Genomic DNA, 72,089 nt, shown 5'->3' on the forward strand with positions numbered 1-72,089 from the left:
CCGATGCACTCTGCCCGAGGTTTTTGAGGACTGCTGCTGTGCAGGAGCGGGCTGAGCCACACATTTGGCCTGGCTGCTGCGGTCTGTCCCCATGTCCCCAGCCTTTGTGGGGCAGCTCTGCTCCCTGCGCACCCCACGACTTCTCCCTCCGACTGCACCCGCTGCCCCCTCAATGGCACCGAGGCGGATCAGTTGGAAACGGCCGGGTAGGGGCTGTGTAGCAGAACATGGACGGACTCCAGTGTTTTAGCTCGAAGCGGTTTTGACAGTAGGCTGTGAAGTGCACCAGGGTTGCTTTTCAAATATCTCGCGCGCAGGGGAAGGCCCATGGGAAGGCAGAAGAGGTGAAGTGGCTAACTCACTCGCTGCAGACGAGACGCAGCTCACCGTGATGATGAGCTAACGCCACAAACCACTCTCTCCGATTCTCTTCCCGGAGGGCGTTTCAGATATGAACCAGCAGATAGTTGCTTGCAGGTTGTATACGTGGTTCTGCCTGTCTGTGTCATCTTCCTCGCGCCGGGCAACTGGAGATGAGTATGTCGCAACATCTCAAAGCACTAACCACCACTAGACTGGGTGTATACCCAGTACCCGTAGGAGGGGCTCTGTTGCTCACTACAGTCACTTTGTTAGCTTGTCCAAATTATATGCAAACACAAAATATTACCAACTTGCAGAACCACAAAAACCAAATCTCTTTATAAATGCTTGATAATTTCTATTACATATAGTACTTGCATCATGAGACTGTTTTAAATATCGTAAAAAATTGATATTTTTTCCCATCAGAGACTGAAATGTATGTTACATACAATTTTTAAACCAAAATGTTGTCGTAAGAGCCAGGTTGGAGACTTGTGCTGAGCATATTTAAAGCACCATTGACTGCTTTTAGAAAATCCACACAGTGTAAGAGCAGGCAAGGTGTCCTTAACCCTATGTAAAACTAGAGAAAACATGAGTTTGCCTAGTAAGTGAGAGAGATGTTGTTTACCATTTTTAGAAATATTTTCTTGTATGAATTTAAAAAGTTCATTCAAATGTCTGAGAGGATTTCAAGTTCTGCACAGCAGATGATTAAGGAGAAAGCATATTGAACAGCAAAATACAAGAGGGACACAAAACCCGAAATACCAGAGAAGCACCAGATGAAAAAAAACTTCCAGAGGAACTATTGATCTTTGTCCCACTTACCTTCAAAAGCTTACGAACAATTATTAAAATGAGAGGAATAAGCCTAACATAGAGCTGTGTTTCTAAAGACCTTGAAACCTTTCTAGATGATCTAAAAAGAGTATTTAAAGCATTTCTAAAGAGCTAGAAGTGTTTTTAGATAATACCCTGTTTTGGTTAGCCACAAGCCTTTCTGTGTTATACAAATCTTAGTGCAAAATAGAGCTGCAAGGGACTCCGCGGGGTCAGCTAATCCATTACCTGAAGAGACAGACTACTGGAAGATGTTTGTCTAACTTCCTTTTAAAAATCTTCAGTTTCAGAGATTCCAAAATGTCCTTGGAATAACGTCCTCTGGAATCTACTCTAGCATCTTACTGCCTTCTTATTAGGGAGATGTTTCTGTAATGGCTAGCTCAGCTGTCACTCTGCAGTTCAAACTCATTATATTTGTTGCTTTCAGACCGCAGATTCTCTTCTGCATAATAGATAAGCACAACATTACACTACCACCCTCCCTGAAACCTTCTTTTAAATAGCTGTACACTGCTGTGATGTAGACCAAGCAAATACAATTCCTTTTTTTTGCTGCTGTTGTTTCTTACGGTTTTTCAAAGTTTCAGTAATTTTTTGTTCGGTTCTAGATTCTTTTAGGAGTCCACTCTATATTATCCAAAAAGAAGATGAAAATGTCAGAACGTTTTTTCACCTTTAAAATGTGCAATACTAGGATTCTTAATCTAAAATTATATTTTGCTTTGAGAATTGAAAAGATAAACATAATTTTAAAAGCATTTAAAGGGCTAATGTGCAATCAAAATAAAAGATTTGATCAAGATAGGGCAATTTTTTTTTTTGCCCCGGGGATGGCTGTGTAATACTTTAGGACAACAGAATTTACGATCTTTTGAAATTTCTGGCAGCCTACTACAAGATTAGTTATTTGAACAACTTGAGTTTAAATATTTCATAGGAAAAAAAGCAAGGTTAAGAAAGAACAAAGTGAATTTCAAACAGTACAGTTAGATAACCTTGTATGAAACTCCTCAAGACACAGATGACAAATATAGATCCTAGAAGACAATAGTAATTACTAGTTCCTTGACTTCTCCCTAGGGTTGAAAAAGAAGAAATCAATAATAACCACCATTATCCTAACTCTGCAGCATGTGAGCTTTACCTTCCAAAAAGCGCTATTAAACAAATACAGATAAATAACATAGTACAATCAGTGAAATTCACACAGGATTGGCTTTTGCAATGTGCTCTTTAAAGACAGGCGATCTGTCTGGAAAGAGATCTTTTTATTTAAGCAGATGACAAGAAATATTTAGCCTGATCTTAGCCTTAAAACAGAAACACTTAATGCTGTCCTGAGTTAATCAAAGTTTAGCGAGAACGAGGACTGCCACATGGAAATCTGCAGGCTGCCATTCCAACATTAGAAAAACGATGCTCCTTTTTGGGGTGAGTCATTTGACTTGCGCTGCAGAAGTTGTGTGTTTTCTTATCTCTTAGGAGAACATTCCCCTCATGTTTTCCATCTTGATTCATGATTCACTCATGATCGTTTGATGATCCCAAAAGAACAACGACCTCCTCCTTGAAAGCATGCAGCCAGTACTGGAAGCGTTCGCCGGCCGCATGACAGGAATACCAACTAGGTTAGAAATATAAACAGGAAATTCAGGAAGGCTGGATTTTGTAACACAGAAGTCAAGGGGCAGCTTTGTCACTGCCTTGCATAATTGAGCCCTAAGTGAACCCAACCGCACAAAGAGAGAGAATGAAAAAAAAGGGAAATGCTGCATCATTTCAGTACATGGTTCAGTGCTGGTTTTCTAAGTAAGACTCTCCTGTCCTTAATAAGTTGTTCCTTGTAGTAAATCTGTTTTCATAACATGATCTTGGCTAAATAAGATTATCATTAAAATCTTGGCCTGTGGAATATCACAGTGACTTTTTTTACCAACATTTTGCTTACTAATAATGAACCATATTCATTGGAAATAGGTACTTCTCAGAAGAAAGAAAATGTCTTTTTAGCAAAGTACATTCTGGTTTGTATAGAGACTATAAGAAGAATAACAGTAAATGCCATTGAGTTTCTAAGTCTGAAAATTAGATGGTGAATTCTCAATGTAAATTATTATGGAAACTTATCCCAGTTTTTCAGTTACCCAGGATTTTCCTCTAAATTTGGTACAATGGAGGCTTGTCTGGAGTGAACTGTGTTAGCACATTCCTTTTGTATTGTCATAATTCATATTTCAAATCAGTTAAGAAAAGAGCGTCTGACTGCAAACAAAAATTAGCAGAACTTGAAACATTTCTTTACGTCCCCGTCAGAGCCTGGGACACAGCACACACATTTTCAGTATACCTCAGTCTGTGCATCCTGAAAAAACCCAAAACCAAAAATTGCCTTTGTAAACTTCATAATGGAATGTTTTGATTAAACCAACTGTTAAGTAGACATAAGAATTTTCTGAAATGGTACCGTTGTAACAGACCCAAACTGCCCATTTCTTATCATTTCCTGGTAAGATGAGCCACGGAGGCAAACTGACTCTCTTGAAATTGTCCCTCATTTAGGGGGTGAACAGGAGAGGCACAATTTCAGGTTCTGGCAGCTCCAGAGCTCCTGGGGGCCCCGCAGGAGCAGCTGCAGCCCTTGCACATCAGTCCTGCACCCGCTGCGCCCGTGGGAGAGATGGAGCCTGGAGTGCAGTGCTGGTGGAGTTTAGGAAAAAGAGGGCTTTCATGTGAAAGAGCACCTTCTTCTGAAAATGACAATTTGCTCCTTACCTGAGTAAACTTTTAAAGTTGAATACTGTGCTTAGCACACTGGGGAGCCATGCAAAGATTTGGGAGAGTTTTAACCGTGTGGTTCAGGTACTTAAGTATGCAGTGAGAACCTGTGCTGTTTTCATTTGCATTCAAAAATGATGTGGTACATTCTTCCAGTCTACTGTTGATAAATTCAGTCATCCCATTCATGTTAATAAAAGTTATGCAATATCAGCACAGACCAACACAGAAATTATCCCATAGTGATGTTTAAATTAGTAGAGAAAAATGTGCTCGCTCCGTGTAATACCAGCTCCTTTTTGCCCCTTTCTTTTTAATTTCTATTAATACAAATTATTTGAGCATTAGTATATTGGCTGTAATTAGCCTTTATCGTTCCCCTTTTGATTTAAATATTGCCAAACTCCATTAAAACGGCTGTATGAAAGCCAGAAAATGGTTTACTAGTGATTTCCAAGTGCACGTCTTTGTTGCAGAGTAAATTGAAAGGTCACAACAAGTCATCTAATTGCTTAGTATGTATTCTATTAATGGCGCTTTTACTGTGTAAAGCACACTAAATTTATCAGATAAACTTTCTGTGTTCTGGTAGAACATCAGACATGTCTGAATCATGGTCACAAAACATGACGATGCAAGAAAATGGTTCTAACATCTGTTAAAAAAGTTTTTATATGGGTTCAGCTCCCTCTTATTTTAATTGGCAGTGCCATGCTCACCTCCACTGCTCCTGCTGTTGGCCCCTTTGCTTCTCAGAGCAGGGAAGCTTGGAAAATCCAAGAGCAGCAAGCTGCCTTCCCCTTATATTTGTGGGATGCACTCTGTCCAGGCAAGAATGTAGGAATTCTGTATTACTTTTAAGTATTTGTCTCTCTTAATTCCTTCAGAAGGTGTGTTTATACTGTATCATTTCTCTAAAGAAACATTGTCAAGATGAAAAATGAAAGGCCTAGGAGTTAGAAAAAATTAAGACTGTGAGACTCTGATTTAGCTTTATCTAGTATCTGCAAAAATTGATGAATAACAGCTGCAGAATTGGTCTTTGCCTAATCCTGCAAAGTGTTGGCTCTTCTGAGTGATAAAATGCACCCTAAATTCCTAGGTTGTAAGAGAATATTTTTTCCCCCTTTTTAATTAATCAGAAAACTTGCCGTCTTGAGCCAAAGTCTCCTCACTCAATCTCCACTCTTTCCAGTATCACGATTACTTCCTGATGGTCTGTGGAGCTTATACTTGTGTGTCAGTACTTCCAACAACGTTTAACTGGCATTAAGTATGTCATCTTTCAACCAGACATCATGAAACAAAGACCGGGGAAACAAAACTTGGTTTAAAGCAACTTGCTCAGCAGCAGATTGGAACATCGATCACTTTTTAGGACATATTTAGCGTCCTATCATATTTAGGCCTTAAAAGTTGAATGATTTCCTCCTAGTTTCAATATATGAAATTATGAAGTATAATCTTTGAAGACAAAGAAGAAAAAATATAGCGTCTTACATAAGGATGTTATGAAATGGCAGTTTTCCAATTGCTTAGCCTTTGTAGGAGTTGTTATGGCTGAAAAAGCTGAGCAACCATTTTGGCTCTAGTAATTCCAGTAAGTCAGGAAAGCAAGATGGCAGGATAAACAGAAACGAAAGCATTAATTACAGTAATATTCTTTTGCAAAAGAATTCCAATTTTTCTCTAGAAATCTTGGCACAGTTTCAAAATGTCAAAATTGCTTTTACTTGCTACAAGAAATTGTGTTGACTAAATTCAACTACTTTTTCCCTAAAAATTAATTCTTCTGCAGAAATTTTCAAAACAATTATTCAGCCCAGCAGCCAAAAAAAGACAGTAGTTCAATTGCTCCATTATTACTGATGATGTAGGAGATACCTGTTAAACCCCAAACCTAATTCACTGTTTTCTTTAATCTTACTTATTTGTTGCATACAACTGAATGTGGAAAAAAGGTAAAATATTAGAAATACAGTGGCAGCCTTGATTGTTACATAAGGGCCAGATTTTGTAAAGGGACTTCCATATAATACAACTAAGATCCAACCCAAGTGGAATTTTGGCAGTAAATTATAAGGAAAAAAAAAAAAAAGATACAGAAGATTTTAATTCAGTTCCAGATTCACTTTTGCTGGAAAACATACGCAGGTACCAAAAAGGTCACAGACATGCAGCAGTTAAGTAACTGCATTCTGCTGCCCAAAATACTCCCATGAAGTGCACTTCCAACCCCCCTGTGAAGATATTCTTGAAACAGAATTTCATCATCTCATGCATAAATATTTGTGCTGGCAAGACTTTTACGTAAATAAAGCTTGGAACACAATCAGGCAATAAAAAAGAGGTATGCTACTTTTATAGATAAGGAATGTTTCCAGAGAGCTGAAAACCAAAAAAAAAAAAAAAAAAAGTATTGATGGATGGACTGATGGTTTAACTGCAGGACGATGTTACTTCCTAAATTACCAAATTTTATGTATTCCTGGGGTAGGTCAAATTTTGGTTCTACAGTATGTATTTAGAGTTAGTGTCCAAAACTTAGGCTGATGTAAATCAACATAGATCATTGAGCACAGTGTTGTCTGCACTGATTCTATAAACTATCAGTCTGCATTGTGAAGTTATTTCTATTTTCTCTTTTTGAGAAGAGATTGCACCATGAGATGGGTCCCAAAAGGCTTGACAGTATCACTTTTGAAACTATTTACATTCCTGACACTGCATAATAAAATTTTTATTCTCTTCTTTTGTGACTTTTTTATTGCTCGCTTTTGAAACATCATGTTTTATTATCTTTCAGTCCTGTTATCAATACTGAGCAATAATAAGACTGTAATGACCTGTTTTAATAAGCCTATTACAGATTTCTATGTTGATTTGACATACCTAAGTGTAGTAAAATGGTTTATGAGGAATAAACAGCTGAGCAATATCACATTCATATCCTTGGAGATGAAGTGATTGTAGATGAGAAATAAATAATTGAGGAAGACACAGTCTGGTAGTTTCAGTTTCTGAACTCCTAAGAAACCAGGGTGAGTCCATTAGACACTACGGGGCTCTGCGCTTGAGATTTAGGAACTTTATGGTTGGATGCCACCTACAGACTTCCTATGTACACGTGCTTTGACATGAGCATACGTGTGCATTAATATGGGTATAGATATGCTACTGGAGAGATTTATTTTCGAAAGCGTCTGAGTCCTAAAGGGCCAAGGGCTTCAAAGCAGGCTCGGGCATCTGCTTGCTGGCTCTGGCATGTGTATAACCATTCGGGAGCTTATGGGCTTGGCTGGTCTGAGAGGGTACCTGTGTATTCGGAAGCGTGCATACCTACAACATCGCCTTCTTGGCAATTTCATGCATAAACATGAAAGGCAGAGATCTAGTTCTGTATCTGTTTACACCCTTTCTATATATTCTTGTTGTGTGTATACGGAGCTTTGCCACTAAGGCCTGGAGAGGCTGATGCTTAATGCTGCCTCGTGCCTCAGCCAGGTGCGCTAGGTGTACTTTGAAGCCCAGCCCAAAGGTTGACTCTACTGTGACGACTGTGTACATTCATCTGCTTAGTAATACAAGCCCAGACTTCGTTATGGGCAAACGTGCCTCCGATGCGACTGATTAAATAGCGCCGAGCCAGCGTTTCAGGGGGTGTCTTTACCTTTGGGTTCCATTAGTCTGTATTAACAGCTGGCAACATGAACGGTTATTGGCTGTTTTCTGTCTTGCTCGCTCGCTTGTTTGCTCACATCCTCACTGCTTGACTATTTGGACATCGATATTCTTCCGAGGAATACATTTATTTTCCAAATCAAACTACGCAGGACTAAAATAACCCTTTATTCCCCATTCAAACACTCTACTTGGCATTTGCGCTTAGGTTTTTACAGAAAAGTTTACACAATCAGAAAGGAGAAATGTGGTAATGTGACCAACTATTTAACACAGCTAATGAAGACTGTATTGAGAAGTTTGACTATTTTCAGAAAAACGTTAGATAAATATTCATTAACCCCCCCTTAAATTCTCAGAAATCAATATTTTTTTCACAGATTCAAAGACATCAAACTGTCTCCCTGCTTCTATGGTCATGCAATTTCAAGTGAATGTTTTCTGTCTCTCCAAATTGTGCCAAAATTAATAGGTAAATTTAGAATTTGATTTTTATTTTGCACAATAATTTATGAGGAAATGAATTATATGAATTATATTGGCAAAAGTATGCTGTCTGTCACACAGGACTTAACCATATACGGTATTCTGAACAGAGGGAAGCTCCCTTAGCCCCGCACCAACCAAAAATTGTAAAATCATATTAATAAACCACATGTAGTCAAATATAGTCACAGTAGTATGGTAATATAGTCATGCAGCTTTCACTTTTGTAAGAGCAACATGTATTAGCCGAGAAATGTATTTAATATTGCTGTTTCCACTACTTCTGTGAGGAGACCATATTTGCACTCTTGTCTGTAAACGCTTAAATGCTTTAGTAAAAAACTTGATTTTCATTCCCTTACATAGGAGAAAGTGACCATGTTTGGATCATGGAAAAAAATCCTAATTAGGACAAAGATATTTTAAAAACTGAACACCAAGACCTATGAAGCTACAAATAATCAAGCCCTGTAATCTGCCAGGAACAAGCCCTTTCAGCTCTCTTGCAATGTATTTACTCTATTTCAGTAAACAAGAGGCTTGGGATGTGGAGAAGTCACTTCCCAAAACATAAGGGTAGCTGTTGTGTCTTACCAAGGCAAATGGAAATCAAAGTGATGTTTTTAGCAATTTGATGTACAGTAGCCGGTGCCTTATAAACCCATGATGCTAGCTTAATGAGCAGTAATTTAAGAGTGTAGTTAGGCACTAAGTTGTTTTGGGGTAAAATGGTGACTGCAAGAGACTTTGAAATGTGGGCAGACACTCGCTTCTGTGGCTCATTTCTTCCTCTGTTCAGCTAGAGAAGATTTGTGCAGGCTCTGAAAACCCTTCTGCTGCAGAAACAACCTGAAATTTAGCTCAGACCAAAGGGATAATAAAATATTAGAAATTCCTTTACTAAAAACTCTAATCTATTTTCAGTATGTATTTTTTCATTTTATTTTCTACCTATCTGTATGTATTTCAGATGTCTTTTACATCCCATACTATTCTTCAGGAACACTGAAACAAAAGTTATCACGAACCTTTCAGAGATAGAAAAATGATTTGTAATAATCATACACCATACATGTCCTTTTTATAAGCTACCATCAGAAATGTTTATGCATTATGCACTTACTCTAAGAAATTACAGTACTGTATGTATCCCAGAGATAACATGTAGGGGAGTCTCCCCGGTATGTTTTAGTTTATTTTGTATGTTGGCATATATTCTAAATAATAGACAGAACTTGGGGATTATTTTTTTAATATTAATGTTATCCTATATATGGAAATACACAAAAAGATGTCTTAACTGGAATAAGCCAAACACTTTGACTACTGTATTGACATTTATGCTTGAGAAAATTCAGGCCTGGAAGCTCTTGCACAGCAAGTTAAAAGGCCAATACCAGCCTCTGACCCAAAAGGGAACATTTCAGTTCAGGCTCAATCAATTGAAAATGCATGGTGAAATATGCCTTTAGATGACACAGTTTGATTTACAAGATACACAAATATTTTCCATCAAGCTGAGCTAATTCAGGTTTGTATTTTGACTGTGTATGTAGAATAACTATAATTTATTTATGACCTATTAAGCAGATTGTTTCCAGTGTGTAAGGAATCCTAATTAGGACCACTGTTTTTAAAAAGGGAACTCTCAATTTCTTTTATATCCTGTTATCAAAGGCACAAAGGAGAAGGCATTCGTTCTTGTTTTTGTTTGGTTTGGTTTGTTTTTCTCCATGCTGTCTATTGAATGTCAAGAGGCCATACACATAGTATTGTACAGTCGTGTCTTTGAAGCCTCCAAAGAATTTCAGAATTCTCATAAAGGGTTTATTTCTTGACATACATATTTCCCTCATGAAATCGTGATTCCTGAGGGACCTGTGATGCCAAACCATCTGTAAGGGCTGTTGTCTTACAAGCAAATTTACTGGGGGGGATCTGAGCATAGGGGAAACAGCATTAAATAATGTGTGGGAGTTTAATGTATGCCCCAGGGCCTCATGAGGAGACACTGCCATGAAGAGAGAGTCTTCCAAACTCAATCCCATCCACCCTTCTGGCCGACCGAGTCCTAGCTGCTGCCCCTAAACGGGGCTTCGAGTGGAAGAACAGAAGGCCATAGACATCTGGGGACACAAGGACATACAGATCAGGATCAGTAGTAGTAAACACTGCTGACAAGTAGGTAATAGACTAGTAGGTAAAAGACAAGGAAAAGAACATTCACAAGCACCAACATATAAAATTATGTTAATGTAATGAAGACAGTGGTCCAGATACCGTACAGAGTGGCCCAAAGCCAGCATAGCTCACTGATGCAGGGTTACTTGGACTTGTTTAATCAACATAATTATTCCCACGACGCCCAGCCTTGGGCAGGAAGGGGTAGCAGGATCACAGTAAATATGCTGTGAATTACATAAGCCTTTGCCGTTTTTCTAGCGAGATCATCAATTACAATTCTTTGATTGCATCCTGAGTCCAGAATGGGCAGCCAGGACTGAGCGATACCAAGGCAGGCTTTGCAGCTTTCCCTGGACCGTTTTTGCATCGTACCCAGGTGCCTCAGCCAGAGCCCAGTCCTGGGATGCATACACCGTCCAAAACTTTCACTCAGCTTCCCTGTGGTTTGGTCTCAAAGCATCGGCTGGTGTGAAAACATAATATGGTGTGATTGAGGCCAATCAGTTTGTATAATATCTGACAGAAGAAGGCGTGTGGTACCCTGCTTATGCTTGCTTGATGCCTATTTTCTTCTTTTGCCTCACTTGAACATTTATATCTTGGACTCCTAACAGGAATACGTATACAAAGCGTGTTTACTTGTAACCCACAACCTCATTTTTACTACTGCCTGATCATAAAGTTGCCTTTCTCAGGGACAGGGGCATTAATGAAGGTAAATACCCAGTCATACTCTCCCTGTATGGCCGTATAATTTATCCCTTTGCATTAGAGAGAATCAGCAGGTTTTTGAATGTTATAGATACCAGGGCAGCGCCCAAGCAACCATCGTGGAAGCCTCTGTTCTTTCAGATAAATTAGTAAAAGTAATGGGCTGGATCCATCTTATTATAGGAAAATGTATTAAGGCAGATTAATGCAGTTAGGCCGAATAACACCATAAAGTTGGGAGACGTGTTTCCCAGGTTGGGGCTAACGGAGTGCAAGCCCCAGCGAGGAGCGCGGGGTGCACCTTTCAGCGCTGAATATGAAGGGAAATGAAGCTACAGCTGAGGCTGAAAGGCTTCCTTATATGAGGACTGAAGTCTCTCTCCTGCGCCTGAAAGGATAAGTTTATTTTTCCAAGGGAAGCTTTCTTGGGTATCCTCTATTTCGAAAGCAAGAAACTAAAATTGGCTGTACTTACTGGTACAGCTTTTGGGGAAATAAAAGCCTGAAATGCTACTTTTTAGTTATTGAGAGTGCAAACAAAAGAATCCTGGGTCAAAGCTCACTCCTTTCATGGTCTTTTGTATCTTCACTATAGATTTGATTTCTGCATAGATTTGATATTATCTAAACTATTTTGCTTGAACGCTGTCATGTCATTCTCTGTATGGGTCCTGCCAAAAGAATATTGACTGTTGACTGTTTTCCTCTAAGGCTTTAAGGTGTGTTTTTGGAGTGCCTCTAGGGCTTTTTGTTTCTTCTCATAACTCAAAAGAAATCTTGCATGTGCATCCTTTCTTTCTTCCTCTTTACATTCATCAAAAATGAACAAAGGATGATGTGGACAGTGAGTTACAGTCATACATAAACCATACATCTATCTCAAGTTATTGCTGTGAAAACTCTACTTTGTTGAAGACAGTATTTATTGAAAGCCTCTTTTGTATATCAATACTGCGGAAGCCACCAGGGGTACAACAAAGCAGTAGCAATTCTTTGTTGTTTTGCTGCTCAGTTATCGCGGTCGCGCACGCGTACCGCAGGCTGGTAGCAGAGATCTCCAGGTCGGTCACGTAAGCGTATCCCTGACGGACCACAGTGCTGCGGGCCCCTCCCTAAGGATTCAGAAGGTCTTTCTGCAGTGGCAAACAACTTCCACTAACTTCCCGGGCTTCCAGAAATGCTAATCAGCAGTTCTAGTCTGCAGCACATTTATTACACCCTGACGTGCTGGAGACAGCCTGTTACAAATAGAACTGCCTCGTGAAAAATGCTGTTCCAGTGTTTTATAATAAAGTGCACCAATTAGATGCATTCATTAGGACAAACTGCTTGTCTTTTCTTATATTAGATCTTTTAAAAGGCACAATGCATTTCATAGCTCATTCCGCTCTGTATTATTATTAATTGAACAGAGCACATTACAAAGTTTTAATCCAATAACTGTAAATACATAATGAATAATATTTCCTTGGAGGCTGCCAGGGTTGCAGCAGCCTCCTCTACAGCTTTGCATACTCAGAGTAAGATATATTATTGCAAAGTCCCCTCTTCCCTTGCTGTAGGTTCCCCACAGGTATTGCAGGGACATCGCCGGAGCAAGGAATATTGCGTGTGCGGTGAAAGACAAATGTGTCATTTGTTAAAAGGCAAATTAGGAGCCGAGCCAAGCCTAAAACTAAAGCTTTCAACTTTTTTGTGTCGAAAAGGGTCACATGCACCAGTTCTTCGTGTTGTCTCGCAGATCCCTGGATGCCAAAAAGAAAACAATGTTCTAATTTTAGCAGCATGAGGATTCCTAACTGCCGCATATTATTTATAAAGGGTAAATGGCAAACACTAAATGAAGACAAAAGGAAACATTCTGTTCCTCTCTGGAGGAGCACAACATTATTATACAAGGTTGTGATTGGGCATAGTAAGATGAATTGAGCTGCTGTTCCTACTGACAAGAACATTACTTCTTAGATTCCTACTAATACATGAAGTAGCTGGCACTCCCTGGTTATGCTTAAGGAACGGATATGATCTACAGCAAAAGGACCCTGAACTCAGTGATAAAGATATGGGTTTCTACATAAAAGACGACTCTGGGGCACATTGAAGTGATTCCTGTTTTTATTGTACATACTAATATTTTCATATGGAATAAGTATTTGCAGCAACTTAGGCTTGGACAGTACTCAAGGTGCTTAGCAGAGCTAATTAGCTGGAAGAGTAGTGCATTAATACAGTCCTATGACCACTAATGTAGCCCTATAATTTCCAGTTCCAAGCTATTTTATGGTCAATCAGCATGAAAAATGGTCAGAGAGGGATATAAGGTTTCTTCATATATATCCCTGCAGCCATATCTGTTAACTTGCTGAAAGTTACAGCAACAAGAGTTATTTTCAGAAATTCAGATTTACGCTCTTAATCAATAAGATATGTTTTTGCAGGATCTAGGCCTTTGGCACCTATGGCTATGTGGTCCCATAGTATTCTTTTCCCAGGACCTGATCTGCCACAACTGAAAACACTAGGAGAGAATTTCAAGAGGAGTTTTGCACCTATCGTCCTCTTGGCCTGAGAATATCCCACAGCTGTGAACATTCTAACATCTTCCATAGAGCAGGATCAGATCAGAGTGAAGTGAGGCAGTAAAATACATACCAAATGGTTAAAATTAAGAAAAAACGTCTAAGTATAGGAGCTACTGAAAAGCTGCAAAGCTTGGAACTGGTTTTCACAACAGATAGTAAATCTTAAATTGGCCATTCACTGGTTTTGGTGATACCGAATGCGTGATGTTGCTAAGCGCTGTGAGGACTCTGTGGGTATCTAAGATTATTAAAGGTTTCATTCTTTAATTCCCATCGCTTCATCATCTTTCTGTTAACTGCATGATGATGAGTCTGCAGAAAGGCAGTAGTATAACACACACCTTGAAGCAGGGACAGTGAAGCTACAGCGCTACGCTTCTTGTAAGTAAAGTACTTCTTAAAAGTTTTGAAAGCGCACATTGCAGTGATGTGCGCTTTTACCTGGCAGAGTAAGATCAAATATTTATCCCATTTGATTGAAATGGTTCTAGCCTTTCCCTAAGCCAATCAGGAAAAATCATGAATTTCGTGACTTTGAAGGTTTCGTCGCTGAGGGCATATTCCATAAAATTCTTTCTGTTGGTATAACTAAGGCTGGTTAGTCCACATAGTGGTTTTTGAAAAGAAGCAACTTGATGCCTGAAGATGAAATTTAGTCACCTAAATCCTAACTGTAATCCTAAAATCCGGCTCAACTACTGCCTAACTCTGGAGGCACCTGACCTCCATGGATGCCTCCATTTTAATCAGAAGATTCCCCAGGTATCAATAAATTGACTTTGAAGCATATCTAATTCAAACTTTGTCTGTAGAAGACCGAGCAGATTTACAGCATGTGGCTACAGGCTGTTAACTTTTTAAAGATGTCTTATCCAAGACTGAGCTTCACCACAAATGCAGCAGTAGTAACTATTTTCATTTAAGGACATAAGGAAGAACCGGAACATCGACTCTGCTGTATGTGCTTCCACACATTTGTGCAGGCACGCTCTTAAAAAAACGTAGTGACCAAAAAAATACCCTCAGGGTGCATGAGCATCAGCTTCAACTCAGTCCTGGGCTTAATCTAGAAAAATAGAGTGGACCTCTTCCTTCAGCTATGTCTTATAAGAAAACTATACCCCGTATCTTAAGGAGAGGAAACAAGTCCGTCCCTACCTTCAGTAGAGTTTTCCAGGAGTGTCCTCTCTCAGTAACGCGGAATGGACATCTGAGTGTCAAGGAGAGAGTAAGAAATGATACGATCTTTTCCAGGAGCGCTTTCTGTTGGAAAGCTAACAGTAAAAATAGCAGTCAGGATGGCAGCAGGCAGTTTAGAACAATCTCCAGACATTGCATTAATAACCTTGATGCATAGAGAGGCTTCGGTATTATGTCCTTTCAGCAGATAGCGAAAAAATGAAGTGTCTGACATTATGGACCTTAGGCCTGCTCTTCAGGTCAAACCCACGGATTTTCTCCTAATGGGAAAAAGAAATGAGTGCTTATGCTTGGGTGCTTAATAATTCAAGCTGGAATGTAGGAAACTCAACTTTCAGCATCTGCTCCAATTTTAAATGAACGAAACGAAATGAAATGCTTGAATGAAAAACGCTCAAATAGGGAACAGAAGGACTAAAGCCTGACTGCCATATTTCAGGTAACAATTTATTCACGTTTATTCCTAAACTAGAAGTAACTCTTGATCCTCCCATCTCTAAAGTCATCTCTCCACACAATTACATGTCTGTGAAACGATGCCAAGGGTTTTGTCTTTTTCAGTAATACACAGTAAAAATACATTTTTAAATGTTTTAAAACCTTTTAAATGGAAAAATTATCTTACAGCGGACCTCAAGTCTGTCTTAGTTAGAACACAATGTGGTTCAAGTGTCATATAACATTAACACGATCATGCCATACCTCAGTTGTTTTTAAAATATTTAAATATTTTAAAATAATCTAAAATAAAGTTGTAACACTGAAAGTCTTCAACAGGCAGATTCAGGTATAAGAACTACCAAAAGAACCTGAACATCTTAGATGGCAATTTCTTGTTACCTACAAAATCGAAGGAATTTTCTAAATCTGAAACATTTCATAAAGGCTTTCAAGTCTTATAATAAAAAGGGTTAATTAAAATCCAAGTGGCATTTATTTCACAGTGTGCACGTGTGTGAGTGTCAAATTCAGTGTAACACACTCTCCTCCCTCCTGCTCTCACAGTGCATTGAACACTTAATTCCCTTCAGCGATTTTGGACATCTCAATTTGTAGCACTTAGGATGAGAAGCCATTACTTGATAGAAAGAAAGAAGAGTTAGTTAAGTTGGAGAAATGTATCTAGATTCCTTTTAGAATAATGAGCACACACAAAGAAAAGGGGAATTCTTGCCAGAATTCTACAACCCCCTTTTTCAATTTGCATATTAAATTGTACATCTACCAGTTTCTGTTAATTCAGCAAAATAAGAACTTCTTCTAAAAGTAATTGCGTTATTAGTCTACCTTGGCAGTAATGATCCTGAGGTGAAGGTAGCAAGTAATCGTATTTCTAACTGTGTCTTCTTTTTAATAATTAGTTGTAAAATTACGTTGTGCCTTTTCTGCTCTTGAGAACTTTTCTCTCATCTTCTGCACTGAGCCGTGTTTAAACTAAAAGGCAGATTTCTGCTAAAAAGGCAGATTTCTCAAGATTCTTTTGGTTAATACTTGTTCAGCGTGTCTGAAGCCAATATTCTCCCACCTTTTTCAGTTGTAAATTGCTTTACCAGGCATTATTTTCATTTTCGTTACACTTTTCCATATTGCTTCAGGCTTATAAAAGCTTTAACCACTTATGAGAAGAGGGACACTGGAAAAGCAATAACAGAGCCTTGACCAAGCAAACAAGGAACAAGCGACCGCCTCTCCCTCTGCACGTGCAGCTCTCCCAAAAAGAGCAGCTTTAAGAATCTAACAAACATTGGTACAATACTAGTTGCCGTATATCTTTCTGGAAGTTTTATCTTGCTTTTGCTTTCGGATTTCTTTTGGCATTTACCTAGGTCACATTGTATTTATATGTATTAAATTTCATTAATATTAAAATATTTCCTGTTATCGCTTTAATGCCTAGAAAAGAAAAAAAAAGTCTATTGGCCATCTCTATCGATTAAAAAATAAGTTATCACAGTGTGAATTTAAGGGAAATGTTCTCTAGCAAATCCTAGAAACATGGACCCTACTATAATCTCTCGAAAGACTGTCAGCTGTTGTTTATTGCATGTATTGACCAAAGGCTAGAGAAAGCAGCCCTGTATGGCACATCTTTTATGTTTAAACAGAAATCAAATGTTCCCTTTACACATGCTTTTTTCATCAGCTAGGAAGATGCTGAACTCGTGTAAATGTAGAACCCAGAAAAGGAAGGAAACCCGACCGAATAAATTGTTGGGGCTGCTCCGGTGACTCCAGTGAGCCGGTGAGAAGGAATCCCTTTTCAGCCCGATGCCTTGCTTTCTTACCGCACGTTGTCGGCTTGACGAGTCGCTCCAGGCTATGCAAAGAAAAGGCTTGCCACTATAATTTAGAATGCAAACTCATTTTTTTATTTTAAAACAAAACAGAACAAAAACAAAGGTAGAGAGATCAGTGTCAACAGCGTAGTATTATTTGTGTCTTCCACCTGTCAATAACACCATTTATGTATTCCAGGTCACGCAGGCATTAAGCAGTAATTACTTGCTTTGTTTAGACAAGTCATTCCATTTAGAACTGTAGCAATTAGAGATTTTTGAAGAGGAAATTTAATTGTATCGTTTATAATTTTTCTACTTTTGGTTCTAGAAATGTCATACTCCTAGCTGCATTTTTTTACCTAACGTGTATTTTATTTAGTGCACATCAGGATGACACAGTTTCTTCTTACACCAAATACTTACTAAAACCCTGTTCTGCATTACAGAGTCGTCTTTCACATTTTGAATGTTTACAAATACTGAGTTCGGGGAATAATTCCCATTTAATATCTTTGAAATGGTGTTGAGGCTGGAAATATTTTCTGTGTACATGCGCAGGCTATCCAAGGTCAAACAGAAAGCAACGTAGTTAAGTCTTCTATGATTGTAGTCTTAATTTTTCCTTTTGTAAAGCAACTGAAGCAATATACTCTGCTTTTACTCTCCTAGGGAATATTCACCTTAAGGACTGCATTGACAGCTGAGGGGAACGGGGAGGTGGAGAGATCAAAAGAGTTGTCAAAAAGGAAATGGAAGATCACTTGTAAAAACCAAACCCGATACTCGAGAGGTACGGCAAATTGATTACCTGTTCCCCGGGGAGCAGGGTGGGGGAGGGAACATATGTCATCCGAGTAGTCCAAAATGAGCAGCAGCGATAAGCAGTCCTGTGCATTACTAAGAGTACTTTCACGACCTTGACTAGCTACAAGAATTATTTAATACGATCGGTCATTTTTTTCTCCGCAACACCCATAAGTTAAGAGTTTGCAAACGTTATCCTGGCACTGCCAGAAACAGATTCACATTGACCTCAATATGTCACCAGAAGGGTTTTCTGGAAATTCTTTTGTTTTCCATATGGCATCTTAGTATATTGGAAAGACAAGTGTTCTGTTATTTCTTTAGTCAAGCAAAGCACTCTTTTTTATTGTTACAAAATATTTATTCACGTCACATTCCTTTACAAAGTAGTATTTATTCTGCACCAAATAGTCCAATGGAGCAAACTTTCAGTTTGATGAATGGTGGCTAGATTGAAGAGCTGAATTAGACAAGATCAAATTTATTCTGTCGCATAAAGTAGATGTTAATTGCATTTATTCAGCCTGATCATTAAAACATTGGAGAATCCTGCAGTCAGAATTATGAATTAGCATGGCTGAGTCCAAAGGAAACAGTAGTGTATATATGGATGTGTATTTGTGCGTGTCTTGGAGTGTACTTTGGGGTTTTGTACTTCTGATCTGTGGTGTGGCTCCAGGGAAATGTCAGAAAAACGGGGATTACTCCCCTCTACTTTAGATTATGTACAGTTTACATGTTTCACAGTTCTGAAACTCAAACACCAAACAGATTGGTTACATTTTCTCTAGTGAAACTCTTCTCTATTGTACACTCAGAACCTGAAGCAAGTGGATCAGGATGACCCTTACGGATATCTCGCTCTAAAAAAAAAAAAAAGAAAGAAGAGCTCCCAAGCAGCAGGTTAAAAGTCCCTCCTTCTCTAACCTCTGTTCTGCCTCTCTTCGCAGACGTTTTATGACGAGAGATTGAAGTTCACTTGTGAGGAGAAAAGGCATCTCATCTGCTCAGCTGGAGGGGCAGCAGCCGGGGGGGAATCAGCGGCAGGGCCCGCCGCCCCCCCGGCAGCGCGGCGAGAGCCAGGCGCCCACCTGCAGCGCGCATCCTCCCGCTTCCCAGACGTCCCCTCGCTCTCCCTTCTGCTCCCGACTTCGGCTGAGACCCAGGCAGTCGTGAGCTGCTCGGCGTTATCCCGCTGCCGTGTTTGCTGGTACGGAGTCGGTCTCGTCGCTGACTAATGACAAGCAAGCGGTCTGTAGTGGCATGTGGATGCAGGGACAAGTTTCACAGGTGCCCAAAGCATAGCCAGAGTAAGACAGCTACTGTTTGCTGGGCTGCAAGAGCTAAAACGGGCACCTGCGTACTCCTGGTTGGAACAAATTTGCTGGATAAATGGGAAGGGAGGAGGAGTAGCGAATGTTGAGTTAAGGGAGAATTGTCAATGTGAACAACATTAGAAACATTTAAAATTCTTAAACCGCTCAATTACAGTACTTCAGCTTTTATTTGCGCTATTGAAATATCAGAATCTCTATCTGATATCCTAAAAACAAAACTTTTTTTTTCTAACTTTGTGGTTTTGTTTGCAAAACAACACTTAAGAAAAAAAGGGTAAAGTGATTCTAACTGAAGACTTAATCTTGTGTATTCAGCTTTCACCCAAATACTTCTTTTGTTCACAAAAGAAAATATCCTCTAGTTCAATCCTAACCATTTGCACACACTAAATATTCTTGGACTAACCACTATAGTTTTCCCTGTACTGCTTCTATGCAGGTACTGGACAATAGTCAAGAAGTTCCTCCTGACCTTCTGCTTACTGATGTAAATCAAAAATATCTTTCATGTACAACAAGGCATTACTCTAGTTTATGAGACATCTGATTAGATATTCAGAGAGCAAGTTTTACAGCAATGGTTTGAGAAAAAGAGAGCAATACGTCTTTGGGAGAAGCCAGTCTTGATCCTACATTTGAACCGAATTTGAAACTGTTACATTTATGTTATTTTTGTATTTTTTTGTTTTGTTTTGCAGTCTGGTTGGTTGATAGAGTCTAAAAATTTGTTTAAAAATCAGAAGGAGACCCCCAATATTTGAAAATGATCCGATAATACTGAAGATGATTCAAAATAAAGACGTGGTGTGTCAATAATCAGCAGGTAAATTGCAAAAGTATCAGAAGTTCTTGAATATTTCTATTTAAATGAAGCTAGCAAACACCAAAGAGTTTGCAGGTAAGACAAACTGTATTTTTCCAAGTATTGTTCTCGTCTGTCAGCTTCGAAACCCCTCTTACTGTTGACTCCAAATTTCTTTGTTGCAATATTTATAAACCTGCTCTCATGTGTCTTTTAAGAAAATATTAATTAACCAAATAATGAAACTAAAATTATAATCTGTTTGATAGCTGTTTGAATAGAAAATCAAAACCTTGCTGTTATCCAGCGGCACGCCAGAGACTGCCTTCTTTTACCAAAAGGTACTCGTTTTATTACTTGTAAAGATAAAGACTAATTAAATGTTACACAGCCTTTCAGTAATTCAAAAGCTCCACTAACGAGGAGTACCATCCTGTTGAAAAAGCTATAAGGCAAACAGGTCTGAAGAGAGCCGGTGGGAGCACAGCAAGCGCAGCGAGTGCCCCCGAAGCGGCTCGCGGCTCCGTTTGCCGCCGTGCCCCGAAGGAGCAGTGGCTGTGCAGCCAGTCGGTGTGGCCGCTCTGCCACTGCGGCAGCACCCAGCGAGAGTCTTCGTCGGTGCTTTTAGAAGCAGCGATTCAAACTGTACATCTCGTGCAAGAAATCTGACTGTTCAGGCAACGGTGAGGACCCTTCGACTCCAGGGTGGGCAGTCACTCAGGACCGGCATGGATCGTGTGCACAGAAAAGCCACGCGCTGCTAACTCGGCAAACGTATTTGCGTGGATAAACCTTTGCGTCTTTCGATACGTGTTCTGGCTGCGAGCAGGTGGCGTGTATCAGACCACTCTTCCTGATGGATTTCGAGTTCAAGGCTCACGACGTGGCAAAGTGGAAAGTAAAGTTACAAATGGCGCTGGGCTCCTTACCTTCCGCCCAGCTGAACGTGCTGTATAGCCATGTTTACCAGAAGCCGCTTTCCATTCCCTTCTGTGGTTTTTACAGAAAGACAGGGTTCCAGGCAGATCAGCTTGTGTGTATAAACACATAGGCACAAATACGCCTGAGTTTGTGTGTGTGTATATATATATCTCTGTATGCGTATGTGTGTGTATATATATCTGTGTGTAGGTAGTACGTGCTCGCGTACACACATTTTATATGCCTACGTGTGTTCGTGTGTTTTCCAGTGGTCGGTCTGACTGCAGGCAGCAGTGCCTTATGTGACTTCCCTGTGCGCTCCCCTTACGCTCAGCTTCCCTTGGACCAGCCGAGTCCCTCTGGATGGCAACGACTTAGAAAAACTCTCTATTTCGAATGCTTTTGTCAGCATCGTCTGGAGCGGAGCCCTAAAGGAGTGGAAGAAAGCTTGACCCTCTCCTCCCCTCAGGTGGGTAAGGGGGGAACTAGGAGTGGGGCTGCCCTGACCGCCCCCGCCCGAGCTGTCTGGCTCCCCAGGTGCGGGGGGGGAACAACGCTGCTTGAAAGGGGTTAAGCGGCTCATTTCTGAAGCCGTAATCGATAACGGCAGGGATTAGGCTCTCCCACCCAGGATGAAGTCTAAGGGCACAAGTTAGCCGCAAACTGTACATTTATCCACCTATTTGTGGTTGGTATTTCTTAGAACTCCAAGTGATTGCAATACAGGGAGGAAGGGTTGGTTTTTTCTTTAGTTTTATATTTTGGTGAGTAAGTGCAATCACGGTTATTCAAGCTCAGTGCTGAGTTTCTTTAAATGGAAGTGAATGAAGGGTTAATACCTCATCCTAGGAGTTTGGAATGACATTTGAGCATGAAAAGCAAGATTCATTTAAATGTGAACCTTTTCAAATTATATTTTCTGTGAACTGGTGCCAACTCGATTACAGAATCAGCTTTTGTACTGATCTGGTTAGTAAACTGCCTGTTTGTTTTAAATCTAATACAAATGCTTAAATTCAGTGACATGCATAGATCATTTGCTTTGAGTATTGGTGATTCTGTCATTCTTAAACAGTCTGTTCTGGGAAATAATGTTAAGGAAGGAAAAAGGACCTTTACTTAAGAACTTTTTAGAAGGGTTACACACAGAAGGAATATGCAAAACTGAGTTCATTTTATTTATATATATATATATATATATATATATATATAGTACGTACTATAAGGATCTTACTGTTGGGCGCTACAAGGGACTAAACATTATTTAGACTCTCCCCCATATCTCTGTAATGGGAAACAGCCTAACTGTTAATGAGAGTCAAAGTCACCGTCACATTTCTGATATTTATTCCCCTACGTGAAGGCTCAGTGACTCTGGGACTTGCTGATTTCCAGTTTCGTAAGTTGTGTAGTCCTCACGATGTTCGTCACCGCTGCTATGGGTTGCGTTCAGAGAGGGGCTGGTAGTGGAGCAGCTTGCTGGCATCTGGACGTGATAAGAGGTCAGGCAGCAAGGCCATGCCAGCTGACGCATCTGTACGTTCGCCACAGAAAAAGACGACTTTGCCGCACAGTCTTGTCAGGGTGCCATTCACATGGGAGAAAAAATACGGCTTTATAAAAAAGAAAGCATAGGAAACTTCAGTCTTGCTTTTAAAGCCTTTCTAAAGGAGGCAAAGAAATATGTTTGTATAAAATACAACCGGACCATGAATTTGAAAAAACTTTGTTGTTTCTCAGTAACAAATACATCAATAACCTATAATTAAGTCAGGCTTAGTTGTCTTATGCCCTTCCAGAGTATAAAGAATATAAAAAATATTTGAGCTTCTAAAAGCCATGGGTCCTGAAAACCTTCTGTTTCACTCTTTGGAGCTGGCAGGAATCAGTAGGAATTTGCATCAAGAAAATTGTATACGGTTATCTCTCACATACGAGTTCCCTGAATAGTGAATTGTTTTTCCTGAAAACACTAACTGTCGAACACCTGTGATGTGAGATGAGGATGGTCTTTGAGTAATCATTGCATAGATATGATGGAAAGAGGTGCGTACATCCTACAGACATCCTATATTCCTTAATTCACCATACCATTGCATAGATTGTACCAGTAAATGGGTATAGAGATAGCTTTCCTTGAACTTTGCCAGTTAAATGCAAATATGGTACAAAATCTTTTTTCCAAAGAGTTAGGTTCATATTTATGTGAACTGCTTAACTCCAATTTCCTTGTTCAGTATTCCTTTGCCAGAAAGAAAGTGGATTCCATCAACAAACTCAGATATAAATCTTGAATGACTGAGACCTTTGGGAACTGGTTGGAATAATGGATTGAATGTCACCTGTGTATGCGAAGTTGACAGAATCTGTCAATCCTTAGGAAGGCTTTGATGTGTGTGTGTTTATACACCTGTGTGTCTCAGGTGACTGTACTGTCAGAGGCCTTAGTTTAAGTGACAGCATATTTGGATCGTTAATCTGGCCCCTCATTCTTACGGTGCCTACCAGATTTTAAGGCAACTGAGGGAACAGTCACACATTCCTTTGGGAAAGAGCTGGAGTAGTTTAAATATCTTAAGAACCACTGGTCCCATGCAGAAAGCATTTTGCATCCATAAAAGTCATCTGGGTGTGCCTTCATGGACTGCAATGCCCAAATCTGTATTTTGGCTGACACCTTTTTGACTTAATTTGCCTGCACTGGTGCACATAAGACGCTTCTGACTTTCCATTTTGCCACCTGAGTTTTGTGGTTCGTAACTTCCAGCTGGGGAGCGGCAATGACCAGCTGTAAGCGGTAGCACTGTCACTCTTGTATGCCTGGGAAAAAAGTGTCTGTCTGTGTCCTGAGTAAACATGGGAAGCAGAGATACCTGGAGAAGCCGAGAACTTCAGAGAGCTTTAAGAGAAAAGGATTTTCAGAAAAGCATTCTTTCCGTTCAGATCTCAGCTGAGAATCTGCCCTGCTTCCCGGATGAATGTATCCTGAAACAGAAAAGTGTGAATCATGCTGCTCACCCTAACAAGTATCCTCATCCCCTCTGCCTAGGGCCAGCGCTTGAGAGGCTGTGACATGCACCGAGAATGGGCGTTCTCAGGACATGGCTTCACCGAGGTGCACGGAGACCGCTACACAAGCATGCCTGTTGTAAGTTGAGCACGCTGAACAGCGTGTGCTGGAAACCACCGTAGAGCTGCTCCAGGTACCGCAAAACCACTGCTGTCACTTCCGAGACTGTCAGCAGCCCTCCCGCTCTTCTCCGGGCTCTTATGCCCTGGAGGCAGACCTGTACTTCGCCAAAGGGCACCCTCGATTTTTAGTGAGGGGAGCACAGAAGACAATTGGGTCCTACCCAGCCAAACATGATTATCCCACCTTCCAGCACATAGCACGAGAGACAGAGCAGGGATCTGGCAGCGTTCCAGATCTGAGCGTAAAGGGAGCGGAGACGGAAGAGGGCGAGTGACCCCCCCCCTCCAGTCTGGCAGGGAACGTTTATCTGACAAAAACACTCCGTTGCCTGCTTGCGTGCTGTAACTCCTTTCCCTCCCTCTTTAGTCCCCACCTGCGCGATCTGACCTCAGCCGGCCAGCCTTTCTTATCCCTGATTTTCTGATGACTGCTCACTATTTGAACTCATCTAATCATTGATTATATTATGTTAAAATGATGTTTAGTTCTAGGCAGACGAGAAGCAGGTAGATCTTTGTTACTGCTTTCATAGTTAGCATTGAAGGACAGCCTGCTGCAAGCTTCGCTGGGCCACTGCAAGGGCTCTTCCGAGAACTGGTGAGGCAGCTCTCTCCTTCCAAAGGAGAACCCTCGTAGGGGAACTTTCTCATTCCCCAAATAAAAATGAAAGTCGGAAAGAATGCAAATAAATAGACTTTATATTATTAACCTTATCTTTTTCTCCAGGTTTATTTTGCTGTAAAATTTCTCTGTAATTGGACCCCCTCAATATGTTGTGGTCTATTACTCTCAAGTGAATTACTTCATTCATTGCAGCTTTTAACATTGAATTTCTTGCACAAAGGAGATGTCGAATGTATTGTCTTTTCTGTGTTACGTTAGTTAGCTTTATGAATAAGTTGAAAGGTATAATGATCATCTTTGGTACCCTAGAACAGAAGAAGAGTTCTGGGAGAAAGAAAAGTTAATTTTTTTTTACATCGCTAACAATTCATCATATATTAATGAAAATCCTCACATGCAGCTGTGTCCTTAAACGTCAGGCTTGCAGATATTTTTTTTGTATTTATAATTCCAGACCACATAAAATGATTCAGTTTAATATCTGAACATTAGCACAAGCACAGGAAGCTTGCGGATTCTAGAGGAAAATTTTGATGCATTTACTATGTCTCAGTTCAACAACTTATACTGTCCCTCAGCTACTGCATAGTTTCCCACAGCTGGTAGACAGCAAACCTAGACAGAACTCCATAAACATCGATCATTTATTTCATTGCAAAGTTAGTTTTTTTAGTTTAAATTGCAGATGAGATTGATTTGAACCAACCTGACAAAAGTTGCAATGAAATAAATTATGGACTTTCATCTCTTCAGCTTCAAAGCTCATCTGTGAAATGTGGGCAGGTGGAAAAGAATCGCTCGTCTGGAATGAGTCCGTTTCAATAAAATGGTTGGGTCTAAGCTGTCCCGCAGGAGTGTGCCAAGGTCTTGGTCTCCCAGAGGATGAGTGGGCTCGTGGGCCCTTGTGCTCAAGCGTCTTCTCCACACATGTGGAGTGTCCCTCATTTTAGACCTGCCTGCAAAAATTTAAGACATATACTGGAACAGAAAGCAAACCAAAATGTTGTGGTATGTAGTTTCCAAAAAGGGTTATTTTTATGTTTAAATTTTCATTCTGAATGTACATTTTGAAATGAATTAAGAATACTAAAGTTTTCCAAGCATTTCAGTTGGCTTTAGTGGTCTAAGTTTCCTGTACTCAGGAGCATTGTACCTAACTGCTTGGGTTTTGCTTTTTATTTAGCCCCACCTTTACTGGTTGCTTTTCAACCACCTATTTTTAGCGCTCAGTATCTGACTTGCTAAAGACAATGGCAAAGGTCTTCATGAATTTGCTGAACCCCACAAACTTTTTAGGCTGTATGGGAACAGCCTAAAACAGGTCTATTAAGAAAAACATATTTTTGTCCATCTTTTTAACCATCTTAAGTAAGAAGTATTGGAAGAAAATAATCAGTTTCCAAATTAGAGCAAATATTTGAAACAAGATTCCTAACTTGGATTTCACTAGTGCTCAGTTACACAAAGCAGCTAAAAATTTAAAGCTAAGGGTTGAAACTGTAAGTGAAAGGAATAAGTTAACAATACAGAACGACTTACCTGACGGGTATCAAACATCTAAAAAATCGCTAGTAGATAAATCAGAGAACTGACTGTTCTCTAACCTAGTCTGTTGGTATTCTCAAAGGAGGTAATCATTATGTAATTATTTTTTTGAGACAGACAGCATCATCAACCACTTTTTTATGAATTTTATGACATGCTAATTTCCCATCTGTCCCAAGTAATATAGACTCTACACTTTAGTTCATTCACCATAACTTAATAGCAAAATTGCAAGAACTGAATGTCTGTTCAGTCCTTCTGAAGGTTAGGTATAGACAAAAACGTTCATGTCGTCCGTATCGGAGGGCGCCTTCCCTCTCAAACATGTCTCCAGCATCAGTTATCAATGCCTTCATGTTGACAGTCATCAACCACCACCACTTTCTTGGTATGGAAATCCGGGCCCAGACGCTTACAGGATTTGTAATACTTATCCATAGCAACTTCAGCAGGTGCAAACAGATGGCTGACATTTCTGTTAGGCCATAAAATGCGGAATGCTACTGTCCTGCTACGCCTAACCGGAATCAATTAAGGATGAGGCAGGATATCAGGCTGTGAATCACAAGTCATTTGTTTCCTGTAAATTGCATAGTTTGTTGGGGTTTTCGTTAATGCTTCATTTCATGGAAGCCCCAGGGATGGCAGGAAAAGCAGCAAAAGAGGGAGGTAAGTTCACACTCGAAGCAGCTTGAACTTAAGTTGGAAAGTGAGCTTCCCTGTTAAAATCTCTGAGAATAAAGCTAGTTTTGGAGGTTACTGCCCTACCCCACCTCTGGCGTCATGTTCCTTCTCGTACGACCTCCTGAACTCCTTTCTAAAATATGCCGGATCAATTACTTATGCTGTGTGCTTATGTGGCTAAAAGAGAACCAAATAACGATAACCTTTCTTGAAATTATTTTTCTGAGCTTGATCGTTTCGCTAATGCTTTGAGAATAGTTGTATCGGGGCAACTAATGGATGCAGAAATCTGCAGCAGAACTAGCTTCAAGGGACGTTTAAGAGCTTTTTAGCTAGCTTCAGGAACTCAGAGTCTAATACTTAGATGGAACAAAATTGCTGTAAACAGAGGCAACCGAGTGGAAAAAGGACAGAGGGCAGAAAAAACTTTGAATGTGAAATGCAAAATTAAAACAAAGAGGAAAAGATTATTAAGAATCTAAAAGAACTCCACTGTTTTTCTTCCTAGTTCTGATTTGTATAGTGAAGTGTAAGAAGGAGGTGTAAATATGATAATAGAAATTTCATTTCACATCATGCTCCTGTTTTATGTCCTCACTTTTCTCTGAGTCAATCACAGTCCTTTGCTAATTACTGCCACAAAGCTGAATAAATGGCAAAGGGAAATAAGCAACATTTGTCTATAGGGTGAGGGTAGTGACATTATCTCAAAAGAATAAGTTGATGTGACAATGTTTTAAATATGAGCTGGCAACCGCTAGTGAGCTTGCACTGCCTGCTTTTAACCTTTAATTTGTGAGAATGCTGTGAATAAAGATTAACTTTCTTTACTTTATTCAGTGCCTTCAAATTGGAGCTGTCATCATTAATGTTTTGAAAAGTTGTTCGGTGTCCCAGTGCTTTCTGTAGGTTCCTGTTTGTCACCTGCTTCGCTCTTCCAGTGTGGAAGAGTGGAGGACCCGTGGAGGTCTTCTCTCGTGTCACCCGACCAAGGAGGATCGCAGAGTCCAGAAGGTTCAGAGCAGAATGAAAACTGACAGATGTTCATACTGGAAGACTCATAGGCTATTCACATACCTTTTAGATAGCCTCCAGCTACCTCAGGCTCTGGCCTCTATTAGTTAACCTCCAAAATGTAAGCCGTGGAACGCACACACTGAATCCAGAGGAAGTGATCAAATCCATAGAAGTTGTTGCTGAGCATCAATGTTCAGATCTATATTTGCAAAACTTCCTGAAAAGCAAAGAAATTCTGGTCAGTGTTCTCCTTTGCTTTCTGCACTCCCGCCCTCCCCGTGCCTCCAACCACAGGACTGATGGAGCTTGGGGAGTGCATCTGCGATGTGAAAACACAGGTTAGCGGCTGAATGAACCTTTGCACCCTCCAAGAGCAGCTCAGCCCCGTGAGGTGTAACAGTTCAGAGCTCTTTAGTTGTCTCAGTGTCCCTTTAATAATCCTGCATTAACTTCGATGCACACTTTGCCATTCACTGGCGTAGGGTATAGAAGCCTGATCTGCCACCCACCCACCTATTCATTCACCTAAGTATTATAATTTTCAGATTAATTATTAAATCTCATTGTTTTTCCCTAACTGCTGTGACTATCCAAGTGAGGAATGTTTTAAAATTTTGTATTCGAGAGAGAAAATATTTAAAATGAGCAAAACCCAGATTCATTCAAATTATCTTTTTGTTTTGAGCCAAACTGAAAAAATCAGTGATTCGCACAACCAAGAAATGTTTGCTTTCCCATGATTTCCTTACAAAACAAATATGACAAATACGAGTCTGTATAAGCAACTAGTTCGAATCAATATTCGCAGTGAAAAAATCATGTTGTATGGTGTATGTGAATTGATGTCAGTTAAAACCAAGGAATCTTTACATACTCCAAAGTAAAGACATCACATATGGTTTCAGTATATAGCTTCTATTCTGTTAAAAAAAAAAAAAATCCAACTTTTTCCTATCATCTTTTTTTAGGAGAAGTAAGCTGTTGAAGTTACATTTGTCAAAGCTAAATCCTATGTTGGAAGCACACAATGAAAACATAAAATGAATTGCAAGAAATGCATATAGAGGCGGATAGTCTGCCTCTCATGAATACTTTTAAATATGTATTGCCATTTACTTTCTCCAGAGTTAGAAAGAGCAATAAAAAGAAAACAATTAATCTGTTGTTACTAGGTGGGCAGCTTTTGCAATGGAATTTGGAAGTAATTTATGTGATGGAACTGGCAAGACGCACACCTGAGATGAGACAGAGACACTGGGGAGCTTTGAAGGAAAGTTACACAAATGTGAAGTAAGGATGAAAGAGGGGAAAAGGAAATAAAGAGGTTTTAAATATCCGAGGGCAAGGTAAAAGGAAAGTAAAGGCCTCAAATTCATTGCTGTACTCTATTAGCAACGAAGGCCCCAAGTAATATGATCAGAGTGAGTTTTCTTTTCTAAAACCAAAAGAAAATATCAGTCTGTTTCTGGCAGAGGAAACATGCTTGTAGGATAGAGGTTCTTTTCCATCACTCATTTTTGAATGTGTTCATATGTTTAGGATATATCCTATAGTTAGGATATTTAATAGGACAGGATGTCTTATTTGTGAGTTCCTCTAGGGAAGAGTCATATTCTGCAGAGAAAATGCTACTTTTCTTTCACCTGGCGGAGCTAACTTTTAACTTTCCAAAAAGAGACCATGGGATACGTGTGGAAAGTATCCAAACAGTGTCCCCAGGCGTGTGCCTTTTTTGTATCTCTGCTTCCACCTTCATTTTTTTTTGTTGCTGTGCAATCTCAACTTGCTTCTTCGTTACGTTAAGGTTGCTGGCATTGTTATACCACCTTCCTTGGATATTTGCTGCACCTTTTACTGGCAACAGAGTGAATAGAAATTATAATTCTGACATTAATTAGCTGAGAATCTGCACATCGTTGGAGAGGGGAGAGAATATATTTCTAGAAAATCCTTCAACGAGAGTGATTTGGAAAGCTCTGTCATGGCTATTGGACACTTAAAGACAAAACGGTACCTGGGACACCTGAAGATGTCCGCGACAGCCCTTATTAATAACAGACTAGCTAGGGCGGCTGCGCAGCAGCCTGGTGGGTACAGCAGAGTGGAGGCAGTTGGGCGAGGGTCACTTCATCGCTTTGGCAGAGCACTCACTGTCCTCTAGAGATACTGACAGAATGAGAAACCACCTACAGCAGCTCTTTGCTACCAGTGAGTACATAATAAGCTACCGTCCGTGAGACGTGTTAAAATTCTGATGAAAAGCACAACGATGGGGTTATTTATACCCTAATTTCGCAAGAGGAAGTGGAGGTATTTAGGAATGATTACTAAGTCAAATACTCTGATCCTCACAAAAAGCTGCTAATTTTTCACGACTTGCCACAAAGTAGGGATGAATAAAATCAAGAAACTAAAGAATGCCACATCCTTTCGGAGTGAGAGGAGGGAGGTGGACTGGCCGCAGGGAGTACGCTACCCGTCTTTCCTGAGGGTGGAGGTGGACCTCATGGGCATCTTGGTTCTTTGGGAAAGAGTCAGCTTGACTGTGTGCTGGATGCTTATCCAAGTACGACTTTGAGTTAGACTACTAAAGGCTTGAGACTTGAAGTCTCGAAACTGGAGTTGCAGAAACCCTGACATAAATCTACTGAAAGAACAATACATTTCTAATGTGAATAACGATTTCAATTCTGTCGGTACTGAAGGAGAAGTGAGATCTAAATGCTACTTGTGAGACTAATAAGAAAACTCTGAGGTGTCAGCAGATGCATTAGGGAGAAAGCAAAGAGCTAAAAAGAAGGAAAAAGCTCAGTCTGGATATTGGAGATGATTGACTATGGAAGGACAGCAGGACTGAAGGCTAAATCAAAGAGAGTTTAACAATCCAAAACTTAACTAGCCACGAAGGAGTACAGCAGGTCGGCTGAGTAGGGGAGAAATTAGAAGACAACAACAGAGACTGAAAGATGTTTGATGTCACCAACAGCAAAAAAAGGCTGAGATTCTCACATGCAGAAAAGTGAGTGCCAGACAGATGAACGAATTCGGTGAAGCACATACAAAAATAAAGAACTGTTAAAAGGTATTTGTTAAAAAGGTAAGAGAGAACTATCTCCACTAAAACTCAACCATCTCCACTCAAAATTAAAAGGGAAAAGCATAGAAAAGCAGCAAGTCTAAGTAAGGTACTAGTAACATTTCTTAAGTGGATGAAGAGGTTTCTGGCTCTATTGAAACTTGGCAATGGACACTTGATTTTTGTGTACAGCCCACAGAAAAATTATTTTACTTGACATGTTCAGCTGAATAGTATAGACCTATGATTTTTCCTCTTCTAGGAAATCTTACTGTATTGCACAGTATAAAATTATGAAAGAAATATCATAGCATTACCTGAAGAATTAAGATAAGAACATATGTAACAAAATATGAAAACATTAGTAAGAGCTCAAGGTGATGTATGTGCAGTTTAGCTTTAGTCACACTAGTGAAAAAAGACACTGAGCAGAGTAACGTTAGGTGTGGGAAAGGAGACGTGAACCAGGATCATGACAGGTAGGGATCAGACAGCTAGACCAACCGTAAGCAATTCGTAGCTGTATTTGTCACCTTAGATAGGATAAACCAACTTCAATCAGAAGTAACTACATTTACTTTGGGTTTATAGATAGTAAATTAGTAATATATACTAATATGCTAATATGTATGCTAATGTATACTAATATGCTACCATTCAAATAGCAGCTCATTCACCTTGTTATCTTCAGCTAAATCTCATCGCTTGCTTTAATTCATTATTTGCCACATATTACTGTATCGGACACTGTAATCGTACCCAAATGTTTGGTAGATTCTGTACACTGTTCATGAAGAATTTCTGGGTTTTTATATGTTTCTTTTTTTTTCCCTTTTCATGTACGTTTGCAATGATTAATTAATCCTAAGTCTCCTCTAACGCTTTACGTTTTTTATATGGACGTTAGACTGTAATTACCATGATCTCTAGTCCTCTTTCTGAACATAAGCAGCACTGCTGTGATTCTTCAATGACTTGGTAGATTTGCTTGAAATCCTCAATCGCTGGGCCTGCAATCCTGTGCACCGGTTCTCTCAGGGTTGGTGGCTTGAGATTTTCCCATTCCTTCACCTCAGCGCATTCAACTACTTACATTGTTATTCTTTTTATCGTGGTAACTTCCATTTCCATAACTTTGTTCCCACTGTCTCTCGTGCTCTCATCCCTAGCTCAGTTGTCCATGCTGAAAACTGAGGCAACATATTCATTAGTTTCAAGAGTCCACAAACCTCTCTGCAAAGATATCGACATCAGAAGGTCCAGTTTTATACGTTATCCCTCTTTGCCTCTTACAGTCTTTCATACCATTGGCCTACAATAAATTCTGCACCATCACTTTGTTCTTTAATTTTTCTGTGCAGGGGACATAGTTCAGTACCTCTACTTCATTGGTACTCGTCCTCCAACACGTCTCTGGTAACTCTGTTCTTCCAGCCTGATGCATTTCAACATTCGTTCTGTTTCTTCACTTTGTTCCCTAGGTTCCTGGAATTTCTAGCCCACGGTTATGTTGCGAGTTGAATCCACGTGATTTCTGCTGATAAAGTCTCCGGAGCAGGTGATTTGACTTTCTGTACGATTTCTGCCAGGACATTTTAATAGATTTTTTTCCCCTTCAATGTAAGAATTATCTCATGGTTTCTGTCAGTGCTCATTTTCAAATTATGAACTACCTTTCGATTCAATCTGTGTCAAAGTATGTTTATTTGATATGAAATAATACTTTGCACTTCAGTAGTGTCTTCTGCTTGAGCAAGTCAACTTGCTTTACAAATATTAATTAAGCTTCCCAACGCTCCTTCTGATAGCAAAATGTAACTATTTCAGTTAGCACACGGGTTAAAGCAGACACATAGAGAAGCCACAGAAGAGCTGCGTCTAAAACTCAGTCCTCTGATTTAGCTACGAGAAATTATTTGCTCTCTGGTTTAACTTGGCATAGCTGGGTTAATGTTCCTCCAGTCGACGTCAGTGTCGGTGCTTGGGTTACCTGCTGAGGTGAATTTCATATTAAAGGATTTATGAGTAAATTATTCCTGTAGGGTTTGTTAAGCTTTCTCTTAAGATCGGATTTATTCACTATCCATATTTGAGCACTACTGTCTTTATTAGATGGTTTTGTCCTCACTCCTAGGAAACAGTACCAGAACCTGGAGGTTTCCGAGGACTCTGGACATACAGATTCGAGCTATAAACATGTAAAGGAAAACTGAGGGCCAGCAATAGTTCTTTCTCTTAAGCTCATTCTTCACCTCACAGTTATAAATATAATCTAGAAACTAATCTAAGAACCAAATAAAATGTTAGAGGAAATTATAAAATCTGGATAACCGACACATGGAATTCTGTACATAACATCAAATGAGCAAGCGATCTCCTGCACGTGATAGTTTCCTCCTCCCTGTCCCCAAACAAGGCTCTGCTCCTAGGAACTGGCAGCTAAACAAACAAGCAAACCTTCCTGTACCCGTAACCCTGTTCTCGGGCATCTTCTAATGATGAACTTTTACTTGTTAACTGCTTAATTATCCAGTTGAAAGTCTGTATAAGGCAAAATACTAGATTGCAGACTTTCATGTGTGGTTGTTTTTCTTCTTTTAATGGAGTTCTTGGCAGGTAAAAGTGGTAACGTTGATATATTCAAAATATACCTGTGATGACATATCCTGGAATGAAGAAAAGTTAAGAGAAAAATAAAAATCCTAGCATGCTGATGGCAGCGTACACCAGGTAAAACACATGACTGTACTTTGATGGTTATGCTGAGATGAATAAGAGGGAAAAATGTCAGTCAAGTCATTTTTAAGAGAGAGAGATGTGAAGGATTTTGGTCTGTGGAAAAGATAGATGAGAGCACCTAGTGAGCTTCGTTACCTTTAGATTTATGCAGATGGTAAGTGGGTTTATTTCAGAGTGAAGTTTTGGACTTAGATGCCAAAAGTTCTCGTACATCCTGGTTTTGGCAGTTAGGAGCTTTTTTAGGATATGGCCCTTATGGCAGGAATATAAAATTCTTTTTCATGTTGCATCGCAAACTATTGCACCAGACTTCCACCTGTTTCTACTTTCTACATAATGTGAGCAATGTCACTGGTGTAACGGTCTAGTGCAGCGCGGTCCTGTTGTTGGATAGTTACCTTCCGCCCCTTCTGTCTTAATGAACTTAGATCAAATATTTTGGAGGGAGATGCTGCTCAGTGGGAGTAGGAGCATCACAAGATGATTCATGTGGTGCGTAAGTCATCGGGATATTTTGAAAAATCATGTAAGCAGCTTCACAGTTATGTAAAAAAGCCCATAGAAATATTTTGTATCTATGAATTCTTTTTCTTACTAAGGAGTAACCCTTTGCCCATTTACGAATTTTTGTTTTACTCTCAGGCATTTGTTTTTCTCTGTTCTAGTCCAGTTGCTTGGGAAATAACTTCTTAAGGGTTTTCTGCAGAAAAATAATTGTTAGTGAGAAATGCAATAAGAGATTGCATGTGGAAATATACACACATATTTTCTACCCGTGTTTAAGTTTCTTATGTCTCTGCAGAGAGTGTCACCTACATCTGATTAAGGAGGTTTATTTGTCTCTCATCTTGTCTCGTGTACTATATGGACTTCAAGTTTGTAATCAGGGCAGAGTTAGTGGGAAATCTACTCTCTTGATAATCAGCGGAGGAAGAAGGCTGCATACTGAGAATTAGTCTCCCCTTCAGAACTGTCTTTTAGCTGAAGATGGATTTATCGTCACCAGCCTTTCGGTAAGACTCAAACAGCAAAATAGATGTCTATGCTGCATTACTGTGCCTTTAATATCTCTTCAGAATCTCTAGAATTTAGTCCAATACTAATCTAGCTTGGTGGTATATTTCTTTAAACACCTATTTACATGTTTTCACCTGGCATTATTGACCTCAGTACTTCCATTTTATGGGTGTTGATAAATAGATAGAGAAGAAATTTGTCCTTTCAGTTTGTATACCCCGGGTGGATCATCAAGAAGTCCCTAGCATCAATAATACGATCACATCCCCATAAAGCACAGTATTGCTTTCTTCGGTTGTTCCGTAATTTGGATGCATTTGGATATTGATGTATTTGCTCATCTTGATTTATAAAAATAATAAATACTGTGAAATCTTAAGCTGATAGTCTGTGAACCTGAAAATAAAAAGAGAGGCTTTGTTTTGCATATGGTATATTTCTGTTGTTTGGATGGTTTTCCAGATAACCATCTGTAACAGAGGAAGGATGGCAAGAAAACTCATTTCTCATACTTGGTTGCCAAGATTCATGAATATCTGCTTAGTGTGGCATGTTGCCTAATCAGAGGCTGGTTGGACTCTCTGTCACAGGTTTCAGACAACAATGTGTTTAGAGCCTGCCTTTGGGCAAGCCCTTTGGCATCACTCTAACAAATTTCTGCACATATGATTAAACTTTTTGTAGAACTGTATCTGCTAAAAAGAAAGAAAGAAAAAAAAATGAAACAAGGAAGCAGGTGAGGAAAAGAGGAAGGACTAATAAGACAATGTAGGAGAACACAAAGCCAATTCTGACTGCCAGCAAAAGCATACTGCCTCCGGTCAGTTGAAATCTAAGGAGATGATTTGGGCCAGAATATAAAAGTGTAACAGGTGATAATAAGCAACAGCACCGAGAGACCAAAATCCATCACCTGAACTTATGGCACAGGTTGCCCAGCAAACTTAGGAAGTCAGTAAGGTACTCGAGAGGCTCGATCCAAACCTGCCGAAATCAGCGCGAAGGTTCCCTCATGTCTCCAGCAGACTTCAAGTGCCCTAGTACCGCCTACACAAAAATAATCCATCTATATATAGTTGTATCTGATCCAGACGAACACACATCACAGCAGCAGGAGTAAAATCCAAGGGATCTAGCAAAGATCTAATACGGGGGGAAAAAAAAAGTTTTATTAAGTGAAATACAGTGGAAATAGGCAAATGAGCTCTTTATCTCGAAACAAAAGTTTGTTTTAAGCGCAAATAAGTATACCGATCTATACATAATTGTATATAATTACACCTGTATAGTGCTTTCTTCGTTTTTTCACTTAGATTGTGGCCCATTTTAACAAATCTCCTCTCCAGTTGTCTATAGGTAGAGGTCTCCTTGATCTTATTCAAAAGATTAATCGGGTAAAATTGGTATGGCTTATGTGAGAGAGATATTTTATAATAATTACTATTTCTGTAGTTATTATTTTTGCAGTATATAATAGTATGTAATTCCTGTTACGTAACAGCAAATAAAAATAGTGCTATATTAGCACTATTTTGATACTATGATGGGAAAATCATGCTGTGCATCCTTTCAATTAAGGTGATTATTTTGTTTTGCTAAATGGAGAACGTTTCCGTAGAAAATACAAAGTGAAGGCTGAATGGGAAAAAAGATGTAAAAATTCACATACCAAAAGCCTCAACTCTGCATTCTGAAGATGTAAAATCCAGATGCGGAACATGCTATAGTCTGACAGACTTGCTAGAATGTTTGCTATGTCTTATCTTCTCTGAATTTATCCCAAACAGCTTTTGGAACTCATGCTAGAACTCACATATTTTCATTTAAGGGGGCTGATTCCTTGTGACTGTGCTGCAACAGCTCCTATATTGCTTTTCCAGCAATTTCACCCCTGACTTGTGCAAGAATCAGAATTAATATTATACAGTGGATTATCAAAGGGGTAAAGAGGCAGTGAGCCACCTCAGCTTTCAGGGATGGCTGTATATTTCTGAGAGACCCAAGCTTTCTATCATGCTCGGGATCTCACAACAACAACAATCCCAACAAAAACCCAAACCGACCAAGAGCATAAGGTCAGTTTTTCCTCCTTAGTGGCTTCAAAGCTCCACCTTTGACACCCTTTGTCACCTTCTGACATCACTGAAGCAATTAAAAATTGCTATCTGTCAATATTTGGTCGTTTACTCCTTTTGATCAGTCTTCCAAGTGCGGATGATTGTCTCTGACCTTCAACATCCCTCCCTTTCATCTCCATTCTAGTGCTTAAGAACACTCCTGTACTTAGCCTGTCCTAACACTTAAAACTATACTTCACTTGTAGTAAACAATGATGAAAAATCACTAAAGCAATCCTTTTGTTCACTGTGGTGACATTTCCTCTAATTAAATTTTCATCTCTGAAGGTATTTGGGCCTCTCTAGTCCATCTGGGATATGTTTGCCCTCAGCATTGCCTCAGGCCAAATGTATTTTTGTTGATACGCTGAACAGCATGCTATCCTCGGTGGCTGTGGGTATTCCCCACTGCTAGTTTATTTAGGAGATTATTTCACCAGTTTCAAAGTACTTTTTCTGAAGTCTTTTTTTTTGAAAGAGAGAGCGCGGAGTGCCCCCCCGATGCCCTCTCTTCTCTGAATCAATGTGATTTTATGTTCTTTTCAAGGAGGTTTTTGAACAGGCTGTATGTAGACATATGATGGGATGGGGGGACTGCGCTTCCACAGAGGTCAAGCGCCACTTGAGGGACTTTCTCTTCATAGTACTTTCCTGTGGTTTGAGCATCATCCTCAATTAAACTGATTAGGAGAAACCCATTTGGGAAGGGAATTCTGACTCGTGATGCAAAGAACAATAAAATATTACCTGTAGCAAGAGGCTTTGCAGGCCTCATTGCATTTCGCCACGGTAGGACGTGCCTGGCAGTAAAAGATGGTTTGCATCTCTTTTTACAATTCCTATACCACCTCTCTCAGCACGTGTCTCAGCGGTCAAACTGCAAAAGGTCATTTTTGCACACATCCACAAACTACTACAGTGAAAGATATAGCTTATTGACTTAAAAAGAGAAAGGCATGGATCACTGCAAAATGTAATGGAAGTGTTTTCTCATTTCCATTCGGATAATAGAGGCCAATGGGACGACTGTCTCCATATTGGCTATGCATCATAGATGCTTTTCTAATTCTTCTCAGATAATAGAGTCTCATCCCAAAGAAAAGACTGCGTGAGTTCTTTTAATATAATTGTTGATTTGACCGTACTACAGCTCTGATGTAATTTAGGAATATCATATTTCAGTAAAAGCTGAGGTTACATTTTCAAGGGAATCTGATTATTCAGTAATTAACATTCTGAAACAATTTTATCATACTGAGAGACCTGGGCAAAGGTAGCAGCCTTCATTACCAGAAACTATCACTTTGCAAATTACTTCTCAAACTTCTTAAAAACCTACATGGTCTCTCCTCCCCCTCCCCCCAACTTTTGCGATGAAATGCAAGGGCAGCTTGCTGAAAAAAAGGAAAGGACGTGGAGAAAAATAGGAACAAGCCACCTGTGGGCTAATGGCATTTTTGTGGTTAAAATTCACTAATTCTAAATAAAATCATGCTATTTGCAAAGCAATATTACGGCTTCCAAAGTTGTATAGTTTGAAATTTCCTTGCTTTGTAAGTCAAAACTGGTAAGTCGTAAGGAGTTGCTTTCTTTACTAGCTTCAAAATATTGGAGTATCACAATGGCAATAATAGGTCACTTAAGAGACCGTGAATGGTTTGGCTGCCCCTGTTACTCGGATTGCATGTGTCTTACTGCTGCACACCCCAACGAGGGGTACTGTCGTTTCCACTTTTGCAAACGGAGTGAAAAATTGGGATGTAAAAGTGACAAATTGGAACAATGACAGTGTTTTACGCTGACTTTGCATGGATGCAAATGAAACAAAGAAAAAAGAAAGATAGTAGAGAGCAGAACCTGTGTTGTTCTGGTTTAAGGTTTCAGTCTCTGCTGTTGGGCTACAAAGCTCACTTCTCTGTGACTCCTGTATAAATGCGGAATTCCTCTTAGGATATCTTCTGTATTACTCTGGATTGGCCTCGATATGAAATCAGAGCCTGGCAATGGAGGCAAACCCCCTGACCAACCACACCTACACCAAAAAGCTCAAAGAGCTAGGGATACGTGGTTTGGAAGAAAAGTAGCTTACTTCTAAGAGAATGCTGTGAAATTATTGCAATGACTGCCTTGGTAGTTTCGGATAAATTCTGTTATAAGGGTTGAAATACCATCTTGGTAAGTTCTGAGAAGTTGTATGTTATCCTTTAGGCTTTTCTAAAACTTTACATGAATCTCTGATTATACTTTCTATCTCTGCAATGCTCAGTTATGCAAGAGGCAGTGAAATTACATTATAGAATATGTACAGGTATTTATTTGGTCCTGCAGCTTCTTCCTTTTTAGAGTTTTGCATAGTTCAAGGTACTCAGACTAAACAAGAAAAAGGCATATTCTCTTACTGCACTTGTTCATTTTCTTCTTAAAACTGCACTAGTATACGCTTCCAGGCCATACTTGGGAAGCACTGTTTTACTCACCCTACACGCTATAACTAACTCATGACGGACAAATCTGCAGAGCAACGGGTCCCAGGGCTTCCTTTCTGCAAGTGAGAAGGACAGGAGTTTTTGTTCTTCAGCAAACATGGAAATGTACACAGCACAAATCTAGTGTTAGACAGAAAAAGAAGAGTTGCAAGAGCAATATAAACCCAAATTGCATTATGAACTTATTTGAACTTTAAAGAATAGCAGTAGCTGTATCTCACAAGTAAAAACTATCTGTCAGCACTGTTAGGCTTAATATTTTATCTGGGGAGTTCAACCTACCTTGTAGGTATCAAGGGGCCAGTCTCTACTGACAACAAAAACCCTCCAGTTCCCTAACCAGAGTCCAAGCTCATGTCTCTCTGCTTATAAAATGAGCAAATTTACATGTATTAAAAAATCATATAAAATTCTTAATGCCTTTCTAGCAGTAATTTCTTATGCCATATAATCTCATCTTGAGCCAAAATATTTGTTCAGATAAAAAATATTAGCAAACCAGAAGAGACTTGCATAAAAAGCAAAGAAAAAGTATTTTATGACTGGTAAAAATTAAATGTTCCATTCAGACATTTTCTCCACCTCTTACAAAGGACTCTTCTAATAAGGATGCTGATTTGATTTTGTAGGAAAGCCGTGAGGAAATCAAAGCACCTTAGGAATTTACATAAGAAGATACCTCACCCGTCTGGAAAGCTGTCAAAAATGAGTAAGACAAAGGCCTTTTTTACTGGCTCAACGCAGTCCAGGTAGGAATGCACCTGGCACTGGATGCAGACAACAGCTGTCTCACCAGCATCCGTAATCTGTACTGGTGGCTTCCTGGCTGTACCTGTGTGCCCTGAATGCAAAAAGCATCTGTTTCACATTTATTCATTTACTCAGATGGCATTATCCACATTACTTGCTACCTTTGGACACAAGACTCTCGTTTATAATTCATAGTACACAGATGCTTACAGAGAGTAGAAGCTTTGGCTACATTACCTGTCACTCTTAGTATATTTTGTATTCATGGTGGGTAAATATACAAGTATAAAGCTGCCATATTGTGTATGACTATCTATAATGCATTAGCAAACAGTTGTTTGATCATTTATACTGTCATTCTTCGTGGTTGAAATAATGTTAGAATGAAAAATGAAACAAACTATGGGTTCGCTCTCCCTGTTTTTCTTTTCTTCTCTCTCTCTTTCTGTGGTGTTTGGTCCTTTCTAAGTTTTTTGGAAAATGAAGGTGATTTTGTCTCGTTGTGTTTCTCTTGCCCGTCTCTTTGTACGATTATCATTCAGTACTCGGTCAGCTATTCAATAAGTTCACCAGTGCAGCTGGCTTCAGAAGAAGATGCTTCCTATTCTTTGCTTTCATAGGCTCATAAATCCAGCCTGCTGAGAATATTAAAAGGAGAAAAATACTCAGGCAGGAATAAAGCATATCAAAAAGAGAAAGTGAATGTAACTGGGGAAACATTTACTCAAGATTACATATTAAGCAATTTGCTCTTTAGTACTGAAGGAATAGAGAGAGAGAATATATTAACTGTACTTACCAAGAGCCCACTGCATCCATCAAATGCTGTTAAAAACGGCCATTTTTGAAGAAGGAGAACATTCTGTATACCTTGTATTGTTTTTAAAAGCTATTTTTAGTGCAGTAAATATTAAAGAATGTCATTGTCCCTTGCATGAGCTCTCACTCATTTTTTAGGAGGGCAACTTTGCCAGAGATGCTTGACTTAAGAACCCATTAAAATGAAAATGTACTCAGGAGCCTTGCAGGAATAGTGCTTGAAGACATGGAGGCCAAGCATGCTTGGCAGCCTGGAAAGCTTACAGAGCTCTCCTAACAGGAATGCCATCACATTAAAGAATTACCGTAGCCCCAGGCAACAGTCTTTTTTTTTTTTTCAGGAGACGTGAATGACATTTTGTATCTGAGGCACATTTTTAAATATTCCTTATCCGCATGTAAGTTTTTTATGACTACATTAAAAAGCAAAAGGTTGGTTTGTTCCTGTTGACATTTGTTCCTATTCCTCTCTCTCACTGGGCACTATATCTCAACTAAAGCGCTGATGTTCATCTTTCCTTCCACAACTTTCTCACTCTCTCCAAATACTACTACTGCCTCCTCCTCAGACTCTTTTTCTGCTAGGCAGAACCTGTTCTGTCCTTCTTTCTAATCTCTACCAGATGCCACAAATTCAGCAAAACTCCCACAAAAATCCCTGTAAAGTCTTCTACCTTCTTAGCAGTGCCTCCAGATTCACTCTTTGAAAATGCAGGTAAAATGTATTAATAAATACGGAAAGAATCTGAAGATCAGTATCTGAAACCCTAAAATGAACTTCTCTTTTCACTGACCCTAGTCTATGAGAATTGAAGTAAGGGAAAATTGGAGAAATAACCACTCAGCAGCCTCATCAATCAAACCAGCAGCTTAGGCTGCTAATTATTCCCTGGTGGGGATACCTGAGAACTGAGAATTACAAATATTTGGCTCTTCTGACCACTCACCAAGGAAACTCAGGTTATTGATTCCACTACATGAAAATAATCCACCTAACTCTCAGTGTCGTTCTCTTGGGAAATCTTCTTGCATAAAGTTCTCTGACAAAGAATATATAACCAAAAAATATAGTTGCTGACAGCTAAGCTTCATAATGTCGTAACGGACTCCATTTTGTCCAACTGCTTCATGTATTTGCAACATAGGAAAAAACCCCAAATGGTCTTTTCTCCACATTAGTCGAAAACTCTGGGTAGAAGCAGCTTATATCTCTGTTCATTAGGCTGCACAAAGCCCAAAAATGAGCAGTGGGGAGGCCGAGTCAGGACGCTGCCGTCGTTTCTGGTTTCCTACGTACATGTGGTGGAGCTTGAAATTGCTCCATCTGTCAGGCTGGTGCAAATTGTCCTTTCAGTCCTTACTAATCACAGTCAGCGGACTAATCTCACTTCACCGATGGCGTTTATGTGGGGCAAGAACATAGTCACGACCTGGGTTGGGTGGCTTGTTTCTCAATGAAAATCAGGAACGAGCAGCGCTTAGACTCGTCAGTGCCTGGGGACAGTTACTAGAAGTGTTTTGCAGAGATACGGCAGAAGAACGAGGTATCCTGTTTCCACGCAAGAGCTTCCCACAATTTGTCCCTGACAAACTCCAGATATAGATTCCCGTTTTAAAGACTGTGAACAGCTAAGAACAGAGAGTGAGCGAATTAGGTCAGAGAGCTGCTAAGCCGTTTTGAGGGAGATCTCCAAAAGTTTGATTTTTAGGCTACCTTGGTAACTTCACGTAGGGGTCAAACAGTCTTTCTCTGACCTTCAACCCACAATTCAAAATGTTATTTGATTGCTGTGTTATACTTCAGGATATACTCCCAGGTTTTTACCAAACTACGTTCCTGTTTTCAGCAACTGCATCCTAAATAGCTGAAGCTCATTGCCAACTGACTTAGGAAAGTTTGTATCAACATTATTAGCATTAATCTCTCTTTTAAAGCACGTGGGAAAACTTCACTGCTAGTCCCTAAAAATATCTGTGCAGGAGGTATTTTCCTCCCTGATCGCAGTGGCCTCCTGCCGAACACTCAGAGTCTGGTAACGTAACTACTTTCATGGCACAGAGCCTGAGAAACCTCATACATCACTGCAGTCTTCAGCTTAACTCCATAAACACTCCATAAAGACAGTTACAATAGATTTTCACACTTCCATAAAAAACGCACTGCACAATTTTGGTATTTTTTTTAAGAAAGCCCTCATTGCCTCACTGTTCTAAGGCCACTTTGGTACACGGATTTGTTCTCTTGGCCGACAACTGCACTGAAGCCTATAATAAGAATCTCCTTCTTTCGCTCTAACAAGCAAATTCCCTGTTTTCCGAGAATCCTCTCTAGGAAGGCAGTGCTGAATGTGTATCAGACTTGAAAAGAAAGCCTATCTACGCTGCCATTTTTGCTTTTTATTTTTCTAATTTGCAACTCAGCTCACGTCCAGCTCGAAGAAGCAATCCTGCGTTGAAAATGCTGCAGCTGGTTTCCTCCAGTGCTCCCTCTATTCAGAGCAAGGGAGGCAGTGGTGGGCTTACGCAAGATTGGTTTAAATGGGAAATCAATACTGGTTCCTCAGTTCCTACAAAAGAGCTGAACTGGGCTGGACTGGCTCCAAGGAGAAAAAAGGAGTTGAGTGGAAAAAACTGGCTGCCAGTGGGATAGGTACTCTGCTGCATACGAGGCTGTTTGGGTCTCTGCCACTGAACCCATCACAAGAAGTCTGAGATAACCTGGCTTACCTCCTACCATCTGTTTTTGAATGGACGATAAATATTGGAAAAATAAAAGTTGGAGGCTTTTTTCCCCTAGGCACGTATTAGCTTATAAATACGTAAATGTTTCTGTTCAGCATCAGTAGGGATTTGTACCTTGTACTGTACTAACCAGTTACAAAAGGGATTGAAAACTTGCTCTGCAGATGAAAAGTGGAATCATTGGTGTGATTCCTTGTTCTACAGCTAAGGAGAAATATGTGATCTAATTAGCAATTCCATCAGACATTGCTCAGTGATTGGAACTTAGTTTCACAGGGTCTCACTTGACAAGACTTTCTATTTAATCTCTTGTATTTAAATTTTCTGTGGAATAAATCTCAATAAAATGCACATTTCTGAAATCCGTGCCTGTGTGCCATTTTATTTAAATAAACTTAAAAGAAAAAACAACAATGATAGTGAAAACATTGTAGTAACTTAATTGTTGTTTTGCTTTCGGTCAGCGCATTAGTTTGGTTAGTCTTTAACCTCCACTGGTACTGTGCAGAATGCAGAGACACATGTTATGAACTGCCTTTAGACTTTCTGTCATTATTTAGCGACACACCAAATACGGAAGAAGGATATTTTTACTGAAGGTCCTTCCTGCGTTGAATTCAGATTCTTGGGGAACCCCAAGTAGTTGGATTCTTGCTGTTCCCCAAGTAGTCCCAGAGCCAGAGAGGCAAAGGGTGAATCTTATGGGGGGAAACACAAGGTACAAAAATGACTTTTTATTTTGAATACCTTTGTGATTTGAGATTTACAAAGCTTTATAATGCTATTATAACCAGTAAAAATGACTGATGATTACAGGCAGGGGACTTTGAGAAGACAGCGAAAGAAATCTTTCAACGTCAGGCAGGATTGGATGTGTAACTGGAAGGCACCCCTGGCAGGTACAAGGAGGAAGGACGGCTTCTAAAACCAGGAAGGTAGCTGAGGAGAAAGAGTATTTCATATTAAGATCACATTTAAAATACTTGATTAAAACACCAGCATCTCTATTGTTTAGACAAATGGAAAATAGTTTTCTCCTAAGGTCTATAGTTAAATCTTGTGAACAGTCAAACACTGCCTGAACGAAATACTGCAAATGCTCTTGTTGCATTTTCAAGATCCCACTGTTCTAGTATAGTAAAGATGGTTATTCGTGCTACCCATTCTTATTCTTAGACAGTTTATACCATTGTAATAGCTCTCCCAGCTTAGCGATCTTAAGGTTTTGTCTGGTATGATAAAGACCTGCTTACAATACTAACGAAGCTATCAGCAATGAAGTCTTGAGCCAAACATGTATGCTTTGTTTATGCAATTCAGTTTAGCAGTCATTGTGATTACTCATGCAACCAAAGTGAATAACAATTATTGTATGATGATTAATGTCTTTTCAGTATTTCCTCTTTGGAAGCATGGGAAAGCATACACTTTGAACTATGGAAGGATTGGAGAAATGCGTTGGTACGCAGAAAAAGGTAAGGATTGAACACAGGGGAAGGAGGAGGGGAAAAGAAGGGAAAGAAAGGGCTTTATGTCTTAGAAAGCCATGTCTTGCCACCTTAAATGCACAGGGAAAAGAGAAGAAAACAGCAATAGATCAGATCTGAATTTCTTTATCAGTCTTCGTACCTGAGAACGATCTGGTAATTCTGCTCCAATTTTATCCCTAAATTTATGTTAACCCTTTTGTTTTGGGGCAGGCAGGAGAATCTGCCTTAAGTTAGCATGCAACACTTGAAATTATACTGAAGTATGTTGTGGCCTGTGTGTCCACACCATAAATTGAAAAAAATGTGTCTTCAGTTTCTAGATGGCAGCTCTCCAATGATCCTTCTCTGCATAATTCTTCCCAGATTAAAGTAATGATTTGCTACAGTGATTAAAAGTGAGGGGGGAAAAAAAGCATTCCAGAGTTTTCCCAGTTGGGGTTCTGTGTTTGTTCTTATCTCTAAATGTAAAGTCTGTGTTGTTTCTTTCTGTATATTGACTGAGATAGGGGTTCACAGGTCCCTCATGTATTTTAAAGGCTAAGCCAAAATCTTTTAAAGCACAACAATGTCTTCATATTAGCAAAAATACTTCAGTTCCCCTCAACTCCATCTATTCTACTCGCACATAGATTCTCTTTCCTGACATCTGTTACAGAATTTTCACATTGATAATATGAGCTTGGACGTACTCCCTATGAAAACTACTTTGTCCAACAGTGTAAGTATCATTCATAGGTAAATATAAATATCACTATATGTGAAGTTATGTATATACATACTATACGTGCAGGATTTGTTCCACTGTCTGGTTCAGTATTCACGAGCCGCACGGTGGAGCTGGGCTGGTACCTACAAAGTCTCAAATACAAGACAGTTTGTTAAATCGTTGGATGGCTTATCTAGCTTAGCACGTCAAAACCTATCGCCAACAGTGAATACTTTTGTGCTGGATCAGTAACACGGGATATCTTCAGTCACATGCGATGAAGACTGCCTTTCTCAAGTAACTAGTAAGTCGTTTTAGATTTTTCTTAATGGTCACCACTACTATAGAGCTAAGCCATTCTGTGATAGTTGCAACAGGTGTAGTGATGAATTTTCTGTGCAGACTTTGTTTCTTCTTTGCTGACTGCTAATAAAACTCTGTGTTCTGTAGTCTTAAGGACTGTAATCACAGAGCTTTTTCAAACGGTAGTGTCCATCTATATGATCTGTCCTTTGAAATATATTTTTTATTGTGTTAGAATGTTAATCAGAGATCATGGGAAATTTTTTCTCTCCTCTTCAATGCAGAGGGATCCTAGTGTCTCACCACAAGGAAAAACACGTTTTGTGCCATTTGGGTGTAGGTTTGTCTTCAGGATACTGTCCACTATTCAGAAGCCAGGCTTTTTTCTCTTTACTTTCATATTACTTTCTACAAGTATTTTTTGTCGTCCTGTCTCTTGGTTTCACTTATTGATCTGAATCAGTGGCTATCATTACTTTGACCCAGTTCAGCTGTTCTTGCATTTCTTCATGTATTTCTTAACGGTTCGAAAAGATGCTTGAAAGAGTACTACAAAATGAAATCTCAAGTCTTCATGTGGTCCTGTTTCTAATAAGTGAATCTTTAAAATCTCCACAACTATATGCGTTTGCCAGAGTTCCTAGTATAATTATGTGTTTATCCAGTTTGCATATTCTGGACGTTTTTGCATTTATTATTACTAAAGTAAGTATTTATGGAGATGCTGTAAATTTGGCTGGTTTTGCACGTGTACGCAAGCCTGCTTCCTGTTGCCTTCTGCAGATAATTTACTCCTGCGTTCCTCCACCTGGTTCCATGTAGATTGCTAGGATCTCGGACCCCACCAAAATTCACTATGTTTTAGAAACACTTCAGTTGTTAAAAGTAAGGTCTTAATTGAGGTATTCAGGTTCTAGATTGCTCTGGTGTTTTAATAATGTTACCCTTTTGCTGGCATCTCTTAAGATTTCATTTTTACTTACAAATTATTATCAGAAAACCATGGATATCAATGAAATCTCTAAAAATAAAAAGCCTCGGGGAACATTAATTCAAACCTAATGGATTCTGGCTGGTATGCAAGTGGAATTATGTTACACAGGCGTGTCTGAAACTCGCTTGCTTTCCACTGGTTTACCTGGTCCAGACCCATGGCTGCCTACTTAGAGGACCAAGGTACAAGTTTTTGACTTCCTAACTTTATTTGCCTTCTTTACAGTTAGTCTGGTAGGCCACGAAGGAGCCAAATGTTTACTTCACCAGAAACTTCCTACACGTGAAAGCTTGCTCGCTTCCTTCCTTCCTTCCTAGTTCTTTTTGTGAACCCAAAGCTTCTAGTATCTGTAGGCAAAGGAAATGAGATTGTCCCTAATTCTGAGAATCAAAGGCTTCCATGGCTCATGGCTGCCAACCTGCTGGGCGTCCTCAAACTTTTCCCTCACAAAGAATTTTAAGAGATTTATTTTCAAGCAAAAGTAAAGCAAAATGAAACATCAGTTCTAAAAAAGTGTAATTGCCTGTCAGTTGAACAAATATCCCTGGAAGTACAGAAGTATCTTTGTATTTTGGGAAGAGCAGGCAAGTGTTGTCCTCTAAGGTCAAGAATAGAGACATGATCTGAAATGTCATTAGCACAAAATTTACAACGTTTCAGGGTACAGATCAGGGTACGCTGCTTAGTAATATTAATTTCACAAGTACATACATGCAACCTTAAATCTCTAGCATTTCAATGACTGAAAAACAGAGAAGGAGACAATAATTAAAAAAATAGTAAGTTTGAATAGAAATCAACATTTCGAAAAGACCACGAACTATTTTTATATTTTAGACAGCAGAATACTTTCAGTCATCAAAGAGAATAACAAAAGCCAAAGAAAAAATCCACACTCTAAATAAAAAATATTCCTACAATAAAGAAAGAGAGAAACAAAGACAAGAATAATGACACAGAATGATAAGGACCTCGTGAAATTTCATACTATACTTATTACTTATAGATTGTATTTGCCACTTTCATATATTATGAGGAGAAAAGCCATAGATAAAGAAATAGCTTATAATCAGAGCACAAATGATTGTCATCTTCTTTTAGGACAGGAAAAATAAAATGATAGAGGAGAAATTTCATATAATATCAAAAGCTGAACTATTGTTACTGCCTTAATATAGTATAAAAAGAAAGACGGTGGTCTGACCTGTGTGTTAGTGACTGGTAACTTCTGAAAGTGATGATGTGTTAGTAACATGGGGATTAAATTCCTAATTTTCATTAAAGATAGATGAACTTGAATGGGAAGTCCAGGGAACGTGGACCCAAACTGTTCTAAATGTGGTCCTAGGTCCTCCAGGTCTCCCAGTGAGGAAGCAGCACATCACAGGGGCTTTCAAAATTTCACGTTATAGAATTTGCTAATTACAAATCTGACCGATTCATGGGAAAAGCCCCAAGCGATGTGTGTGTCAGGGTGTGAAAGGTTGCAGTCTTTGTGGGAAGATTTTCCTTTTTCTGTTCAGCAAAGTGCTGTAAATGTTTTTTCTACCAGAGAACTGTTCTATAAACAATTTTGTCACCACGACTGGATTGTGCAGAACACCCCGGAAGGCACTCTTTGTTTGTCTGTAAAAAAGGCCTTCTGTCGGATTGGAAGATTCAGACTGTGGGTATAAAAGGAGCTACTCTTTATCCCTCAATTTCTGTCTTACTGCCATTAGTTGTGATTCTGTTTGTAACAGTCGCTGTTCAAGGCTTGCCATGCTTTGTGATATCTTTGCCATTAGGTTTTTTTGGAAAGTGCGAGCTATGGAAATGCTTGTTCTGAGTTTCCATGGTTTATATCACAAAGAACTGTGAAACTAAGGACCATGTCTGGTGTGGGGAAGGCGGGACGGGGCTGAAATGTAAAAATGTTTTTCTTCGCTGGCAGTGATGAACTCCTCTACAGATACACACACACAGCACGTGTATCAGTAACTACTAAAATCAATCTAAGTGGTTTTGACTGATTAGATCTGTGCCGTTTTCTCTTCTATGTTTTAAATTTTAAGTGGTTGTACTGTTTACATAAATATTGCAAAATCAGCCCATTAGATGGAAACTTTCATTCCATTTATAAAGGATTTGATTCTTTTGCTTTTTAAATTTATAAATCTATCTCTTAACACTTTCAAGCTAAGAACTGAGCAACAGATACGCAGACCCATTGATGCTCACTTCAGCAAACATCATCTCAACTATAATCCTTAATCAATGCTTTACCTTCTAGCCCCTGCTGCTTGCCAGTGTGTGGATCTCGCCCTCGGTGGGCCTGATTACCAACTAGAGAACAAGAAACATATGCTCCAAATCACAGTTCAGTTTACTGAAAATGTTTGAACACTGACAGCAAATACTAGTGTATCTACAAATGTGTGCATAAGCTTTTTCAAATCTCTCAGGACATTAATTACCAGGTCTTCTGTCTACTTTAGAGCTAAACAGACATTGAATTATCAATGGATTTTGAACCATCTGTGAACCGTACCGCTGAGAGTTTTGAAACTTTTAAATCAAGTATGAAACTTTATGAAAGACATAAATGTACTACTAAAGGATGAACATTTATTTGCCTGATGTGACATGTATTATATGGGTGGGTATGACAAAAAGCAGAAATTCATTTCACTCCCTTAAAGAGCATTCTGTGCAGGAGCAACGGGTCTGACACGTCACTGATTGTGTTACACCCTTCCATGGTATTGTTCTTTTCCAAGTAAGGAAAGAACAAACCCAGTATTTCCCTAGAACATGGACACTAGTTTATGTCCAAAGTACTACATTAAATGTGGGAGATATGCTAATAACCGTGTAATTAGCAATGGCTGTAATACTAAAACATGTATGTTTTAGGAGCACTAAGAAGAGCATCTGTCTATCTTCATAAAGCAAAATGAAGGTATTACTTCCACTAAAATAATGAAACCATTATGGCTAAATAAAAAGGAAGGTAAAACACCGTTATCAGTGGAGGTGGTAGGAAGCTTAGGAAGCCCTTTGCTCTGAACCAGCTGTGGCCATCCCGTCCATCCCTTTTGCAGTACAGAGGCAACAGGACCATCAAGTAAGTGATGTTTGGGCTACGTTTTCTTCAGGAAGACACTGATTCTTGTACTAAAGTCTTATGACAAGGAATTATCACAGCTCTAGTTATCTTTTCCTAATGGTTAATTACAGTCACTGATAAAGCATTTGACTCTATTTCTGGTATGAAATTGTCTGGCTTCAAGTTCCAGTTGTTTACGCTTGTTATGCCTGTGTCTGCAGAAGAAACGGGCCACCTACAGATACCTGCTTTTCTTACAAACGTGTTGATACTCAGGTTCTTTACCAGCTCTTTTAACACCAAAGTCCACCTTGTGGACTCTGCTAACATTTCAGACAACACTCCTCAGCTTTTCAAATTTCACTAAGTTTCTATGCCATATGGCATGTATGATAAACTCTCCAAATGCTGATACCATTCCACAGCTAATGAGAAATTCAAAACCTAATCTAAAACAGAAGCTGTGAGGGTGTCTTAGAAGTATTTCCAAAGTGGACATTCCCCTGTCTGTCTCATCAGTATGACCTGACAGAAGACAGCTGGCCTCAGAGAGGCAGGAAAAAAAGAATATATTATGTCCTACACCATTTCAGATCCAGGGAATCTTATCACAGACTGAGGTATAGAAGATGGTCAGCCAGGGAATCCAAATTATGGTACTTACATAGCTAGCAGTATGTGGCTTCACAAGTAGTCCCATTTAAATCATTGCTACAATGAAATATTGATAATGTTTTAGTTCCAGTAATAAAGCCTTTAACACAGATTAGGATCACTACATTTGGCTTTGACACCAACATGTTAATGCTCTTTGTGGACAGTGATGAGTTTCTAAAGAAGTGTCAAGTGGTCATAAAGTATACAAAGAGAAAGTTGACTACTATTGAAATCTGTTTAATGGAAAAAACGCTGTTTGACTATCATTTTTACTTTGCCTCAAGAAATATTATTCATAGCAAATTTTAGACTTAATCAGTAACATTCAAGAGTTTTTGGTAAGTATTAACACGTTAACTTATTAAAGATGACAAAGTTTAATCGAAACATTGTTAACCCTTTTATTGCAGGTTTTTTACGTAGCAGGTATAACTCCATCAGTATCACGTTTACTCCTTTGCAAACAGAAGTAGTGCCGGTGAGCTCTGAGAACTCATTACACGCTTCTCAGTTCAGCGCTGAATTCCCAACACTGAAATGCTAGAAAACAAAACCCTTTAAAGCCGCCTACATTCCCAGCCCTAAGCCAGTGGACTGACTCATGTTTTTAGCCACGATAATGGGCACAGAGTGAAGGGCTTTGATGCAAAACTGTTTTTTGAAGCTGCTTCACAATTGTTCAAGGAACGTCTGAAAATGAAAACACAGAGTGACAAGTGATATTTGAAAATACAGGTAGGAGGGCAGGCAGATGAGATTACATTTTCAAAGCCACATAGTGTCAAAGTTCCTACTGTTTTAAATGTGGGTGGAAACTGATTGCCCAAATGCTTTAATTTCTGGGAATTCCAGCCATTAGTTGTCAATATAGGATTAAAACACAACTCTATCTCCTCTGATGGATAGACCTCTTTCCTTACAATAGCAATTTTTCCTGTGCTAAGCGCATGGTTGGGAAATAATTTCAAACAGAAGGAGCTTAAAGATTTCTTCCTTTAAGACAGTTTTACCGTGTCTAGGATATTTCCACAAATTCTAACAGGTTCAGTATTTACATACAATATAAATTAGTTTCACTTTATCAAATTATGTATAACTCACAGATCAAGCAGTTAGCCATGGACCTCATAGAATCACAGAATAGTTTGGGTTGGAAGGGACCTTTAAAGGCCATCTTGTCCAGCCCCCATGCAATGAGCAGGGACATCTTCAACGAGATCAGGATAGTAAGGCTCCAGAGCAACACTACAGTAAGCAAACCATACAGATTTCATTTTCAGCTCTTCCTTGACCATCAGTTTTACCACATCTTTTCAACTCCTATGGACGCTTCTCGATAGGAATAGAACTTGTCTCACAGATATGATACACCTGCTTTCTAAAATAATGCTCTGAATTTTAGATAAAAGCTTTGCATTATAAATGTACAAAGCATTCTCCCAGGGAGTGTAATAAATCTGCCTTCAAATATCACTCTGATGTATAATGTATAACAAAAAAGAATAGAACCATTTTAAAAGAAATAGGCACTTTTCTGTCTTACTATCTTTAAAATCTTTCCTAACCCTTCAAAATGTGGACGGCCAGTTCCCAATCAGAACTAGAAAAATGGGTAAGCACGACTTAACTTCCTAACTTTAACAGGGATCTTTAAGTAACAAAGATCAGCCACGCTTAAAAAAAGAGAGAAAAAAAGACTTTCTTTTTCTGAGTACAATGACTACACTCATTTCACAGTGAAGTCATCCCTTTATCTGATAGTTCATTCACTGCCATTCCTTTCAAAATGTCACACTTTCAAAATATAAGAAAACAAAAAACCTGAAGTGATCCCGTGATGGCTTTCAGATACTATACTCCTGAGATATCTTTTATCTTCTTTTCATACCATACATGCAGGGCTTTTGTTTCTGAAGGTTTTTGCAAGCAGGTTTATTTTTCATGTTAGAAAAGCCATGTAATTAAAAAAATGGACCACAGACATGTTTTTTAATGTTGGAAAGCCGCATTTTACATTCAACTCTGCCCCTCTACAAACAAGAGTTTAGGGATGTATTGTATTAAAAGGGAGAGGGAAGGTTTTGCTTTCTTAATATAGTACAATTTTGTTTCCAGCAGCAAAATAAGATAGGATTACAATGGGAGTTTGAACAGGAACTAAGGGATTGAGGCAAAGCAGGCTATTTAATTCCAGAGAAGTTGGAAATCAGCTCTATCAGAATTATTTTTGTGGTATTACCTACCTATACAGAAATTCTAGAGCCATAAAATGTCACAGCCCATTGTTCCATTTTACGGAACAAAATAATTATTGATAAAAATGCACTCCTATCAAACATCCAGTCTATTGAAAATTGGAGACATTTAATGTGGCCATGCTCCTACTACAAGAAGCAGCTAAGAAACAATGATACAGAAGAATTATAGGCATGGGTTTGTACCCTTTATGTAAGTAATTTTTATGTGCACAAGCAGCCCTATTAATATTGATGGCATTGCTCTGTGAATAACGACTACTGTGTAAGGCAGGGCTGCAGAACCAGATCATATATGACTTGCCCAGAGAGGGAATCTATTACAAAATCAAAAATAGCAGCAAGTTTACTGCTTATTCCTGTGCTTCGCTTCCAGGATTAAAATTCTTGCCACGGCAATAAAATGCAAAAATGGGAATAGGAAAAAAGGAATGGAAGGAAATTTTCGAACTCAGGTCTTGAGTTCTTATTTGCAGGAGTAGTCCCATTTTCTTTCATTGAAGCATCTTCATTAATAGGAAGTAACAGATAATAAAATCTGTAGAAGTTAAGGAGATCTTAATGAAATAAATTCTTGACTGCATTTTATTTTGTCACTGTTTTGTTTTGTTTCCCTTTTTCCCTGTGAATATAATTACTCACATGGATTTCCCCTTTTTAACACTGGTAGAGAGGAAAACGGAAAGAATTTGCTATTCTAATATCATATACAATTCATTGTATGCATTAAAATATGCATGTCCTCTTCTTCAAAAGGCAGTTTTTGAATGATTCATGAAAAAAAGTAATCTACATCAATAAAAAAACAGCTTTGTGAAATTCACAGGAAAACACATTTTGGAATGTGCAGAATGGCCCAAAGAACTGCCATTCTCATTCTCTCCATTCTGTTTTGTTTGGGGTTTTTTTCACTTTCTTCTCCCCTGCCCTCAACATTTCTTATCTTTAGTTTTATATTGTCTATATCTAACATGCATGCAAGTTCTGTGTGCACTGTAATCCATAAAAATGTTATTTATAAAGATTGTAACACCAGCAACATACATCAAAGGTGGGACAGAAGTGATAAAGTAAATTTTCTATATGAAATGTGCCGGATTTCTACAAATATTAATTTGACAATAGAGGATAAACCAAGCAGACTAACGTCTAATGCCATGGGACTGCTACAGTCAGCTGACTTATGCATAAAAATTGCCAAGTTGTGAAAGAAAAGTTGTCCCATGTTGTCCTTCAGTTATTCTGAACAGTCCTAATATCCTTGGCTATTGACATACTTCTAATTCGTCAAAGAACTGTAGTTGCTTCTGAGGAATACAGACTTTCCTATCACTGCAGTTATTATTTCACCTTGTGAAAAACAGAAATTAAAACTGCTATCATCTACATTGGCTATTATTTAATTTAGTCTTTGATGACCAGATACTGTCATATTATAAACCAGTGTTCTTTTCCTGCTTTTTGCTTCTTGTTTTACATGAATTCGTCGGTACGAAGCTTTGCTTTTACTGGATTGTCCTCTTACCAGAACAGGAACCATGACTTCCCAAAGAAAATTCAGGCAATTCAGTGGAAACATTTGTATTGAAAGTAGCGGTAACAAAATCACCAGCTTTTTGACGTGTGTAGAAAGACTAAGTCAGCAGCTAATAAAACAACTTGCAGATCAATATTATGTATTATCAACCGACTTATTACTGAGCTCCAAAATGTCTCTTAATTTATACTGTTTATATTTCCTATGCAGAGCACATAAGGTAAACTCCTTAACAGGGGACTCTTAATCATGTACATGTTTGAGGTGCCTAGAATAGTATCCATCTGATTGCATTCTATAGTCTAATTGTAGTCAACGGATGCCCTTAATAGCATTTGCCGACTGCTAATTTTGCCTTATGGTACTTTACTTGTAATCTCTGCAAACAAAATCAGTGACTCTTCCTGTTTAATTCTGAATAATGCTCTTTGCATAATATGTTTGGGGAAATTCATCACATGAATATTTCTTTGACTGAACACATGATCCTAAATGAATTAGGATTTATATGTGTTTACTGTAAAAGTATAATATACTTAAATAAAATGGGAGACATCTAAAATATGAAGGGAATTTTTCACCTGCACGCTTGTTGCATGTTCTATGCAAAAGGTTAGCATATTTATCACATAAAGGCTTTGCTCCCTTCACTTATCAGAATGAGAGGTTGCAGAAATAGGGTTTGAGCACGTAAACTATTGTCTACATAAATTACTCTTAACACTATACAAGCGAGAAGTCCCAAAGAGTGAAGATTTAAAAGATTTATTTCTTGGACTTGGAAGGTTTTTTTTTCGTTTTTTTGTCGGTTTTGTGTTTTTTGGTTTTTTTTGTTTTGTTTTTGTTTTTTTTATTCAAGTCAGATTTACATCTCTCATACACTAGGACACTTTCCATGCTTTGAGAGTATAAAGAGACCAGTATGTTAAATAAGCAATGTGAAATTACATTTGCGCAAATGAAAATTAGAACCAAAATGGCTGATGGGTCTGGTTCTGATCATTTACACCAGTGTTACAACTCTGTAGCCCAAGTTTAATTAGCGGAGGTAATCATGATTGATCAGTCTCATGGAAAGGGGGGGTGTCACATTCTGTCTTGCTAGGAGTAAGTCTTGAAGCCAGTGAGATGGTAGAGATATGTGATCAGCTCCCTGATTTTAAGGCCAGGCCTGACTCCAATGAAATTGGAAGCCGCTGCCAAGGAGCTTAGTGTTGTCAGGTCCTGGGCATTGCGCCACTGGAAAATAGCCACGTTGGATTTCTGTTCTGCTGTCCCAGCTCACCCCATGTGTTGGAAGGAGGCATGGAAATGCAGAGCCCAGCTGTAGTGCAGATGCATCAGCTCAGATGCATGCTCTCTGGAATACTTGTTTCTGGGTTACAGCACAAAGGGACCAAAAACCAGCTTCTGAATCTGTTATTCTAAAACAAGTAAGCTTATTAATGGAAAAGGAGAGGCAAAATTAGGCAAAAGTGGAAATAAAGCGGGTGCTCAGAATACAGAACTGTAGACACCTGAGCAAAAAACTCCCTGTGCAGTAAATGGAAAGACACAGTCTAATACAAAGGTCGATGCAGAGCTGGAGTCAGACCTAGCTGAATCACTCCCCCTTTCCTCCAGTTTGTAATCACCATCAGGACCTTTTAGAAGTGATGGATGCGAGACACCCATTCTTCCATCAGGTGACATTCTTCTTGATATCTGTATTTCTTCATGCCACCTAGTACTGGTAAAAGAAGTTGATAACCCATTTTTTATTTAAAATTTCACGTTTTTAATCAGATCAACCTAAGCCTGTATGACTTTAGAAGTCTTTTTTAAATTCTTACCTTTTATTTCCTTGATTATAGCTTTATTGGTTTTTAATTAAAAATACGAAAAGAGGACTTGCCCTGCAAGGAACCCTTTTACTTTAAAATGTTTGGTATTTTAATAGCTTATAAATCCCCTTCCAATTCTTTCCTTAGTAGGCAATTGCTTGAATTGAATGAATAATTTTTGTTTTCTACAAACCAACATTTTTCTAATGAAAGGAAATTGAAAATTTCCCAGCCAGTTCTAAATTTAAACAACTTAGCTTTACTGTGCTTGCACTTCTTTTGTGTCTGTCTTCTTCAAACACTGTACCAAATTAGTTTACAGAAAGAAATACTGGGAAAAATAGCAAATAGTGATATAATGGCGGAAAATAATCATCAAATCAACATTTCAGACTCCAGTGACTAATACACACAGCATAAATCTGAGACTCAGAAGTAAACTCATCTAGCTGTTTTGCGTATGCCCTGTAACCTACACACCTGATTAAACCATCTTTAAAGACTTAACATTTCACATGAGATTGCTTGTAAAGTCAGGCAAGTTACAACTCCAGAATTATTTTAAAAACATCATCTGTTTTACCGGAACACACACACCCCCTGTATTATTTATCTGATAGTTTATTTGGGAGAAAATTCAAAGAGAAATGAAGTTGTGACTTCATTATATAAATATCATTGGTGTCATGAGGTGCGCTTCCCACCAACAGGTTATTCACATAAGCAGGATAAAAAAGGTTAACTTTGATGCCTTTTTTATTATAAGGTTTTATAAGCAGATTTACACACTGTGTACTGTAGTTTGCACACTTATTCATATGTTGCATCCCACCGCCAATCCAAATTAGTATCAACAGAGAGGAAAGAACACACAGAATGTAAAATTGCCTATAAAACATTATGATATGGTGAGGAAGGTTATTGGCTGCACATCCTGCTTGCTATTTCGAGTAATTAAAAAAATTAGCTTCGGACATGGCCACAGATGTTCCAGGCTCATGATATTCAGACCCATCTTTTTTACTTGAACAATTTGTGCAGGCCAGCATTTAGCCTCACAGCCAAACATACAGCTCCCATCCTTACAAAGAGAAAACAAATGATCTGCATTTACAGTAGGCTTTAAATTTGCCAGAAAGACTCAGCCTGATACAAAAGGTCAGGAAAGGAAGGATATTCTGTGTACTTACAGAAGCTTTTGACATAGTAGTTTCTCTTCAGAAAAGAGCGAACCTTTGATAATACTTAGAAACGAAAAATGCTACCAGTATGCTACCAGAGCATAACATCCTTAATATTGAATTTCAGCATTGTATTGCCAGGCCTATTTACATAGCCATGAGGTATTCTGAAAAAAAAAAAGGCATTTTTATGGAGCCAAAGTAAGAGTCAGGAGCTTGATATCTTGTATGAACTTATGCATATGCCTCCTAAGGCAAGGTATGTATCAAAAATTATTGCTAGTGACAATGAACAGCTCCAATGATGACTAAAGGATGAAGCAGTATGTGTCTACTGGATGAAAAAACAACTCTGGGTGAGCCAGAAAGGAGAGAGAGAGAGTGAGTTTTGAAATAAAGGGGCAGAGCCAGCACTGAGAAGCTGGAGATGGAGAGTAAAAAGCAATTATTTGGTGTGTTCTGTACACACAAAGCTTAGCCTTTCAGTAGCAGAAACTTCGGTTACTACCAGAAGGGAGGACGTACCCACTTTCAGGCAAACCCATCTGCCGTAACACCTCTCAGGGCTGCTCACAACTTGTGCAAGACAAACTAAGACACTTAGTTCTCAAGGAAGTAAAAAGGCACCTTATGGAATTTTCAGGAGGACATAATTGTGTGATACCTGCTGATTGTCACTGGAGTTACTGTGTATGCCTAAATACTCTTGGAAAACCACACAACCATAAATCCCTAGGCATCCAACTACCTGAAAACATTTGGTTCTCAAACCCTAGAGATATTTAAGAGAGAGATTCAAGCAGACTCAGTGAGCAGCATAGAAATCAGGAAAAAAAAGGTCACTAACTTTCTTAGCAGATTAACTTTTTCCTTATCGTATTATGGTACATCCTATTGCACAGCCATTTCTGAAATAGCTTACTATAACTGATGCACAAAAAAATTATGATTGACTCAGAAGAAACATGCTTTAAAAAATTCAGGACAAGATATTTAGGCTAATAACATTTCTGAACAGCTTGTTTGGGAGAAAAGGTACTTACTCGTACACATTTGGCAAGCATGCTATATTGCATCTACATGGAAAAAAGAGTAAGAACAAGCAAAGCGTTACATGATATTAAATAAGATCAGATGCTGTTCTTGAATAATGCATTCAGCTACACTTGTTCCAATTCAGAACTGAAAAATAATTATTAACGTGCTATATTTAAAATATGAAATATTTAACCAAACTTAAACAAGAAGATGTTAGCAATGAAAGACTGATTTCACAAAGCTGTTGAAAAGAAAATCATCAGAGAAAAAAACCCAAAACCCAAACTAACAGTGACAAGTAAGAACATATCACTGAGAATGCAGGCAACAGAGCACAAAACGTTGTACACCAAATCGAATGTATTTCAGCCTACAGTGTATACAGATGCGTATTTTGATTTAGGCCATGGTTCTTTTAAGTATTATTCCAGTAAGTAATCTGTACATTACAGGAGTGCTGAAGCTCAGCTGGGACAACAGCAGTCATTCTGGTAGGTAAGGACAACCAAATTTTAGGCTAATGTCAGGAATGAGGACCGCCATTGACCAGCCCATGCTGGAGCATGGTGGCATGTCATTCTGGTTACACTGCCAATTAGAACAGAAGTGCCAGAGTGCTAAAAAAACCCAAATATTTAAGTTCTAGTCTCCCGCTAGGGGAGAAAAAGCCTGCTTTCTAGGCCTTTGTGTAATTTCCTACTTCATAAATGCTTTTTGCATAGCAAATAACAAATGTGAAGTACCACTGAAATTCCATTAAGTTTTTTCAACTATAGGATTAGAGGAATATGCAAATGAAAGATGTTATTTTTCTTTTAAAGCTGAATGTTCCTGCATAGCCAGCCATGAGGAAGTATCTCTTAACATTATCAGTCATATAGAAAACCCTGACATGCCAAACTGTCTTCTATTCATCACAGCTACACAAACTTGAAACTAGCATAGAGATTTAGGATTTAGCTCTGCTCTGTGCAGGACTGCACATTTTTTCCGTTCCTAACTATCATTTATTTTATGCAACATAATTGAGATAAATTTCTGACACTACCATAGTCACCTGGTTATATTCAAGCTGGCTGACCTGTGCAGGCCCTGTAGTCATGACAAGTTGAGGGAGCCTTAAAAACAACCGAATGTTTTAAAAGCTTTCTATATAGATTTGTCTAAGAAAATTCTCAGAAGCTACTTTGCAAATTAACCTTGAATGTATATTGCAAGGCAGTACCTGTGTATGGTCCAAATCTCCAAACTGTTTTTCTTTTTGATATGGAAAAGAAAAAAGTAAGATAGCTTTGCTTGTTTGGGGTAGATGAAATTAAGAATTAATTAATATTGCAGTGATATAAATCAGATTCTTCATGTATTTTCAGATACGGGGAGATTTGCATAGCCCTTTATATTTTTTTTAATAGGAAATTTAGGAAATTCATCAGCTTCTTTCTTAGAAAATCTGCATTTTGATTACCTCTTACAAAGGGTTATTTGTAAATCGATACACATATCTAACAAGTTACGTGCTGTCCCGTTGTATCCTATTCGGTGGTTTTCCAGAGAGAGTATTATGATGATCTCCACGTTCAGCCATAGACCTGATTCAGCCACGAGTACCCATGAGATGAAGGGCAGGTATACCTGCATTTGAAATGGAGCCAAGGAAGGTCAGAGTTCGCATTGATTGAGCTAACTGATGCTTATCCTGTTTTAAGCAGTGAAAACTTTGGATCGACTAGCAGTACATCAACACAAACTGTACATCATAAATCAGAAAACACTTGAGATACAGCTGGCACAAGGCCAGGATTCAAACTTCAGCATTCTGAGTTGTCTAGTGGAATGGTACATTAATGACATTTTTTCTCTTTTGCATCAGATAAACAATTATTTGACAAAACCAAGCCTTTAACATAAAAGAGAGTTCTTATGGTTTAAATTTTCACAGCGCTCTTGCTTATATTCTTGGTTACACTGTGCGATTTATACTGTTTTAATACAGTTATCAATATGTTTTTCTTCCAATGTCATTTAATTTTCTTACTATCTTCATGCTGTTTGAAGCCACCCTATTAATACCAAAATGTATTTTTTTCTAATGTTTTGAATTCAAAAGTGTAATCACAGTGTGTTGTTTCCTTTCTCCCTATTTCCGTAGCTGCTTTTCGTGGGTTTCACTCCCTTGCTGCTGCTGCTGCTGCTAGAGAGGGGGACTTAAACTGAGAGATAACACAGCACGCAGACCAATTATTTCTACTGTGTGCATACTTTCTGCCCATGTTTCAGACATGCTCTTTTTTTTTTTCTCTTAAGTGGTTCAAACCCCTTTTAATTCGTAAGAAAAAGCGTTAGGCATAACGTTTTTTTAACCATGATATGTTACGATGTCTTCTTCAAATTGTATTCCTTTCTTGTGTAGATACGGGAGTGTTGGGAGCAATTAACATAACTCAGAGAACTAATTTCCTGCGGTTCTTTAACTCTGTATTTATGGCTTTCAAAAGAGTGGATCTGTACGCTAAGGATTAGTACAGTCAATAAATTTTAGTTGTCTGACTTCTCTTTTAAGGAATTAAGAAAAATGCAGTGGTGGCTGGAAATCGCAGGGAAAAAAAATACACACTTTGTGCAGGGTTTTCCTTCTTTTTCCTACTAAAAAAAAAAATCACGCTTTTAAGTTATGTTGCAGGACGACTTAGCCATCTCCTTTTGGGTCTGTCACACACCTTTCTACCTCTCTTTCTGAATTTTTTGAGCCAGACTTGCGCGACCCAGGACCAGGCAATGCCCCACCGCACGCCTGCAGCCACGACCTGTTTGCGCTGCCGTTGATCGGAGGGGGGGGGACGATTCAGTTAACACAGACAAAAAAGGATTAAATTTTATTTCGCCTAAGAGCTTTTGCGAACACGACAGATGTCCCCCCCTCCTCCCCCAGCAGCGGGCAGGTGTCCCAAACTGCTAACGGAGGGTGACCACCACAGGCCTTAAAGAAACCAAGGGAGGGAAGAAACTGCTGGGCACCTGCATTTGCGCTTGGTCAAATCCGTTTCAGCTGGGATTTTCCACTACAAATAGCCCATTTAGGGGCAGTTTATGTCCCACCTGTTGCCAGGCCCTGGGGCATTAGCGGCTCTTAATGGTCCTTAACAACCCTACCTGCCCCCAGCTGCTATTTAAGCCCAGCTCTGGCCCCTCAGCCCTCGCCTCTCAGCCGCCCTTTGGCCGGACCTCGAACCTGCCTTGTTTCCTCGCCTTTATCGACAGGAGCCGTCGCTCTGCCCGGCCGGCCGGGTCCGGGTGCCGCCGTGGGGTGAGCTCCTCGCCCGGCCTGCGCTGCTGCCGGGGCCGCCGGCCCTCGGGGGCCTTCCCGCGCTTGCGGCCCCCGTCAGGTACCTCGCGGGCGAGGGAAGGGGGGGGTGGTGGTGTCTTCGCCAGTCTCGCTCTCCGTCGCCTGCTTTATTTTTATAGCCAGTGTCTGAGAGCACGCTTCTCCAAGTCAATTTAAATTCGTTGTGGGGCGAGGTGTTGATTTTGGCCTTCGCCGTTTAGTTATGAATGGGTGGCCCACAGAGCCGCCCGTGGCGACCTTTGCTAACGCGCGGAAAAGGCCCCCGCCGCTGCGCCCGCCTCTGCCGCCCGCCATTTCGGGAGCCCGCCCGCCCCTCTTGTGAGGGAAAGGTTTCGACTAGTGGCAGGGATACCTGCCGAGAGCTTCATCAGGCAACGGGCAAGTGTCCTGCTACCTGAAGCCAAGTTTAAGGTGTGTGGGGTTTTGTGTCTTGGTTATTTTTTGTGTATTTTATTTTTTTTTAATTGAATATTGTGGTATTCTTTCCAAACTCCTTTTGAGCCCCAGTCTGGCACCCGCTGAAGGTGGTGGGAAAGGTCCTGTTGAGCTGGAAAAGACCTCGAGAACTTAGACATATTTTTCTTTTCCTCCTTTGAAACATCTACCATTCCTTTAACCTTTTGCACAAAGTATATACAAATCCCTAACTAAACCCAGATCAAAATCCTACCGAAAACATATATTCTACTATGAAAGTTATGTAAACAAACAAACAAAAAAAATTCATTCTTTCGGTTCCTTGACTGGATGCATCTTGGGGAGGCTTGCTGTTTTGTTTATCATCTCCTAGAGCCAATTTCGTTTTCATCCGTTTAATTAGCTTCACCTCTGGCATCTCAAGCTGCCATCAAGAGGTAGGTGTATTCTCTTACAAGAATAGATGCAAGTGCAAGGAATACGATTACTCTGGTCAAGTTTTTTTGAAAATGTGGTGCACAGACCATCTCCTCCCCCTCGTGATCTCTTTACGTTCCATAGCAAGTAAAACAATTATTTGCAAAGGAGTATAAGGTAAGTTTTAATGCATTTTAGCTGTCTTCTAATGTAACCTGGCAATGAAGACATTAAAAGACTGGTAACACTAAACATGTGTTTTGCAAATGGTGATCAGAGTTTATAGCTGGGACACCTCTTTGCTTGTTATGATTGTAAAATGGGTTACTCATTCATTTTTGTTCTTCTCTGCTGCTGGCTTTATGGGTGAAGAGTCTTGATTACCCTTTTAAAGTGAGTGTAGCTTATGTGAATAGGAAGCACTTGGGGACGTGGTATATTTAAACACAGAAGGGGTGAAGTTTGAGTAAAAGTATCAACATGCATGTGTTTGTTTTGGAAACTTCTGCTCGAGTTCTTAAATACTCTGTGAAATTGGCAAACAAAAATATTTATTGGTTGTCTGCAGCAGATACTATACACACTGTATCACTACGTTTTCCTTCTTGTTGGGAGGGGAGGAACAACAACAACTCACTGCTGCTGAGGAAAAAATAGCTACTTCAGTGAACCTCTGAAGATCTCATCAGGTCCTTGGCAAAATCGTTTGACATTCTAACCATATTTTCTAGTGTAATCATACATTTTTAAGATGGCTCTACATGTAGATTAGAAAAATGTTCTGTTATGGAATGAATATATTCCATTGTTCAGGCCATGTGGAAAAAGGGAAAAAGTAGCTTGGAATAAAAGGAGTTTTTACCCTGTAAACTAGCTGTGCTGTGCTTGCTGAACCTAGAAAGCATACAGTAGTATAAATTGTGGAAGTTCAACCTGGTTAAGATGCTATCATATCCAATGGTAAAAGGGAAAGAGGGTTGAGGATTTTTACAAGGCTGTATAAAATCTTTAGTTTCTCTGTGCTTGGTATGTAGGTGCATGGGTAATATAGATCATAGCAATGACTAGAAGACTTCAGGAGTGTACAATGGTGAGAGTGTTGTTTATTTTCATTAGTTATTCCTAGATCTTGCTAGAGAACTGCAGCACAGTAGTGGACTCAATAGGTTTGATTCTCTGAAGAATCAGTGGCTAATTGGTCGCTTGCTGAATGGAGGAAGTTATTTGAGCCTATTACACACAGATGCTATGCTGTGGTGATGTTCTTGGACCTCTCAGCATCACAGAATTATTTGGATTTCTCAAAGGAATTGTTTCAGGATGTCAGTGGACTCTGACAGACCCCTGGACCTCATTTTTTTTTCTGTCCTGTTTCTGAGACTTACCGTAATTATGGGAACTAGAAACTTCCTGTCTTCTATCCTAAAGATGGGTGTCATCAGGGCGTTTAAACTCCCTCTTCCTATTTCTCCCACCCTCTTATATGCATTTATTACTTTGTATATGGTTGTAAGACATAGGATTTATGAATTAGAACTTAGTAGGCTAGCTTGAGGAAATGTGGTGGTGCCTATAAGCCAGTGAAAAGTATGCTGTGGAAGTTGGATGGTTCCTCAGCCTGCAATCCATATGCTAGATGCTATAGCTCAGTGTCTGATGTGGAGACATATAACAGCACTGGCAAAGAGACAGATTTGGCAAGAATCTTTTTGGAAGTCAAACAAAGAAAGTGGAGGAAGGTGTGGAAGTACAGAAGGACTTCTGCCAGCAGTTATGTGGCCCAGTAAGAATCAATTAGATTTTTCTTACTCTCAAAGTTTTTTGAGGCTGGTTAGAGAGTGAAACAGGTAAGGCATGCAAGATTTTAGCACTTGCTTATTGTAATAATTCCCAACCCTATGATGCAAACTAGATACTTTAGAATAATGTTAGGGCATAAAGGGGAAGAAAAAAGGTTGTTTTATAGAATTCAGCTGTTCTAATCACTGTCCAATTTAGAGGATAGAATGTGAGGTCTATTAATGTCATCCTTGTCCTTCTTGCACAGTATTCGGGATGTCTTCTGTGTGTGAAATTGGCTCAAGCTCATCCTGCAGACCCTCTATCCAGGCTCAGAATGGTAAACCAAACAAATACCTCATGGGGTTCTGCATTTTAACTAGAAAGTGAAGGAGAACACTCTGCTGTGCCTATAGGACTTACTGTCTGTCTCTCCTGTTGACAGTGTTCCACTTTATATAGATGAATACACATTCACTGGAGCGATGAGCTAAATGAATTTGTGAATAGTATCAGTTGACCTGAAACTACAGTTTAATTGAGTAAACTTTTTTTGGAAAACAGGTCGTTCAACCTCACTAGAAATCTGGCTGTGATAGACCCAGGCAACTGGAGCTTGCTGTGCCTGCTGTTTCCTTTGGAATTTCTCTTGTGATGAATTGCCATAAAATGGCAATTAAAAGAGGAGAGTTGGGGGTATTTTTTTATTTACCCTGGTGGAAGAATTAACTCAAGCTTAGTCCTGAATCTCACAATTTGCCATGTGTTACAGATTGTTGAGTCTCTGCAGAAGCCCATGGGCTTCAGTAAGTCACTCTGCAGGAACACAGCTATCTGCTGTGGCAGGACCTTAGATCTAGGCACTCTTCTTAGAATGCTGCTGTTGTCTCAGAGGGTGAATCATTTCCTTCCCCTGCCCTAGCTTTTCTCTTCATGGATTTGAAGAGGGCTCCCATGGAGGTCAGGAATGGTCTCCTATGTGATGCCAGAAATATAAAACCTGGGGAGAGACTGAAGAAATGAGATTCAAATGCGGTTTTTATTACAGACACTGTAGGAAAACCCTCTCTTTCCTTCTTTGTGTCCCACAATCTCTCTATAAAAAGTGCATAGTATTTGCATACTTGTTGTGTAGGACTATCTACACAGAACATATCAGCTTGCACGTAATGTCATGCCAGTACATCTCTGACTTCCAGGCTGGCTTCGACTCATCCAGTCAGCTCAAGCAGCAGAGAACTACCTGAGGTTGATCTGCACCTAGCCTGAGACACCTTATGAGTATATTTTATTACACAGCTATACATATCGTGTCTTAACATGGCTGAAGTAATTTTTGGCTTTAAAAACATCTCAAGGGAGAAGAGGCCAGTGCAAGCCTATTATTTATTATTATTATTATTGCCCTTGCAATCCTGTCCTTGCTAGATTCTTCCTGAACTTGCAAACTCTCTAACCTGTCAGGTAAAACAAACCACAAATGAAGAAAGGTTAGAATGTAAAAATCCCCAGGTCTGTGTTAAAGTGCTATTTTTTCTGCTATCAAAATTACTACCAAAATTGTACGTTGCAAAGGTGAAGGGAACCATTAGAGAACAGGTGCCCTGAATGAGAAAAGATTTCAGACCCTGGACCTAGAAGCCTCCTTGTTGATTTATTTGAGAAAACTACAGTAGTTAGTACTTGATTCAGAGCAAAAATGGAGTTTCTCCACTCTTCATCTTCAAGTAAAGACGAATGAGCTTTCATAATGGACCTTGCCCTGCCAATAGGAATAAATGACTGTGATTTCTGAACACTTTCAAGGAGACCTGGAGACTCAATATGCAAAATCTCTCATTCTATCATTGAAAGTGCAGCCTTGGATTATTACTGACAGCCAAGATGCAGTTAAAGTAAAGGTCATGCAGACTATTGACAATAATAAATTCTAAGATTTGCTATCTTTTTGCTGAGGCCTGCGTTAGGCCATGCATCAAAAACCTGTATAAAAAAAAACTGGTTTGCCCTCACCCAATAAAAAATGCAATGTACATTTTTCAAGCTTCCTTTTTGAAGGAGCTAGAATAAACCTCTCACATTTCATTTTCTTATCTTATAAATTAACACACTGGGAGAACTGCCCACCAAACAATTAGTTTAATCCTCTGTACCCACCCATAATGTGTAATTGAAGTTGCATAAAATAATCTTGCTAGTAGGTGTAGAAATCAGCGTGACAGTATATTTGAATAAAGGCTGAGTGTAAACACTAGCAAGTTAATTCAGTTTTCACCATGTCAGCCTGAGGTAAAAAAAAAAAAATCTTTAATACTGCAGGTTAAGTAATTGCCTGTTCCTAATTGAGAAACAAATATGTATTGCTTCAAAACTTGGGGCACGTGGTAGTTTTTCTTTGCAACCTCTTCATGATTAAGTGGGTTAAAAAAGTATAGATTTAACAAAACCAGTAGCTAACAAATAGAGCTGCTGAGGGTTTCAGTTATTGATGGTTAAAAATGCAGGGAAGAGCAACTCTGAAATTAAGCAAGAGTTGATAAATGAGTTATATCTTAATTTCACTGCTAAAATTATGAAACTTTGATTTTTTTTTTAATCGATTTTTAACTTTTGACATGGAAGCACTATTTGAGTTTCTTACTTTGAATACAGTGGATGAATTTGGCTCTTACATAGAGCAGATTGAGAACCCTAGATGTTCATTGCAGTTCTATCTCTTATTCAGAGAGCAGATAGTCCGTAGGGAGCTACAGTATAACTTGCCATACTTAGAATTACAACCTAACCCTGACATGGGGGAAATAATCTTTACAATCGGAGAGAGCAGAAAAGTGTAGCTTTCCTCCCTTTGTGCTGGGGCTAACAAAGCCCATGCGTATTAAGTGCCAACTGTCGTGGGCCGTTTTGCTACAGAGCATTTGCCCAGTGGAGACTGGACAAACACCAAGTAATGCAATTTTCAGCAGATGGTAACAACTTGCAGTCACTGGTAACTCAGTCTCAAACTGATAACCTAGCAATGAAAGATGCCATTTTCTATTATCAGTCCCACGGATTGTCCCCCATACTTAGTTTGAGAGCTGCAAGATTTAAGTAACATATGCATATCTGGTTTTAAGATATTGCTCAAGTGTCTGGATTTGCTCGTGGACATGTCACAAAGATTCTTGATGTCTGTATTTAATTGTAGCTGGAGTGGAGAAAGCAGTGGGAAGAGAATGGTATTTTAAAACCTATGGCTCCAATATCACCTATTAGATAAACACGCAATTAAATACTACTTCAAGCACACAGAGCAATAAGAATACATAAGGGGCTTTCTATTGCACATGCTGTTAACTTAAGTCTCTTTACTGTATTATGTTGAGACCCCCCAAATACATCAATTACACTGGCTTTTTTTAGTAAATAACTAAAACCAGAAAAGCACGTAAAATTTCAAAATCTTTTCTCCTGTTGTATTAAAAACATCTAAAGCTTCTATTAGACTATCTATTGTGACTGTAAAATCATTGTACTTGGAACTTGTATTATTTTAATAGTCTGTACAAGAGAAATGTATTTTTAACTGAATTTCTTAAAATTAAGCTTTTATATTATCCAATTACCAGTCAGTTCAATGGGAATCAGTTTGTACTGAGACAGGAGTATAGGCTTTGGCTTGTAGATACAATGCATATGGAAATGCAGGATACTGTCTAGGGTTTAAACTATTCCAGTATTATTTTGGCAGTTATCTGATGAGGTAAGGAGGCTGTATCTAGTGCTGCTGCTGGGGTTTTGGACACCTAAAACAAATGGTGTGTACACAGTGAACATTTCAAACTGGTGTGGAAATACTGAACGAAATCTGTCTGTTCTTGCTGTCAGACCTAATTTCTTCAACTGCATGATGTGTTGACCTAGTATATATTAAAATGAAAGCTAAAACAAAATCAACTTAGTCTTTAAGTCCTTTTAACTTACAGATTTGCAATTGGGTTATATTGTGATATTTCTTAAAAATCACTAATACTTAGTTTAGAAAGTTTGTTTTACAAATTGCTAAAAAGCTAATATGCATTGCAAAGTGATCCAGAATTCAGATCTAAAACTTAAGGCAAGATGACAGCTGGAATAGCAACAGGCTGCAAAAGAAAGGTCCACTTGCCTAGGCAGTATTGGGACAGTCAGGGCATATTGTTCTCCAGCTATTTTAAAGTTCACTTTTTTACAGAATATTGGAATTCAGGGCTCTGTTTCATTGTATTCTGTGCACCCTCAGTTTTCACTGGTGTTACTGAAAGACCTTCAGAAAAAGACCCTACTTTTCTTTCATTTAGCTTTCTTAATCCTTGTTGTCTTTTGTATCATTAAAAAAAACCACTGGAGTGAATGTGGAAGGCAGAGTATACTTTGCCTCTATATAAACAATCTCAAGGGATGTAGAATACTACATACTGCTTTGAATAATCAGATAAAAATGTTTCATAGCTAAAGAGGGACAAAAGGACAGTTTTCTTCAAATAGTAGTTGTTGGTTTGGGTTATGTGATTAGGATTTTAACCTTTCTGATTGCTTTTTGTATCAAGAGAAGAATAATGTGGATAGTTGTTTGTGGCACTCCAGGTACCAAACATTAACTTTCAGAAATCATGCTAAAGAATTCAATTCCACTGAAGATTTTTCTTATAGTCTTATCCTCAGTGAGCTCACCTTATAGGGAAGAGAATGTTAAGCTACATCTAGGTAGGCTATCTTTTAGTAGTATGTGAAGACCTGTAGCTGTGAGAGAAGAAATGGTTTAAACTCAGCCCAGAAAGCTTGCCTATGTATATAGGTGTGAGTGAGTGTAGGAACTAGTGTGAGTATGTGATCATGCGCCATGCTATGAAATATTCATTGCTAAGAATCTGTGGTTTCAAATGCTGATATGAGTTAGGTCGGCATGGCAATAACATTTTTACCATGCCTCGTTGTGTTTGCTTATGCTGCATTTTGTTTAGATTCTCCCTTTTTGTCACTCTCTTACTGATATTGCTGCTTCCAAATGAGTGGTTCCTATGGTAACGGTGATTTCATTCTGGACAGACCTTAGTGAGTTCTGCAAGTGTAGTAGTAAGGCTATTTCTATACATTGAACTGATACCATGTCATTTAGATCCCCAAGTTAATGTATTTCTTTATTTTGATTTTAACCAGCTCTTAAACAGGGTGATTCTAAGCTGCTGACTGGAGGCCCTATGCAAAGCCCATCTTAATCACCATGTAAGATTATAAAAGGAAAAACCTAATTCCCTCTGAAAAGCTCACAGAAATATATTTCTATCACCAGACTCCCCAAGGTAACTGTAATGAGCTCATATCCCCTTTGGAGCTCTCCATTTGCATTACTTCCCTTTAATAAATTATACAACTTGACTTACCATGCTATCATCCAGCTGTTAAAAAATTTGTCTTGTGTGCCCAGAGGTAGGCTGTTAGTGCAAAAAAGTCTTCTAACGCTTCCCCTTATTGCAACAGAAAACCCTGCCAACCTGAAGGATTGATTACTGATCGTGCTGGTCCTTGTCTCCCCTCTGCTGTGGCAGTATTTGGAGGTGGCTCAGGACGGTGAGGTTGCTGCATGGCTGTGCAATGGCTATCTCAAGACATTATTGCAGTTTTCAGGCAATTAGGCTTAGGGAACAATGTGTACTCAAAATGATGTGTGTTGGAACTAAGTCTTGGAACTGTCTTTCGTCTTATTTAATGGGTCTCTTTATTCTGAATGTACCAGGGAGGCCTGTCAGCTGACCTGTGCTTTGAACCTTACCAAACGAGTTCAGAAAGTTCTGATATATTGGAGGCTTTGAGTCTAAACATAATAGTTTTATTTTACTTCTGGGATTTGTGGGGGGGGAATAGAGCTTTGTGTGTGTGTGTTTGGTTTTCCTTCAATTTAAATTTTTACCTTTATGCCAATTACTCAGTGCCCTGAAATGCCTAACATGAGTCATGCAGGAATTGATTGAAATGTGACTGTGTGTACGATATTCTATTTAGGATTCTATGTGAATTCAAAGTGAATCACAATAACATTTCTGTTTAAATTTTTTGTTGAAACTTATTACAGTGAATCCATTTTTAGGCAGGTCATATCCTTTTTTGTATCATTAAGGATAAATTTCTGCTATTTCTTTGCATATCCTTCTATCACAACTATGGTTTTTTTATGAATAAGATACAGGATAGAAACTCATCTGTAGCACTTGCTAGGTCTTTAATAGTATATGGCTCTTCTAAGCATGGATAAAAGTCTTGCTATCTTGTGGGTTTTTTACATACAGTCCAAGCACCTCCCTTTTGGAATATTTTGCCTATTCTTGTTAAGAGGGGCTTTAGATTTGTTTAGGTAGGAATCCAGAAGCATTAATGTTAATTTGCAGTCCATGATCAAACATACTGAGTACAGCATTTCCAATGATGTAGCTTTTTGTGTGTATTTGGGTTTTTCGGAGCAGTTCTGCTGTAGCAAGAAAGCTGCCAATTTCATTCTGCCAATGGTTCCAGTATTTCTGTACCTGCAGTCTGCTGTGTGAATTCTTTATTTTATTTGTGAATGCTCCCCTGGTATCCAGAAGGGCAGCCTTGGCAAGCAAATTGGGATCTTTCTCAGTAGAGTAAGGCATCTAATAATGCATCAACAACTTCCAGTCACCACAGCGCTTAACTCTCCACGTGTAAATCATTCCCACATCGGGTATGCATAAAAAGGTGCAGAATAACAGAGTACAAGTGCAGTGGCTCATGGTACCTTTGGAACAGCTACTTCTTAAGATCTGTGTAAACTTCTCCAATATGCTGTTCAGGAATCCTGTATCATGCTTTTCTCTAGGGTGCACATGAAAAAGCAAACAAATATCCAGTTCAGTAAACTAGAATCTAACAGCCAGTTGTGCCCTACTCCAAGTTGCTGGAATTGCTTTTTGGATTTGTGGTTTGACAGTGAAAAACTGTCTTGTAGTTGGGCTCGATGATGTGTGATGATATTTTTTTTCTTACACTTTGAATATAGTACACTAACAAAAGGATTCAAGTGCTAAACATTGGCCACTTCTGTGGAAGCTGGGTAGTAAAGATAATACATGCACCTGCAGTGTGCTGGTTTTCTGCTGTTGGCTTTTCCTAACAGTCAGACACAGAACCAAGTTGCTAATAGAGATAGTGTCAGTAGTACGGTGTGATGATCTTTTGTCACACAAGATACTTGTAACGAAAGGCTTCCAAGGGCTTCTGGGTCAGATGCCACTGAAGATC

Source organism: Platalea leucorodia (genome assembly GCF_965183815.1).
Source record: "Platalea leucorodia genome assembly, chromosome: 6".
Lineage (NCBI taxonomy): Eukaryota > Metazoa > Chordata > Aves > Pelecaniformes > Threskiornithidae > Platalea > Platalea leucorodia.